We start from the raw sequence: 61,616 nt of genomic DNA on the forward strand, positions 1-61,616 counted from the left end.
CACCTGGGCTCTGGGCAGCAGCATTTTCCACGTGGCTCCTCCAATCCTCACGAGCGAGCAGCTCCCTGCATTGCTAGTCGTGAGCCCACCTGACTTCCTACTCTCAGCACTTCCTGATTGCAACGCCCGAGTCACCAATTTCCTCTATTAACCTCCCTGACAAGTCGGCGTGCTATTGAGAAACAAATGAGCGCACCAGGGGCAATCAGAGCTCTGAAAAATAAAGCGAGCAAGCGCAGAAAAGGTTACTTTTTTTTTTTTTCTTTTTGAGACGGGGTCTTGCTCTATCACCCAGGCTGGAGTGCAGAGGCACGATCTCGGCTCACTGCCCCTCTGCCTCCCGGGTTCAAGCAATTCTCGTGCCTTAGCCTCCCGAGTAGCTGGGATTACAGGTAAGCGCCACCACGCGTGGCTAATTTTAGTATTTTTATTAGAGATGAGGTTTCTCCATGTTGGCCAGGCTGGTGTCAAACTCCTGGCCTTAAGTGATCCACCCACCTCGGCCTCCCAAAGTGCTGGGATTACAAGCGTTAGCCACCGCGCCCGGCCCATGTTATTTTATTTTAACACAGATAACTGTCTTTGAGTTAGAGACAGGACTTTGGGGCCCAGAAGAGGTGGGAACTCCAAGGGGTTGAGAGAGGAGAGCCTGGGTCCACAGAGGAGGTCTGGAGGGGAGTGTCCACCACGTTGTTTAGGTTGTGAATAATAGATCCGGAGCACATGAAAAGTATGGCTTTAAAGAAGGCGTGAGTGCAGATGTGTAGGAATGCTAAATATAGTTGATTGATACCAATAGTGACTATTATTAGGCCTAGTTGGCTTGAGGTAGAGAAGGCTACAATTTTTTTTGATGTCGTTTTGTGTGAGGGCGCAGATGGCCATGAATATGGTGGTGATGGCTCCTAGGCATAGTGTAAAGCTTTGAATTAATGTGTTATTTTCTATTAGAGGGTGGAAGCGAATGAGTAAGTATACTCCGGCAACAACTATAGTACTAGAGTGGAGTAGGGCTGAGACTGGGGTTGGACCCTCTATGGCGGAGGGTAGTCAGGGGTGGAGGCCAAGTTGAGCTGATTTTCCTGTTGCTGCTAGGAGAAGGCCTATTAGTGGGAGGAGGTTTGAGTTGGAGTTTAGAGTTAGTATTTGTTGAATATCTCATGAGTTGTAGTGTAGAAGGAATCATGCCATGGCTAGGATGAGACCAATATCGCGGATGCGATTGTATAAGATTGCTTGGATGGCTGCTGTGTTGGCGTCTGTTCGAGAGTATCACCAGCTGATTAGCAAGAAGGATATGATTCCTACGCCTTCTCAGCCGATGAAGAGTTGAAAAAGGTTGTTAGCAGTAGTTAGGATTAGTATTGCAATGAGGAAAATAAGGTATTTGAAGAATTGGTTGATGTTTGGGTCCGAGCTTATATATCATAATGAGAACTCTATAATAGATCAGGTAATGAATAGTGCGATTGGGATAAATATTGTGGAAAAGTAGTCTAGTTTAAAGCTTAGTGTTAGGTCTAATGTTTGAGTCATTATTCAATGTCAGCTTCAAATGGTTGTTTCTTGGTTTAGGGAAATGTACAGGATGATTGGAAGAAGGCTGGTGATAAAGGCATATATCATAGTTGTTTTTACATAGTTTGGATATGACTGTTTTTCATTGGGATTAATAAGGGCAGCGACGATTGGGAGGGCTAAGGAGGCGAGGGTTGTTATCATAATGGAGGTATACATAGTTGTTACTTTTACTTGGAGTTGCACCAATGTTTTTGGTTCCTAAGACCAATGGATAGCTGTTATCCTTTAAAAGTTGAGAAAGCCATAGTTTTAAGTATGGGGGCATGGGTTAGCAGTCCTTGCGAGTTTTCTCGGTAAATAAGCAACGAGCTTCTATAGTTAGGTTCACAATCTAATGTTTTGGTTACACTATATCTACAGGAAGTAAATCCTAGGATGATGTTGGGGTTAAGGGATAGGAGAATGATTGGAGCAAGGTGTATAAATATTAGTGTGTTTTCTCGTGTGAAGGGAGGTTTTATGTTAATTATATGATGTGTGAGTTTTCCTCGTTGTACTGTGATGAATATGTGAAGGGAATAGAGAGCTGTAATTAGTATATTGAGCCCTGTTAGTACAATAGTAATATGAGATCAAGAAAATGAAGCTGTGATTACAAAGAGTTCTCCCATTAGGTTAATGGTAGGGGGTAGGGCAAGATTGGTAAGGTTTGCTGTGAATCATCAGAAGGCTATTAGTGGGAGTAAGGTTTGAAGTCCTCGGGAGAGCATTATGATACGGCTGCGAGTACGCTCATAGTTTGAGTTAGCTAGGCAGAACAGTATGGAGGAGGTGAGTCCGTGGGCAATTATGAGAGTAATTGCACCGGAGAAGCTTCAGGGGGTTTGAATGAGGGAGGCTATGATTACTAGGGATATATGACTTACGGAAGAATATGCGATGAGTGATTTTAGGTCTGTTTGTCGAAGACAGATTGAGCTTGTTATGATTATACCTCATAGAGATAATATGAGGAATGGGTAGGCTATATATTCTGTCAGAGGGTTGAGAATAGAGGTAAATCGTATTATGCCATAGCCGCCCAGTTTTAGGAGTACTGCGGCGAGAACCATTGATCCTGTGATAGGCGCTTCAACATGGGCTTTGGGAAGTCACAGGTGTAGGCCATATAAGGGTATTTTTGTTATGAAAGCCATTGTACATGCTCGTCAGACGAGGTTGTGGGATCAAGTGGTTGTTAGTTTTTGATCTGTAAGTGTTAGTAGTATGATGTTTAATGAGCCTACGTTATTGTAGGTATAGATTAGTATAATGAGCAGAGGTAGAGAGCCAGTTAGTGTGTAGAATAGAAAGTATGTGCTTGCATTGAGGCGTTCTGCCTGATTACCTCATTTCGTGATGATGATTAGAGTGGGGATAAGGGTAGTTTCAAATAAGATATAGAATAAGATTAGTTCTGTGGCCATGAATGTTAGAATTAAGGTAATTTGTAGGAAGATTATTATAGAAAGGTAGAGTTTTTTTTGTGAGGAGGGCTCGTTGCATAGGTGATATTGGCTTGCTATAGTTATAAGAGGTAGGAGCCAGGCGGTTAGCATTAGAAGAGGTGTTGTTAGTGGGTCGGAAGATAAGTGGGTTGAGTGGTTGAGAAGGTTGCTATTGATTTGATTAAAGAACAATAAAGGAATAAGACTGATGGTCAGGCTATGCATAGTTGAGTTGATTCAGACTGTATTATTTTTAGAGAGCCATGTTATTGGCAGTAGCGTAGTTGTTGGGATAACTATTTTTAACATTGAAGTAGGTTTAGGTTATGAATATAGTCTAGGCCGTATGTATTAGAGATTGAGATTAGTAAGGCAAGGCTTACTGCTGTCTCGCAAGCAGCAAATACCAGTAGGATGATGGGTATGATATTAGTTAAGGAGGAGTGTGTGTTTAAGGCTATAAGGGCAGCTATAATGAAGAGTGATATTATTATCCCTTCCAAGCAGAGAAGAGAGGCTATTAGGTGTGAGCGATAAACTAACATGCCTAGAAGTGAGATGGTGAATGCTAGTACGGTGTTTATGAAGATGGGTGACATTTGGTCAGTATGATTATCATAATTTCATGAGTCGAAATCATTTGTTTAAACTACTTACCAATTCGGCTCAATCCAGTCCTTTTTGAGTTCATTCATAGGCTAAGCTGAGGGTTAGGATAATGATAAGTGTAATGGATGATTTAATTATTATTGGAAGGTTTGTTGTTTGAAGGGCCCATGGTAGGGATAATAGTAGGGCGATTTCTAAGTCAAATAACAGGAAAGTAATGGCAACTAGGAAACATTTTATTGAGAATGGAATACGAGCGGGGTTTAGGGGGTCAAAGCCGCACTCATAAGGGTTTGTTTTTTCTGCATAGGAGTTAAGTTGGGGTAACCAGAATATGATGATTATTAGTAGTGAGGTCAGAAAGGTGTTAATTATTAGGGCTAGTACTAGGTTGATTACTCCTTTTTGAATACTATCAAAGCTGATTGATTGGAAGTCAATTGTACTAGTTATACTAAAAGAGTAGGATCCTCATCAATAAATAGAGATATAGAGGAGCAATCAGACAACATCTACGAAGTGTCAGTATCAAGCGGCAGCTTCAAAACCGAAGTGGTGGTTTGATGTGAAGTGATACAATAATTGGCGAATGAGGCAGATAAGAAGGAAGGTGGATCCAATAATAACGTGAAGTCTGTGGAAGCCTGTGGCGATGAAGAATGTTGAACCATAAATACTGTCGGAAATAGTGAAGGGTGCTTCAAAGTATTCTGAGATTTGTAGTAGGGTGAAATAGGTGCCTAGTAGAATCGTAATGAGTAGGGCTTGGATTGTTTGTTTTCGGTTGTTGTTTATGAGGCTATGGTGAGCTCAGGTAATCGTGACCCCTGATACTAGTAACACAGAGGTATTTAGGAGGGGCACTTCTAGGGGATTTAAGGGGGTAATACCCGTTGGTGGTCAGTGACCTCCTAAGTGAGGGGTTGGGGTGAGGCTTGAGTGGTAAAATGCCCAGAAGAAGCCGGTGAAGAAGAAGACTTCTGAGATAATGAATAACGCTATTCCATATCGAAGGTTTTTTTGGACGGAGACTGTGTGATGACCTTGATAGGTACTTTCTCGTACAATGTTGCGTCACCATTGGTATAGGGTTAGTGTGGTGGTTAGTAGGGCTAGTATTAATAGAGTGGTAGAGTAGAAGTGAAATCATATGGCTAAGCCAGATGTTATTAGGAGGGCTGATAGAGCTCCTGTTAGTGGTCAGGGGCTAGGTTTGACTATGTGATAGGCATGGAATTGGTGAGTCATCAGGTGTTGTTGTGTAGGTAGAGGCTAATCAGAAGTGTGAAAACGTAGGCTTGAATTAGAGCAACTGCAATTTCTAGAGTAGTAAGTAGTGTTAGGAGTATGGAAACTAATAGGGTAGCGGAGAAGCTAATAGTTAATAGTGCTAATATAGCACTTCCAATCAGGTATATTAGTAGATGACCAGCTGTAATGTTGGCAGTCAGGCATACAGCTAGGGCTATTGGTTGAATGAGTAGGCTAATGGTTTCGATCATTACTAGTATGGGAATAAGTAGTGTCGGTGTACCTTGTGGTAGAAGATGGGCTAGGGAATTTTTGGTTTTAAAGCGAAGGCCTGTGATTACTGCGCCTGCTCACAGGGGGACCGCTATGGCTAGGTTTATAGATAGTTGAGTGGTGGGTGTAAATGAGTGGGGTAGAAGTCCTAGAAGGTTGGTTATGGTGATAAAGATAATTAAAGATATTAGTATTAGAGATCAGGTTTGTCCTTTAGCGTTGTGAATTATTATTATTTGCTTTAGAGTGAGTTGGGTTAGGTTATGTTGAATGGTGATTAGTCAGTTGTTAATGAGATATTTGGAAGTTGGAATCAGTAGTATAGGAAACAGAATGATAGGGATTGTAGCAGGTTGGTTTAGAATTGTTGGGGTTGTGAATGAGGTAAATAGATTTTCGTTCATTTTAGTTGTCAGTGGTTGTTGGGGACTTGTTTATTAGAATTTTTTTGTAAGACAGGTTGGTAGTAATTTGTGTTTAGCAGTTTTAATTGTATAATAAGATATAGTGTGGGGAGCATCGTTATGATCATGGTAAATCACGTGGATGTGTCTAATTGGGGCATTCGCTGCAGAGGGTGTACCCCTCAATCTTTAACTTAAAAGGTTAATGCTAGGATAGCTATGCAGTGTATCTGTAAGGTATTTTGAGGAGTTGTGAAGTGGAATGGAGGAGGCGAGGTGTCTATAGGGTAAATACAGGTCCTATTTCGAAAATTTTTAGTGGAATTAGTTCTGCGACAATGGGTATGAAGCTGTGGTTGGTGCCACAAATTTCTGAGCACTGTCCATAATAGACGCCTGGTCGTATGGCGGTGAGTGTAGTTTGATTTAAGCGTCCAGGCACCGCGTCTGTTTTTAAGCCTAGTGTGGGGATAGTTCATGAGTGTAAGACATCTTGGGATGTAATTATTATACGGACGTGGGCTTCAATTGGGAGAACTACTCGGTTGTCAACTTCTAGAAGTCGAAGGTCTCCTGGGTTTAAGAATAGTGGGGGTAATATATAAGAGTTAAAGATAAGGCCTCCGTAATCTGTATATTCGTAGGTTCAGTATCATTGGTGTCCGATTGATTTAATAGTAAAGGAAGGGTTGTTAATTTCGTCTGTTAGATATAGGATGCATAGAGATGGAAGGGCAATCAGGACTAGGATGATTGTGGGTAAGATAGTTCAGATAGTTTCTATTTCCTGGGCATCTGTAATGTTGGTGTTGGTTAGTTTTGTTGTGAGTGTTGAGGACAGGGCATATAAGACCAGAAAGCTGATTAAAGCGATAGCTATAAAAGCATAGTCGTGGAAAGTGATTAATTCTTCTATAACAGGGGATGTGGCATCTTGTAGACCTAGTTGAACTGGGTGGGCCATATAAGATATATAGGGTTTGGCCTATAATTTGGCTTTGACAAAGCCATGAAATAGTTTTTCTAATACCTCATTGAAAAAGTTATAGGGGCTATAGGATTGGCTTGAAACCAGTTTTAGGGGGTTCGACTCTCTCCTTTTTCGTTCAGTTTAATATAGGCTGGTTCTTCAAATGTGTGATAAGGCGGGGGACAGCCATTTAATCATTCGAGGTTAGTGGAGGACTGTTCAATTATTGATACTTTGCGTTTTGAGGCGAAAGCTTCTCAGATCATGTAGATTATTAGGATTACTGCTACCAGTGAAATAAAGGAGCCCATAGACGATAGAATATTTCATGTGGTATAAGCATCGGGATAACCAGAATAGCGTCGGGGTATTCCGGATAGGCCAAGAAAGTGTTGTGGGAAAAAGGTTAAATTTACACCTACGAATATAATAATAAAGTGGGCTTTGGCATAAGTTTGGTCTAATGTATAGCCTGAAAGTAAAGGGAACCAATGGATAAAGCCTCCTATAATAGCGAAGACAGCTCCTATTGATAGAACATAGTGGAAATGGGCGACAACGTAGTATGTATCATGTAATACAATATCTAGAGATGAATTTGCTAAGATAATGCCAGTGAGGCCTCCTACGGTGAATAGAAAAATAAAGCCTAAGGCTCAAAGTATTGCAGGAGATCACTTGATATTACCCCCATGAAGTGTGGCAAGTCAGCTAAAAACTTTAACCCCAGTGGGAATTGCAATAATTATGGTGGCAGAGGTGAAATAGGCTCGCGTATCCACGTCTATACCAACTGTAAATATGTGATGGGCTCATACAATGAAACCTAAAAATCCAATTGATATTATGGCCCAGACTATACCTATATACCCAAATGGTTCTTTCTTTCCAGAGTAGAAAGTTACAATGTGGGAAATTATCCCGAATCCAGGGAGAATAAGAATATAGACTTCAGGGTGACCGAAGAATCAAAATAGGTGTTGGTATAGGATAGGGTCCCCTCCTCCAGTAGGATCAAAGAAAGTGGTGTTGAGGTTGCGATCTGTTAGTAGCATAGTAATGCTGGCGGCCAAGACTGGTAGGGAGAGGAGTAGGAGAATTGGTGTGATTAGGACTGATCAGACAAATAGGGGGGTTTGATATTGGGATATTGCGGGAGGTTTCATGTTAATAATGGTGGTAATGAAGTTGATGGCTCCTACAAGTTCAACAAGTGTAAGAAATGCTATGGCAATTAGTGTAGATATAATGAGAAGTAGAAAGTTTGTTGTGATCATGATGTTAAGAAGAGGAGTTGAACCTCTGGTTGTAAAGTTTTAAATTTTATGCAATTGCCGGGCTCTGCCATCTTAACAAACCCTGCTCTTGGGTGGGGTATGTAGTGAAGAGCAGGGTTTGTAGTGTTTTGCTAAATTGAGATTAAGTCATTCATGTAGTGAGGGCACTATTGTGAAGTGGGCCTTATTTCTCTTGTCCTTTCGTACAGGGAGAAATGTAGAATAGATAGAAACCGACCTGGATTGCTCCGGTCTGAACTCAGATCACGTAGAACTTTAATCGTTGAACAAACGAACCCTTGATAGCTGCTGCACCATTAGGATGTCCTGATCCAACATCGAGGTCGTAAACTTTATTGTCGATATGAACTCTAGAATAGAATTGCGCTGTTATCCCTGGGGTAACTTGTTCCGTTGATCAACTTATTGGGTCAATTGTAAGTGTTCGATTTGACTTGTGTGGTCTTAGCATAGATTATTCGGAGGTTTGGTTGTGCTCCGAGGTCACCCCAACCAAAATTTTTAGTGCAGGTATAGAGGTTTAAGGGCCTGTAGGTTTGTATAGTTTTTAGTTGCACTGATAAATTGAAGCTCCACAGGGTCTTCTCGTCTTATTGTTCTATGTCCGCCTCTTCACGGACAGGCCAATTTCACTGGTTAAAAGTAAGAGACAGTTAAACCTTCGTGATGCCATTCATGCAAGTCCCTATTTAAAGAACAAGCGATTATGCTACCTTTGCATGGTCAGGGTACCGCGGCCGTTAACCATGTGTCACTGGGCAGGCAGTGCCTCTAATACTAGTGATGCTAGAGGTGATGTTTTTGGTAAACAGGCGGGGGTTAAGTTTGCCGAATTCCTTTTACTTTTTTTAACCTTCCTTAGGGGCATGCCTGTGTTGGATTAACAGTGAAGGTAGTATGAGCTTGTTTATGTTTGTCAATACTAAGCTGTTAAGTATCGGTGAAGTTTTCGGTCTGATTTAGGCTTATGCAGTGGAGAAAATGTTCATGTTACTTATACTAACGTTATTGCTTCTATATAGTGATAGATTAATCCAATGTGATGTGAGGAGTTCAGTTATATGTTTGGGGTTTTTTAGGTGGTTGATGTTGAGCTTGAACGCTTTCTTAATTGATGGCTGCTTTTGGGCCAACTATGATAGTTGAGGTTTTTATTCTCTATATAAGGTTTTTTCCTAGTGTCTAAAGAGCTGTGCCTCTTTAGACTAACAATTGAGTTTACAAGGGGATTAAGTAGTTCTGTAGGTAAACTCAAGGTTGAACTAAGATTCTATCTTGGATAACCAGCTATCACCAGGCTCGGTAGGCTTGTCACCTCTACCCGCAAATCTTCCCACTATTTTGCCACATAGACGGGTGCGCTCTTTTAGCTGTTTTCGGGTAGCTCGTCTGGTTTCGGGGGATTTGGCTTTAGTTCTCTTTGCGAAATTGTTTCTAGTTGATCCATTATGCGAAAGGTACAGGGATTAATTCTTGCTGTTTTATGCTCAGACGATTTTTATTCTTTCCCTTACGGTACTGTGTCTATAGCGCCAGATTAAAATTTCTATCGCCTATACTTTATATAGGTAAATGATTTAGTATATGTTAGTTTGATATTAGTGTTAATTGTGTTTAGGGCTAGTATTAGCTCAAGACAATCGAGTGGTATTGAGATCTTCCGGGTGTAGGCCGGATGCTTTATGTTAAGCTATGCCTTGATTTATCCAAGTGCACCTTCCAGTATACTTACCGTGTTACGACTTATCCCCTCTATATAAGTATTAGGGTGTTTAGTTAAGATGATTCTTAAGTATATCTGAGGGGAGTGACGGGCAGTGTGTGCGTGCTTTATGGCCTGGTTCAATTAAGCACTCTATTCTTAATTTACTGCTAAATCCTCCTTGGACTCTTAGATTTCATAAGAGTTATCGTGGAATTTTCTGAGGTAGAAAATGTAGCCCATTTTTTACCATCTCATAGGCTACACCTTGACCTAACGTTTTTGCGAGAAAGGGCATTTGCGCTCACTTTGTAACCTTTATCAGGGTTCGCTGAAGATGGCGGTATATAGGCTGAGCAAGAGAAGGTGAGGTGGATCGGGGTTTATCGATTATGGAACAGGCTCCTCTAGGGGGATGTGAAGCATCGCCAAGTCCTTTGAGTTTCAAGCTGTTGCTTGTAGTATTCTGGCGAGTAGTTTTGTTGTTTAACTATTAAGGTTTAGGGCTAAGCATAGTGGGGTATCTAATCCCAGTTTGGGTCTTAGCTATTGTGTGTTCAGAAATTTTAAAGCCACTTTCGTAGTTTATTTTATGTTAGCTAGGATTTTACAGTTTACATAGAGTTTAGCTTTATTGGATTAGATCTAAAACACTCTCTACGCCGGTCTCTATTGGCTCGGGTTAATCGTATGGCCGCGGTGGCTGGCACGAAATTAACCAACCCTTGATATAGCATAGCTTAGTTAAACTTTCGTTTATTGCTAAAGGTTTGTCACTGCTGTTTCCAGTGGGGGCGTGGCTGAGCAAAGTGTCTTGAGCTGCATATGCGCGCTTGATACTCACTCCTCTTGGACATGGTGATTTGTAGGGTGTCTTCACTGGAGCGGAGATGCTTGCATGTGTAATCTTGCTAAGGGTCAATAGAAAGGCTAGGACCAAACCTATCTGTCCATGGGGCGTGTGAGTCCATCTAGGCATTTTCAGTGTCTTGCTTTAGGTAGGTTTAAGCTACATAGACGGGGAGGTAGGTATGATAGTAAATGGTGTCTTTGGGGTTGGGGGGGGTGGTTAGTGTGAAGAGTGGTTAGTGAAGTAAACAAATATTAGTTGAGGAGGTGGCAGTTGAGGCATGCATACCTAAAAGATGAAAATACAAGCTCTGGCCGGGCGGATTAGGACTTTTGTTTTTGGGGTTTGGCAAAGGTGGGTTTAGGTGGAGGTCAGAGATGGGGGTGGCGGGGTTTGACGGAATTTTCATTTTTTGCAATGTTGTGGGAATAATGTCGTGAGTTGATTATTGATATGTCTTACAAGCATGAATTAAATAACACCTTGCTAATGCTCATGTGGGGCTAGGATATTGAACGTAGGTGCGGTTAATAATGGTATGGACTAGGAATCAAAGACAGGCGCGACAGGACGGGATGTGGTGGGAGTCAGCATTCTGCGATGGGGCTGCGTGCGGACCAGAGATAAAAGATACCAAATGCATGGAGAGCTCCCGTGACTGGTTAATAGGGTGATAGACCCGTGATCCATCGAGATGTCTTATTTAAGGGGAACGTGTGGGCGATCTTGATTGCTATGGCCCTGAGGTAAGAACCAGATGCCGGATACGGTTCATTTATAGCTACCCCCACGAGTTATGGGCCCGGAGCGAGGAGAGTAGCACTCTTGTGTGGGATATTGATTTCACGGAGGATGGTGAACAAGGGATTCCTAAGTGAGGGGGGTCATCTGTGGTGAAGAGAATGGTTTTAATAGATATGTGCTATGTTCGATTAATGGTTTAATGTGCTATGTACGGTTAATAAGTGTTTGTTTTGGTTGGTATCCAAGGGGTGATGGATAGGCTTTGGGGGAGTGTTTTATGTACTACTGTTGGGTTGTTCATTAGAGTCCTTGTTTGTAAGCATGTGTTTCGAGAGATTTGGGTAAATATGTAAGGATATGTGTTATGTACAGTTAAGCATATATAGTACTATATATTAGACATGTTGGCTAGCAGTAATGCACAAATTACATAATGGTAACGAAGATGGGGTAGTACTTAGGTTGTACTGTAGAGCTTGTACACCATAAAATACAGAAAGTAGTTTAAGCTAGAATGCCAGTTTTGGGTGTTGGTGGTGAAGTTGATTACTTTCTTTCTGAGTTGTCCTAGGGGATATATCCCATTTCTAGTTTACAAGACTAGCGTATTAGTTTATACTACAAGGGCAGGTTCATTTGAGTAGGTTGTTTTCGATCAAGGAGGCTGGTGGTATTAGGATTAGAATTGTGATAAAATATACTGCGGATGCTGTTTGGCCGATAATAATGAAAGGTTGGCTTACCGGTTGGCTTCCGATTCAGGTAAGAGTTAGTAGAGTTGTAACTAGGAGTCAGAATAGGAACTGGCTAAGTGGGCGGAATATTATGCTTTGTTGTTTAGACTTGTGGAGTATGGGAATGATTGCTAGGATGAGAATGGATAGGAAGAGTGCTAGTACGCCCCCTAATTTATTAGGGACGGACCGTAGGATTGCGTATGCGAATAGGAAGTATCATTCCGGTTTAATATGTGGAGGGGTGACTAGTGGGTTGGCTGGAGTGTAGTTATCTGGGTCGTTTAGGAGATCAGGTGAGAATAGTATTAATGTTGTTAGGATGAGGAGGAGGAGGGCTAGGCCTAGGATATCTTTGATTGTGTAGTAAGGGTGAAAGGTGATTTTGTCTGAGTCGGAGGAGATTCCGCAGGGATTATTCGATCCTGTTTCGTGTAGGAATAGTAGATGGACAGTTGTGAGGGCAGTGATAATGAAAGGTAGAATAAAGTGAAGGGTGAAGAATCGTGTAAGAGTAGGACTATCAATGGAGTATCCGCCTCAGACTCATTGGACGAGATTGGTTGCAATGTATGGGATTGCTGATAGTAGATTTGTAATTACCGTTGCCCCTCAGAATGATATTTGGCCTCATGGGAGTACGTAGCCCATAAAAGCTGTTGCCATGGTTATGAGTAGAAGTATAATGCCAGTATTTCAAGTTTTTAGGAGAAGGAATGAGCCATAGTAGAGGCCTCGGCCTATGTGTAGGAAGAGGCAGATAAAGAACATGGAGGCACCGTTAGCGTGGAGATAGCGAATGATTCAGCCGTAGTTCACATCTCGAGGGATGTGTGCGATTGAGGAGAAGGCAGAAGAGGTGTCTGGTGAGTACTGTATTGCCAAAAATAATCCTGTAATGATTTGTAGGATTAGACAGAATGCGAGGAGTGAGCCGAAGTTTCATCATATAGAAATATTGGATGGGGTGGGTAGGTCAATGAGGGAGTGGTTGACTATTTTTATGATTGGGTTGGATTTATGTATTGGAATCATTAGTGTTTTTGTAGTTGAAGTACACCGGTGGTTTTTCGTATCACTGGTTATGGTTAAAGTCCATGCAGAAGCAATGACATATGTTTTATTTACATTAAGTGTATTGTTGGTTATGGGGTTTGTGGGGTTTTCTTTTAAGCCTTCTCCTATTTATGGGGGTCTAGCATTGGTTGTTAGTGGTGTGATTGGTTGTATGATTATTTTAAGTTATGGGGGGGCTTATATAGGTTTAATACTGTTTTTAATTTATTTGGGGGGTATAATAATTGTTTTTGGTTATACTACAGCGATGGCTATTGAGGAATATCCTGAAACATCGGGTTCGGGGTTTGAGGTTTTAGGGGGCCTTTTAGTGGGCTTAATAATAGAGGTAGGGTTAGTTTTATGGGTTTTGAGTGTTGATGAGGTGGTGGTAGTTAATTTTAATAATATAGGGAATTGGGTAATTTTTGAGGGAGAGGGATCAGGGTTGGTCTGAGGGGATTCTATTGGTGCAGGTGCTTTGTATGATTATGGGCGTTGGTTAGTGGTGGTTGCTGGTTGGACGTTGTTTGTAGGCGTGTATATTGTGATTGAGATTACTCGGGGCAATAGGTTATATTATTAAAAGTGGGGTTAAGATAAGGGGAATGAGGAAGGAAAGGAAGTAGAGTTTAATTATGCCTTTTTGAGTAGTCACAGCTATGGAGGCGGTAATGTGTGTGTATGTGATTATTTTGGGTATAGATTTTTCTAATCACATTGAGTCTAGTAGGAGGAGCGCCAAGTTTTGACTTGTAAGTAGGTTTTGATATGGGATTATGCGATGGATTGTGGTGGGAAAATATCCTAGTATGTTGGAGAATTTAAATATTTGTGATGGGTTATTTATTTTTAGTTTATTAGTTATGAGGGTGAGATCCAGGGCTATTAGGAAACCAAGGGCGGTCGCGTATAGGGCCGAGAGTTTTAGATAGTAGGGTCTTGTTGGTTGAGGGGGTGAGGTTGGGGGGATGTTGTTAGTAATAAGGAATCCAGTAATAATACTAGCCATTGTGAGGCGTTTGATTGGGTTTAGTAGGGTGGGATTATTTTCGTTAATGTTTACTAGGGTTGGGAAGCGAGGTGATCCTGTTAGGGTGAGGAGAATAGTTCGAGTACTGTAGGCGCTTGTTAGGGAGGTGGCGATGAGAGTAATAGATTACTCTCGTTATTTGAGGATCCAGCAGGCAGGGCCTTAAGAGCAGCTCCACGCCCCAACAAGAGAGAAACTGCCCCAAATGGGTCATCAGGACAGCTCTGGGAAACGGGCCCAAGAAAACTCCTTTAAACATCCCTGTTTCACTGACAGGAAGACTTCGGCCCAGAGTGGACGGGAAACAGAGGAGCGTAAGCCTCAAATAGTTAGAATGGTAGCTGAGACCAAATTTTGAGAATTGGAAATGTTTGCATACCATACAAATGAAAATCAGAAAAATATATGGGGATTGGCAAAAGGGCATCCTCTTTCCCCAACACTTTGCCGCCATCTGCTGGACGAGTGTTGTAATGACTATAAAACACCGTGGTGCTGCAGCGCCCCCTAGCGCCATGCAGTTGACAGGCACAGAACAGTTCCAAGAGAATTTTTTTTTTCCCACCGGGACGTTTCTGAGTTTATTTGGGGCACACCCGGGCGAAGGCCCTGCACCTCGAAGAAGGTGTTGGGCCTCTTGGTGGTGAAGCGTGGCTTGTGCTGAGGGCGCAGGACCCGGTGGGGCAGTGGGAACTTGATCTTGGAGTCGTGGAACTGCTTGACAGCTGGCCGACGGCACTTGCTGGCTGCAATCTCCTCCACCTTCATGATCTGAATGGAGTGGGCCCGGGCGCGGTGCCGAGCGCCCGTGTCTTGGTAGCACTGGGTGACAGCACCCGCAGTGGTCAGCTTCCGGTACTCCCGGTACGTGTTGTGGGTGCCGCTCCGGGAGTCACAGCGCAGCCAGATGCCGAAGTTCTTCACCCGCAGGGGGCGCGTCTCAAACACCTGCCCACAGTAGACAGTCTCCCCTGAAGACTTCTTCATCTTCTTTAACTGAGATACGAAGTACCAGAAGCGGGACTTGGCGACGATATGATTAGGCGCAAAGATTTGCATGCGGTAGAGGGGCGGTGTGTGGCATTTGGGGGTGCGCAGGCAGCGACCCACCACCTTGTACTCTCGTAGGGTGCCCGAAGCCTTCATGGCGTCCTCTCCGCGCTCGCCGCCACCCGCAAAAGCGAGAATTTTCTCTTTTTGAGACGAGTCTTGCTCTGTAGCCCAGGCTGGAATACAGTGGAGCGATCTCGGCTCACTGTAACCTCTGCCTCCTGGGTCCGGGTTCAAGCAATTCTGCCTCAGCCTCCTGAGTGGCTGGGATTACAGGCACCTGCCACCACGCCCAGCTAATGTTTTTGTATTTTTAGTAGAGACGGGGTTTCACCAGGTTGGCCAGGCTGGTGTTAAACTCCTGACCTCTGATCCGCCCGCCTTGGTCTCCCAAAGTGCTGGGATTACAGGCGTGATCCACCCCGCCCGGTGGAGAAATCTTAAAAGACCGCTAACAGAAATGATTTGAGGCCGGGCGTAGTGACTCACACCTGTAATCCCAGCACTTTGGGCAGTAGAGGCGGGCAGATCACGTGAGGTCCGGAGTTCGACACCAGCCTGACCAACATGGTGAAACCCCGTCTCTACTAAAAATACAAAAATTAGCTGGGCATGGTGGCACACGCCTGTAATCCCAGCTACTCAGGAGGCTTGAACCCGGGAGGCAGAGGCTTCAGTGAGCTGAAATCGCGCCACTGCACTCGTCTGGGCGACAGAGCGAGACTCCATCTCGGGGGGGGGGGGGGGGGAAGCTTTGAGAGCTGCACAGCTCTGGGGGAAGTCGTGAGTTTTCTATTCAGGGGTAAGGTTAGGGACATCCATGTACTAAAAAGGGAAAAATCAGATTAACCAGGCAGGATAAATTCTTGCCATCATAAAATTTTTGTTTGCTAAAAGGGGTCAAAAGCTTTTCCCCAGATATTATTTTAGCATTTGGCATCAAAGGGCTGTTGCGAAGACCCTAAGTGCCTGCAAACCGCCTGACACGTAAAGCGCTCAATGCTACTGCAAACTGGTTCAGGGCACAGACTGCAGCCAGTCAGCTGGTGCTCAAGTCCCGTTCTGCCACTTGCTGGTTGTGTGACTCTGAGTATGTAACTTAACCTCTCTGTACTTCAACTTGCTTATCTGCAAAATGGGCATCTGAAAAGTGTCTGACTGAGTTGGAATGCAATGTTAATGCGTGTCAACTCTTAGAACAGAGCCAAGGGGCCAGGCGTGGAAAATCACCCTGCTGCTCCTCGACTTATCCTGAGATGGGTGCCCACCCTGCCCCTCCTGATCCCTTCAGGTTTTAACTGCTTCCACACGTTTTCCAGGGTCCAAATTCCTCACCCTGGCTCCCCACATCTGCTGGACCACGGAGATGAGAGCCACAGGAGGGTGTGGGCAGAGGGAACCATGGGCCCAGTTTCTCCATCTGCCAGGTGTGGTGCTGGCAAGGAGGGGTGGGGTGGCTGCCAAGCAAATGACACCCCCCATAGGTGGGAGGCAGCCCCCACCCCCCTCCACTGGTGTTATGGAGGTTAGGTCATCTCTCTGCCTGCCCTGGTGGCCAGAGTTTGGGTCTGTGACCTAATCATGGCCATTGACAGATGGGGGCCGGGGAAGACAGCATGAAAGGGACCAAGAGAATGACAGGGAGACAGAACTCGGGTCATTCCTGCCTTGGAGTCTCTGCTCCATCTAGCTAGGTGGATGCCTGGGTCCATCCTGGTCGATAGGGTGGGGAGCATCTAAGACCTCCCCCTCCCCCAGGTTCTCTGGTCTTTACTTCATAGCTTCCTTAGTCGGTGGTGAGGCTTCTTAGGACCCCTAATTCATGTCCACGACTCCTGGGAGTTCACATCTGCTCCTGCCAGACCCTGAGACTCCCTAGCAGCCTCCGACACCATTGCTTAGTGTCCACACCTGCCCCCAGCATCTCCCCCACCTCCGTGTACCTGGCACGTCCCCAGCTTGATGACCCTGATCCAAACTGTAAGCTGTCCCCTACTTCAGCAGACTCCTGTGCTCCAGCGATCCACATGCCTCTGCCTTCCCAAGTGCTGAGATCACAGGCGTGAGCCCCCGTGCCCGGCCAGCCCTGGATGTTCATCACCTGCCTCTACGGGCGTCTCTCGGTCACACTCCCTTTTGGAAGCTACTGTTTCTTTTTTGTTAAATTCATTGCCTCTAACTTCAGAGCCCTACTCACGTGTATTTATCCCCCTTGATTCCCCAAAACTTATCGGCTTACCCAGACCTTCTCCCATTAAATGCTTTCGCTCCCTCCCATATCCCTTCCGTTTCCCTGAGCCCAGCTCTGTGGCACTGATCTGCTCAAAGTTCTGGTCCTTCTGGTGGGTGTGCCTGAGTCTCTTTGTTCTGACTTTACCGAGACATCGGTTGCCGTAAAGACCCCATCTCTTGCAGCATCTTCTGAATTTCTCTTCTCGTTTAAAAACTTCCTCCAATAGCCACTTGGAAAAAGATAAAATTAGACCCATTCCTCACATCACATACAAGAAGGAACTCCAAATAGACTAGAGATCTTGACATAAAGAAGAAACCCAAGGGAACTTCCCTGAAACCCGGGTGTAGGGAGAAGTACCGACTCCCACGCCAGCACAATTAAAGAAATACTGATACATTTGGCTTCATAAAAATAAACTTGTACCGTGGCAACAAACCACAAGTGAAGTCTAAAGATAAAAGACAGTCTGGGATATAGACTTTCAAATGGTTAAGGTGGTAGAGTTTATGTGATGTGCTTTTCACCACCATTTAACAAAAAAGGACAGAATGGGGGAAAATGATCCGCAACATACATCACAAGCACGGGGCCTCTGCTGTGTCCCTTCCGTGGTGCCCCCACTGGACAGCCCGGCCACACGCGACGCGGAGGAGACGGCGGCCAGACAGGGAGCACTCTTCAGTCTCTGGGAGGGGGAGGAGCGTGATCGTCACAAACGTCCATGTCAAAGACAAAGAGGGGCTGAGGAAACGTTGCAGATTGAAGGAAATGAAAGAGACAATTGAATGTGAGGCAGGACATTGCTGAGGCAAGTGCTACGGCTGGAATGCAGTTGGTTGATTTAAATATAAACATTGAATGCTCCCTTGAGGGACCCAGCTGCCACGGGGAGAGCAGCTCAGGCCACACGGAGGCCACACGCAGGCGCCCCAGTGCTGGCCCAGCTAACGGCCCACAGCAACTGCAGTCACGGGAGTCAGCCCTCATGGAGTCCAGCCAGGCGAGTCTTCAGATGCCTCCAGCCCCAAATGCCCCCTGACCACAAATGCCACAGCCCTCAGGTGCGCCCTGCACAGCCAAGCCCAGCCAATCACAGAACTGAGGAAGACAGCAAGGCGTTCGTTGTGTAAGCCGGTGAGGGTTAGGGTGTTTGCTGTGCAGCTGTGCAGCACGGGAGTAGCCTTGACTAAAGAAAAGGCTGGCTCCTGGAGGTCACCTGGGAGCCCGTGGCGTGTCCTCCCTGATAGGAACGTCTCTTTTCTCTGGGGCCCTGGGCCACAGTGGATAGTCTATGCTAAGGACGTGATTTAGGGTGGGGGCTGTGGGTCTCTCTGGAGGCTACGGTCAACCATGTGGGGTGAGCAGTCCCCATGACCAACCCCTGAAGAAAGCCCTGGATGCAGAGGCCCGGGTGAGCTTCCCTAGGTGACCACACTCCAGTACGCTGTTGCATCCACACGCGGAAAATGAGCGCCGTCCACACGACTCCACGGGAGAGGGCAGCAGGACACTCACACCCGCCTCTTCCCTCCGCTCATTCTCACCCCTGTCTTTTCACTGTAATGGACCCTAACTGTGAGGATAATGGCTGCTCTGGGTCCCGGGAGACCTCCTGAACTGCAGCGGCAGGGAACCCCGACACCCAGTGAGTCGAGAGCCTCACAGCTGCCCGCCTGGCTGACTCCCATCAGGTCTGAAGCGCCCTCCCGACAGCCATGGTGGCTGCTTTGGTCTTTCCCAGGGAAATGAACGGCACTGGCCACCTGGGCCTCGGGCCTGTTCTCCTGAAGCCATGTGTACTTGGCTTCCGGACCCCGGCGCACCTGCCCCCAGAGGGCGGTGCACTCACTGCCAGGCTGATGGGCCTTAGAGAACGCCTCCCCAGCACCTACGCGCAATCAGGACCGCAGATGCCTCATGTCTGCCTGGGAGGCCTCCAAAGGACCCAGCACTCCTGGACGCGGCCCTGCAGGAGTTATTTGCTCTAGACCATCCCCCAGTGCCACTTATCACCGGAGAAAGCTGAGTCCAGAGGAGCTCAAACTTAGAAACACAATCTCTCTGGAGGACCAAGGCCTAGTGGGGCAGCCTGAATGGGATCCAACGTTAACTGTGACTAAGAGCCACCTGGGAGTGAGACAAGGGTCCTCTTGGTCTCCCTTGATGACTGGAGCCGCCTGCCTCATCGTGTGACGTGAAGAACCACTGCTGGGCCTACCCTGAGCAGGGAGCAGGGAGCGGCACCGTCACGCTTGGTGCTGGAGCCGGCAAAGGGTGAGGAGCTTCCTCAGTTTCCGCTCTGCTCCACTCAGTGCTGGCCTCATCGGCCCCACCCAGGTGACAGAACTCTCCCCCGGAGCCCACGGTGCTGGGCAGAGGCAGCGGCCACTTGGGCTGTCAGCCCAGAGCTGGGTGAGCCTGGCCAGTGGGACTTCGTGGCCTCCCCACCCTCCGGATCTCCTCAGCAGGCAGGCAGTGACCCAACCTCGGCAGCTCCTGCGGCTCCACCATCCAGAGACAAGCTGACTTCCGATAATGACTTTATTTTAACATATTTAATTACAGACATAAAATAGCTGGGGAAGGGGGTGAGCCCCAGCCTAGCCCCACCATGGGGCTACAGGAGGGGAGGCGCAGGCGAGGCCCCCCTGCTGACCCTCTCTCTGGGGGTCTTCCTATGGCAGGGCCCTATTGCTTGAGTGGGGGAGGAGCCATGCAAACGAGGGGGGCAGGGCAGCCACTCAGCCCCACCCCACCCCAAGGACGGCCTCCCCACAGAATGCCCGGGCTGTGCCCCCAGCCCCAGCTGCTCCACCTCCTTCCTCTCTGTCCAGGGAGCAGACCCTCTGGCCAGCCCCTGACTCTGCCCCTACCCCCTCTGCAAACCTAAAGGGGAATAAATACAAACTTTACAAAGTAAAAGGGGGTCCAACGTTGCCCTGGGGCGGGGCCTGCTCTGCCCCTGGCCCAGGGCCGGGGTCCGGTGGGAGTGGAGGGGCCCTGGGGTGCAGGCCACCCCGCCCGTCGCCTCACATCATTCCTAGCTGCAGCAGCGTGTTGGCGTAGGCCATGGGCTTGACGTTGGGATGAGGCTGTGGGGCCGGGACAGGTGGGATGGACAGAAGTCACAACGGAGCCACTGAGCACCCAGAGTACCCACCGGCGGAACCTATCCCCGTCCCTTACCAAGGTCTCAGCCTCTTTGTCCCCAGGCCAGGATGGGAGGGGCGGGGGCCCTGAGGGGTGACTCACCACTGCTGTGAACTGGTGGAACTGAGGCCGTAGGTCGGAGCCCTGGAGGTGGATGTAGGAGGCTTTGTTCCCCATCTGGTCACTGCAGGGACAGGAGCAGAGTGCACAGGGTGGTCAGGGCTGGGCAGGGCTGGAGGGTTAAGAGAAGGAAGGGCTGGGCAAGAAGGGACAGAGAGAGGGAGTGGGAGGGACAGAGACACGACAGACACAGATGAACAGAGAGACAGGGACGGAAAAGACAGGAATCCAAGGGGAAAGAATGGGAAGGGCAGGAGGATGAGGATGGAGAAAAGAGGGTGGGAGTGAGGGAAGCAGGAGCAGGGAGGGGCAGGGCGTAGCTCACAGAGGTGGATGCTCGCCAGACCCCACTAGGAATCTGACCACGCCTCCAGCTTTGCCCACCCGGAGACGCAGGGAACAGAGGAACGTGTCACATGGCACCACAGGGATGCAGTCAGCCTAGTCCAGGACACAGGTGACTTTACAGCAGGCCTATTCTTGTTGAAGAAGAATTTGTTGAAGAAGCCTATTCTTCAACAAATAAATGATGGGGGTGGGGAGAGACAGGGAACTCATAGGCAAAAAGACAGAAAATGTGGGCCTTGTTTGGGTCCTGTCTGGAAGAAGTCAGCTGGAAAAGACACTTAGGAGAGACCAGCAGAAAGAGAACTTGGCAGGATTTGGGTGAGGGCAAGGGATCAGCACTCCTTTGTGGGTGTGTGTGTTATGTTTTGAGATGGAGTCTTACTCCTGCCCAGGCTGGAGTACAGTGGCGCGATCTCAGCTCACTGCAACCTCCACCTCCTGGGTTCAAGCAATTCTCCTGCCTCAGCCTCCTGAGTAGCTGGGATTACAGGTGTGCACCACCACGCCTGGCTACTTTTTGTATTTTTAGTAGAGACGGGGTTTCACCATGTTGGCCAGGCTGGTCTCAAACTCCTGACCTCAGGTGATCTGCCCGCTTCGGCCTTCCAAAGTGCTGGGATTATAGGCAGGAGCCACCGTGACCAGCCAGCACTCCTTTTGTGAACATGATATTGTGGTTAAGAAAAAGACCCCGGTCGGGCGCGGTGGCTCATACCTGTAATCCCAGCACTTTGGAAGGCCGAGACAGGCGGATCACGAGGTCAGGAGATGGAGACCATCCTGGCTAACATGGTGAAACCCCGTCTCTACTAAAAATACAAAAATTAGCCGGGCGTGGTGGTGGGCGCCTGTAGTCCCAGCTACGTGGGAGGCTGAGGCAGGAGAATGGCGTGAACCCGGGAGGCGGAGCTTGCAGTGAGTGGAGATTGAGCCACTGCACTCCAGCCTGGGCAACTAAGCGAGACTCCGTCTCAAAAAAAAAAAAAGAAAAAGAAAAAGACCCCTTTCCTTCTGAAACGTGCTGGGCAATCAATGGGAGGAAGGTAAAGTGCCCGGGGCTTGCTGTAACACGGGGCAGCTGGTCCCACTGGTGCTGCAGAGGTGGGTGATGCGCACGGGGGTGTTCGTCATGCTCTTTCATCTGCTCTTGCCTGTCTTTGACATGTTCCATCATAAAAAGGCAAAACAAAAACCAAGACAAAACCCATGGCTTGGCAGAGGCCCTGGGCAGGAAAGGCAAAGACATACCAGTAGTTGGGGGCAGAGAAGACGGTGACACAGCGGCCTCCGTGAGCCACCTCATAGCCCTCGGCCTTGACCTCGTGGCTGCGGATGATGTAGTCCAGGTTGTTCTCTTCCAAGAAGGCCTTGGTGACGTCAGGCCCAAACTGACAGCTCACGCCCCGCTTGCTGACCGAGCGCCCGTTCTGAGGGTGGGCAGATGGGAGAGACGGGGTTCAGGGTGACTGTCTGCCTCCACCTGCTGCCCACAGCCCACACCCACCGGCCCTGCACCCCACCCAGACTCACCTGCGGCTGTGGATCTGACCAGAGCAGGTCACACATGGGACCTGGTGGGGAGTGAGGGAAACATGAGGAACCCATCCACCTCCCCGGGGGTGGTCACTCATAGGCCACCTCCTGGCCCGGCCAGGTGCCCACCCCACAGCACAGCCTGGGTGGGGACGGGGCAGGGGACATCCAGCACGGACATGGACATTCAGGACAGGTGACTGATTCTGAGCCACCCCCACCTGCTCTGCTGATCTGCCCTCCACACCCCACTCAACCCCGATGGCCCCAAAGCCAGACAGAGCTTTCAACGCCACTATTCAGATCAGGCCCTCTCCCTGCTCAAAGCCTTTGGTGGCTCTGCACTGCCCTAGGAACAAAGTCCTCACTGAGGCCTGTAAGGCGCCACAGGATTTGGGCCCAGTGAATCCCATGTCCAACTTCAGCCCTCAAAGCACAGCCCTGCCTGCTCGCCAACTTCTCCCTGCCTTGGGACCCCTCCTTGAGCCTGGAATATGCTCGCCAGATGCCTCTGCTTCTTGCAGTGTCAGCTCAAACCTCGCCTCCCTGGAGAAGCCTTCCCGACCACATGGAACTGGCGCACCCAATCCATGTCCTCTGCAGCACTTGCAGTGTGCACGGGCGTGTGCACCGGTGCGTGAACTCTCTGAGGTGTGCCTGCCACCAAGACCTCCCCTCCCTCCAGGGGTCTGCAGCTGAACTCACAAATAAGGACAGGCGTGCTCAGGGGTCACCGTGCCCTCACCCCGAACCACGGTCATGACCGTGCTCGCCATCACAACCCCATGAAGGAGGTGCATTGGCCCAAGTCACAGGTGAGGAAACTGAGGCTCAGACCCGCTGTTCCTTGCCAAGGGCACAAAGCCCATCCTCTGAGGCAGGGCCGGGTTGCCAGAGAGATCTGAGCCCAGGCTGCCCCTTTCTGCTGGAGAGACCCAGCCCCACCCTGCTCACCTGAATCTGGGGGTTGTCGATTTCGCTCGATTTTCCGGATGTCATCCAGGGTGACGCCATCTTCACTGAACAGGCCTCCGTGCATGATCTGGGGAGTTGGAGGATGCCGCTGTGAGGGAAGGTGGCAGCCACCCACAGGCCCCGACTTCCTTCACCAGCACACATCTGCCCAGGTGTGGCTGGGCGGGGAACCCACACTCAGGGCTCACGCCATCCTCACCAGCACTTTGCCGTTGATGCACTGGGCCAACGGGAGCCACTCGAACACCTCGCTAAAGAGCTCGTACATCTGGGCTGTATACTTGGCCTTCACCTCACCCTCGAAACCGTAGATCTGGTTCATGTTGTCTGTCTCGTGGTTGCCTGGAAAACATGGGGACAGAAGAGAAAGCTCAGCCTCCAGGTACATCAGTGTCTTCCAGCCAGGAACCCTCAAGGCCCAGAACTGTGCGTGTGTCCCCTGCCCCCGTGGGCTTCACGCCTCCCATTGTGGTGCCTTCCAGATTGGAGGTACCAAGGGTGGAATCTTGACAAAAAGTAGGTCCATGGCTAGGCACCGTGGCTCATGCTTATAATTCCAGCACTTTGGGAGGCCAAGGCAGAAGAACTGCTTGAGCCCAGCAATTTGAGACCAGCCTGGGCGATATACTGAAACCTCTCTACAAAACAATTTTAAAAATTAGCTGGGCATGGTGGTGCGTGCCTGTAGTGCCAGCTACTTGGGAGGCTGAGGCCAGAGGATCACCTGAGTCCATGAAGCGGAGGCTGCAGTGAGCTATGCTCATGCTATGGCACTCCAGCCGGGGCAACAGAGCAAGACCCTGTCTCAAAAACAAAAAGTAGGCCCATCTGCAGAGCATGTGCCCCAGCCCAGCCCACGCTGAGCTCCACCCTTCCATCTCGGACAGAAGCACCTGGCCTCCTCCTTCCTTTCCAGAGCTTGGGGGCAAGGAGAAGGCTGCCCAGCCTCGCATCTGCTCAGACTCTCCTTGTCCAACTCCTTGGCCTGAGTGCTTGTTGCCTCCTGCAACGAGGCCCACAGTAGGGGCTTCCTGAGCTGCGGCCCTGTGCTGGGCACTGCTGCATGAACCCTGTGAGCCCAGGGACACAGGCATGCAGGCTTCCCCCCAGCCTATCACTCCCCTCCCAAACCACCCCGACCCTGCCATGGGCAGGGCCTCCCTGTGTGGCCCTCACATCCTGGTGAACTCCTCTTGTCTAATATCATCTGGACACCAAGAAACCTATATTTTCAACACCCCTCGGAACCTCACCCACACCCCATGTCTCCTGAGTCGCACAGCCACATCCAAAGGGGAGCTCCTCAGCTCCTGGCCACACCCTGCTCTACGTCTCCCCATCTTTGTCATTGGTAGCCACAGTCCTCCAGATGCTCTGGCCAAAACCCTAGAGGGCCCCTTTTGTTCCCTCTTTGTCTCACACCTGTGTCTGTTCCTCCAGCAAATACTCTGGGCTCTACTTCAAATTTCATTTTTTTTCCAAAGAGACAGGTTCTCGCTCTGTTCCCCACACTGGAGTGCAGTGGTGTGATCATGGCTCACTGCAGCCTCACACTCCTGGGCTCAAGCAATTCTCGCACTTTGGCCACCCAAGAAGCTGGGACTACAGGTGCACAGTGCCACCATACCTAGCTTTTTTTTTTTTTTTTTTTTTTTTAAGACTGAGTCTCACTCTATCGCCCAGGATGGAGTGCAGTGGCGCGATCTCAGCTCACTGCAACATGTGCCTCCTGGGTTCAAGCGATTCTCCTGCCTCAGCCTCCCCGGTAGCTGGGATTACAGGCGTGCACCACCATGCCCGGCTAATTTTGTATTTTTAGTAGAGACAGGGTTTCACCACATTGGACAGGCTGGTCTTGAATTCCTGACCTCAGGTGATCCACTGCCTTGGCCTCCCAAAATGCTGGGATTACAGGCATGAGTCACCACACCCAGCCTTTTAAAAAAATGTTTATTAGAGACAAGGTCTCACTGTGTTGCCCAGGCTGGTCTCAAACTCCTGGGCTGAAGTGATCCTCCTACCTCGACCTACCAAAGTGCTGGGATTACAGGTGTGAACCACCACACTCAGTTCCAGGCTCTACTTCAATCAGGAGAACCCAAATCTGACACGAAGCCTGAATCTGAGGGGGCACAGCTGCCTTGTCAACAGTCTCTTTACTCCCACCCTCGGGCCCTGGTCTGTTCACTCCGTCACTCAGCTTGACTTTAGTGCCAGATTTAGAGCAACCCGGAAGCCTGTTTCATGTCCTTGTGCAAATTAGAAAAAGGGGCCCATCCTCAGACCCCTGTTTGCCATCTGCTGAAAAATGGCCAGAGTAAACATCCATTTCTACACTATCTATGATATAAATGCGTCCTTTGGTGTGATGTTATTGTGCAGTGCACAACATACTCAACCTTAAAAGGCCGCCCTGTGAATGATCTCCGAGTCCACAAAATAAATACAGCTGCAACTATTATCCTTGCAGAGTAAGTGCCCCACCCAGGACCCCACAATGAACCCAAACCTTGTCGCTTCCCAGCTCACCTCGAAGTAGGTGAAAGTGATCTGGGTACAGGAGCTTGAAGCCGAAAAGGGTGAGGATCACTTCTACAGAGAAGGAGCCTCGGTCCACAAAGTCACCATTAAATATCTGTCCTGCTAAGGAAAACACGGCAAGCGTGGAGGGGAGGGGGTGGGGTGAGGGGTGGTGGCAGAAGATGGGCCAGATGGGTTGCTCCTGCCTGGTCTCAAGGCTCCTGTCAGCACCTCCCAATCAGTGAGGACTTGGCAGGGTGCAAGGGGTCTGGGTTTCTAACCCTTTCCTCACTGTGGCTCCAGCCAGAGCTTGGTCGCTGAGCCTCAGTAGTATGGCACTGAGGACCCTGCCTCCTGTCTCCCAGGAAAGCTAGTGGTGGGGAGGTGCGGGGACCAGTCAGTCCACCTGCTTCAGCTCTCCTCAGACAGGCCTGAGCCACAGGGGAGATGGGACACAGACCCTCCCACCATTCACCAAGCAAATACCATAATATGTGGAGATACTTACACAGCATTGAGTGTGGGCCAGGCCCTGTTCTTAGCCTGTCCTCTCAGGAACTGCTGAGTAACAGGGTTGCACATATTATTATCCCCCTTTGCGAGTGGGGATACTGTGACACCAAGCAGTGAAGTAACCTGCTTCGCTCACACAGCTGGGAAGTGGCAAAGCCAGGATGGAACCCAGGTGTGGCCAGTGCCAGGTGCCATTCAAATGCGATCCTGAGGCAGACGAAGACAAGCCAAGGCCCAGAGAGACTGAGCTACCAGCTCAGGTCCTACAGCCGCTAGGTGCTGGCCCAGGCCTGTCTGAGCCTGGAGCCTGGGGTGCGTGGCCAGCCTGCAGCTCCACCCACACCTTGGCGCCCCAGCATGGCCAGGCCTCTCCTTTCCAAGGTCACGTCTTTTCCCTGGCAGGGGCTCCTCCCGCTCTGCAGATCTGAGGCTGGGGCTGGGGGTGGAGGTGGGGAGAGGGTGGCTCTGCTGAGAAGGATACATAGGGGTTGGTCTCCGAGGGTAAACCGTTGAGCTCGAATATGTTAAGGAGGTCATAGAACTGGCCATGGGTGTCCCCGCATACTGTAATCTTCTCTGTCTGAAAGAAAAGAGGCCACCGGAGAGGGAGGGGCCCAGAGAGAGACGTGGGGAGGGGGCAGAGGTGAGGGGAAGGGTAAGAGTTCACAGTAGACCAAGAATCATGCAAGAGACACAAGCAGGGGACACAAACGAAGAGGGTGGGACAGAGACCAAGAGGCCAGCAGAGAAATGGGATATTCAGGAGGAAAGGCACAGGGGTGGGGGTGTGAGGGAGACAGGGAGGTGGCTCCGTGAGTTCCTGAGCTCTGTGGCCCCTCCCCAGCCAGAGAGCCCACCCTCGCTGGCCCTCCCCCACTGCCCCACAACGCGCACCTCTTTGAGTGTGGTTTCCACGAGCGTGCTCAGCTTGGAGAGGACCTCTTTGACCTGTACCAGAATCTGGAAGGCAGGGCAGACTCAGTGGGACCGGCTGCAGGGGCTGCTACCCAACCCAGCCCCGAGAGCCTGGACTGCCCAGGAGACGCTGCTGGGCTGAGGGCAAGGGAGAAGCAGGGAGAGAAGAAAAAGGGCAGGGGAGGCCTGGGGGAGCAGGGGCAGGTGGGGCCAGAGGCAGCCGCAGGCTTCTGTGGACTGTGCAGTGCTGAAGCATTGCGATTGTTTCATGTGAAAATCTGGTTCTTGAATTATCTGAAAACACTCAGCATCATGTGGAAATACATGCATGAATCCAGATCATAGAACATTTTATAAAAGAACTGGCCTGGACACAGCTCAATGTCACTGTCATAAAAGTCTCCCAAAAAAGAAGTGAGACTTTCCAGGTAAAAAGAGGTAAAAAGGTAGGTCATAGGCAACACTGGTGCTTTCAATGAACCCTGAATTTTTAAAAAGCAGCTACAAAGGATGTTTTAGGGAAAGCTGGGGAGAATTAAAATAGTAACAGATGTCTAGAAATGCAGATGATTTATTTTTCACAGACTGGAGATGACCTTGACAATGACATGCATATCTGTCAATGTTTCCAGATTTTCCAGATGCCCGTGGACTGTCTACCTTAGTATTATCGCATCAATGATGAATTTCTAAGGTAGGACAATTCAACTGTGGTCATACAAGAGGACGTCTTTGTTTATGGGAGATCCAGGTTATTATGACTGCAACTTACTCTCAAATCGGTTAGGGGAAAAAAAAAGTATACACATACAAATGCATATATAAGCAGACAGACACATTAAGTCAATGCATTAAAATGTTCACAAGTGGTGAATGTGGGTGAAGGGTGGATAGATGTTAACTGTACTGTTCTTTCAGCTCTCTGTAGGTTTGACAGTTTCCAAAATAAGCTGGGGAAAAGGTGTTAAGAAAATGCAGGAGGCACCCACTTCCAGTCAGAAGGCAGAAAAGCTACAAAAGACTGTCTCGCCCTAAAGATGAAAACAAGCCGAGCAAGCAACAAAATCAAATTTAAAGCCATCTGAGGGCTGGCAATGCAAAGGGACCTAAATTAATCAAAATGCAGACACGACGAGCCTTTCCTTGGGGAAGGAGCCCACAGCTTTTATCCTGGTGCTTGGCAGACGGGCGGGAAGCCCTGGGGCTGGGTGTGAGGGGAAACGAGTGGAAGTTCATGACCATGTGGGGGCTGGCGTGACAGATGAGGACTCCAGGGAGCCCCAGCACAGCCCGCCTCTGCCCCCACCAACTCCCTCACAGGGGCTTCAGGGAAGGCTGGGCGCGAGGAAGTGAGGTGGAGAGAAACCTCCTGAGGTACAGAGGAGGGTGAGACTGGAGAGCAGCGAACACCCCAGCGGCCCCACAGCCTGACGGCAGGGCTGAATACCAGAGGTCTCCCACAGTTCCAAAAGCTGGCGACTTTAAAACATAAAGACATCCCTGGAATTCTGCCAAGGCTAAGATCCCAAGGTCTGCTGAAGGGAAACTCCTAATTCTACTCTGAACACATTTAAAGCCAGTGGTAAAGAAATTCCAGCAAAAGTTGCCCCTAAACTACAGATGAGGTTCACACAGCCCCTCCCTCTTGTGGCTCAACAGAAGAAACGTGTGCCGTTTTCTTGTTTATTTGTTTTAAGACAGGGTCTCATTCTGTCACCCAGGCTGGAGTGCAATAGCTCGATCACAGTTCACTGCAGCCTCAACCTCCCAAGCTCAGATGATCCTCCCCCCTCAGCCTCCCAAGTAGCCAGGACTAGAGGTGCCAACCACCATGCCTGGCTAATTTTTGTATTTTTTTTTTTTTTTTTGTAGAGATGGGGTTTCTCCAAGTTGCCCAGGCTGGTCTTGAACTCCTGGGCTCAAGCGATCTGCACGCCTCGGCCTCCCAAAGTGCTAGGATTATAGGCCTGAGCCACGGTGCCCAGCCTAGGTGTGCCATTTTCTGAGGAAAATCTTTATTTACCTCAGTCTCTAATGTTCTTTTATACAAAATGCCTGGCATACAATAAAATTATAAGACACATGATGAACTGGTAACAGAGCAGACTCAGAGATGAACCAGATGATGAAACTACCAGAGACTTAATTAAGATAAGCATGGTAAATGTGTGAAAGGACTTAGTGGAAAAGGTAGACAATATGCATGAACACATGAGACACAGAGAAGAAAAGTCTATTAAAAAAAAACACAACTAAATGAAAATGCCACCAATACAAAATACAACATAAGAAATAATTCATTTGTTGGGCTTAACAGCAGTTACAAAGAATCAGTGAACATAAGGACAACTGAAATTACCCAAACTGAAATACACAGAGGAAAAATCGTGCAAAGAATTTAAAAATTCAACTCATTAAAATCTAAGGAATCGTATGGTCTAAAAAGCATGTTATTAGCTTTCCAGACGGAGGAGAGCAGAAATGGGAAGAAACAGAAGAAGAGATAATGGCTAAGAACTTTCCAAAACTAATGAAAGATATTAACCCACAGATCAAAAAGGCTCAGTGAATACAGGATAGATGCAAAAAAAAAAAAAAAAAAAAAAAAAAAAACCACATCAAAGCCAAACTACTAAATACCAAAGATAAAATCTTAAAACCAGTGAAGAAAAAAACAGACTATAAGGAACAAAGATATGAATGATTGTTGAGTTCTCACAGAAACAATGGAGGTCAAAAGACAATGGAAAAAAAACAAACACACATTTAAAGCACTGAAAGAAACAATGTCAACCTAGAATTCTACATCCAGCAAAGATACCCCTAAAAATGAAGACAAAATAAAAACATTTTCAGGAAGGCCAAAGCTGAGAGAATTAGTCTACAGCAGATGTACACTGTAAGAAATGCTAAAAGTACTCAGGCAGAAGGGGCATGATACCAGATAGAAACCCACATATGGAAGAAGCAGCAAGGAGTAAGAGAAAGGGTAAATATAAAATACATTTTCCGTGTATTCATACATATGTTTCTTTAGAAGACTAGTGTCTATTTAAGGAAATGACAACAATGTATTTATAGCAGATGCATAAGCATGACAAGAGCACAAAGGCTGGGAGAAAATAAAAGGAATCACAATATTTTAAGATTCTTTTTTTTCTCTTTTGAGATGGAGTCTTGCTCTGTTGCCCAGGCTGGAGTGCAGTGGCATGATCTTGGCTCACTGCAACCTCCGCTTCCTAGGTTCAAGTGATTCTCCTGCCTCAGCCTCCTGAGCAGCTGGGATTAAAAGTGCACGCCACCACGCCTGGCTAATTTTCGTATTTTTAGTGGAGACAGGGTTGTAGACATAGGGTTTTTGCCATGTTGGCCAGGCTGGTCTGGAACTCCTGACCCCAAGTGATTCACCTGCCTCGCCTCCAAAACTGCTGGGATTATAGGCATAAGCCACTGCCTCAGGCCGTAAGATTCTTATACTGTCCATTAAGTATCATATTGTTATTTGAAAGTAGAATAGGACAAGTTAAAGTTACACATTGTAATCTCTGGAGCAGCCTTTTTCATCCAGGGTTCCGGGAAACAATTACACCTCACAAAAAATATTTCCAGTGATACCTGCTCAGTTCTCCCAAGGAGAGCACACAGATTCACAGGAGAGAAGTTAATTTACTGCGGATACAACGGATGCCTAAGGGAGTTAGGGCTGAATTCTCTCAATAGAGCCTCAGGAGGGAAGGGCTGCTCTAGAGCAACCACTGAACACTCCACCCCTCGCCACACACGTTCAAAAGTATAACAAAAAATTCAATAAAACAGATAAAATGAAATGCTAAAAGATTCCTGATTCACACAAAAGAAAGTCAAAGAAGGAGAAACGGGAAAACAAAAACAAAAACAAATGGGACATATGGAAGAGAGATATCCAGACAGTAGATTGAAATGCAATCATATGATTGCTGATAGTTAAATATAAATGAACTAAACACTACAATTAAAAGGTAAAGATTGGCCAGGAATGGTGGCTCATACCTGTAATCCCAGCAATTTAGGAGGCCGAGGCAGGTGGATTATCTGAGGTCAGGAGTTTGAGACCAACCTGACCAACATGGTGAAAACCTGTCTCTATTAAAAATACAAAAATTAGGCCAGGCATGGTGGCTCACGCCTGTAATTCCAGCACTTTGGGAGGCTGAGGCGGGTGGATCATGAGGTCAAGAGATCGAGACCATCCTGGCCAACATGGTACAACCCCATCTCTACTAAAAATACAGAAGTTAGCTGGGCATGGTGGCACACATCTGTAGTCCCAGCTACTCGGGAGGCTGAGGCAGGAAAATCGCCTGGACCCGGGAGGCAGAGGCTGCAGTGAGCCAAGATCTTGCCATTGCACTGCAACCTGGGCAACAATAGCAAAATTCCATCTCAAAAAAAAAAAAAAGTAAGACTGTCCAACTGGATAAAAGGCAAGACCCAAGTATATGCTGTTATAAGAAAAACATTTTAAACATAAAGATACCAATGGGTTAAATACAAAAGGGTAGAAAAGTTATAGCATGCAAATATTAAGTGCAAAAATCTAGTTTAACTATATTAATAGAAAACATGGATTTCAAGCCAAAAAGTACCAAAGTCACTTCATTATAATGAGTCAATTCATCAAGAAAGCATAACAATCCCAACTGTGTACCTAATAAAAATTTCAAAATACAGGAAGCAAAAACCTGAGAATTATGGGGAGAAATAGGCAAATCCACAAGTGCAGTCAGAGCTTTTAACAGCCCCCTCCCAATAAATGATTGAGCAATTAGAAAAAAATAGGCTATAAAAGCTTTTTAACAGCAGTCTCAAACATCTTGAACTAATTGACATTTATAGAGCCCTATGACTAATGACTGCAAAATACACACTATTTTCCAGTACATACTGCAAGCGTGCCAAGACAGACCTAAAAATAGCCCCAATGGAATCATCCAGAGTGTGTTGTCTGACCAAATTAGAAATCAGTAACAGTAACATCTAAAAGTCCCCAAATATTTGGGAGTTAAACAATACCCTTCTCAATAACCTATGGATAAAATCAGAAACCATAAAGACAATTAGAAAAAAATTCTAACTCAATGATAACGAAAACATGATACATCAAAATTCATGGGATGTCGCTAACGCACTGCCTGGAAGGAAATTTAGTTTTAAGTGCTTTGCTTAGAAGAAAACAGGTAAAATTAACAGCATTAAAGTTCATCTTCAGAAGCCAGAAGAAAGCAAATTAAGCCTCAAGCATGCATAGAGAATAATGAATGAAAAAATCAATGAAACAAAAAAAAAAATCAATAGAGAAATTCAACATGAACAATGAAAACATGTTCACAAAAAGACTTGTCCAAGAAAGTCCATAGCGGCTTATACTTATAAAAGCTACAAAGTAGAAATAACCCAATTGTCTCTCAAAAGACTGCATAAACAAACCATGGACTATTCAGACAATGGAGGACTTGAGCTACTGATACACACAACATCCATATATGATTCCCACACACTGTGCCACATAAAAGAAGAGACACTAACTGTTCTAAGTCCATTTGACATTGACATGAAATTCAAAACCAGGCAGAATTAATTTACAGTGGTGAAAAATCAGATCAGTGGTTGTCCCTGGGACGGGAGTGAGGGCTGACTAGAAAGTGGTCAAAGGGAGTTTTCTGGTTGACAGAAATGTTCTGTAACTTGTTTGGGCAGTGGGCACATAAAACTATAAAAACTCATCTAACTGGACACTTAAGATTTGTGTATTTTATTGTGCATGAATTACACTTCAATTAAAAACAACCAGGAATGGGGACATTCTTCCTCCTCTCTTGCCTTTAACAACGCGATCATCAACAGCTAACCCATACAGAGCACTAACCACGTGCTAGGCACTATTTGAAGCAATGATGTGGATTACACACAGTAGTTACTCCTTACCACAGCCCTTGGTGGAGACGATATGATTATCTCTACTGTACGGGGGAGGAAATCAAAGTACAGAGAAGTGAAGCCATCTGCCTACAGGCACACAGCTAGTATGTGGGAAGGCAGAGATTTGAACCCAGGCTGCCTGGCTCTCTAGGACCTATCAAGTGGGAGCTTCCCACATGGCCTGCACACTCCTGTAAGAGTCACCTGCCTGTCAACCTGACTCACAAGAAGTCCCGCATCCTCACAACCAACCCAGGAGGTGGTGGATCTCGGCAGATCCCCAAAATTATGGTAAAGTCCCTGAGAGGTCAGGGCAGGGGGCCTTGTCCAGATAGGATACCAGAGCCCGAGTCTCACTCAACCAGTTAACACCCTGTGGCCAGCTGCCCTCCTGGTTCGGAGGAGGGGATGGTCTCAGGACTAGGAGCCACCATCAGGTCCCAAACAGCCTGCAACAACCAGCAGCCACAGCTGCCCAAGAGCCTGGGATGAGAACTCCAAGCAACAGACTCCGCTGCTTCTTCACCTTTCACCCTGACCTCTCTGGCCCTTTGTCCCTGCATCTGTCAAACGGCACTGCCCGCCACCGCCCCAAGCTGCTGTGGGATGGATGAGATGAGATTCTGTGGGAAGCCCTTGGCACGGTGTCTGGCACACGACTCCTGCTCAGTGTTGGCTGTCGTGGCCGCCCTCCTCCTGTCGTTGCCACCCTCCTCCTGTCGTTTTGCTCAGTGCCCATGGCTGGCAGCACTGTGATGCCATCCCAGGGTTCCCGGGTGCCCGGTACCTGACAGGTGCATTACCTGGTAGGCGCATTTCCGGTGCAGTTTTTTCTGGTCCTTGTACCACTGCATGAGCTCCTTCATGAAAGTGATTGTCACTTTGCCATCCTCAAGCTTGGGTCCGCTGTACTCATCCTCAATGGCTGGGGTGTGAACGAGGGGGGAAAAGGGGGGTCAGTGACCACAGCCACTGTGAGTGGGGAAGAGGTCTCGCTCCCAGGGATGGGGCAAACCTGGCTCTGGACACACAGGTCGAGAGAGGGACGGAGCAAGTGAAGAGTCCCCTCCTGGGTCGGGTCTGGCTCAGAGGCCTCTTCCTGACCTCTCTCTCTACCTTCACCCACCCCCTTTTACCCTATTCAGTTTTATGGCACTTAGCACTATTCATTTCGTGACTTGTTCATCATCTTATCTCCCTCCTAGAATATCAGCTCCATGAGGACAGGGAGGGCTTTGTTCATAGCTGTACCCCCAGTGCCTAGGACAGTGCCTGGCACATAGGAGATGCTCAATAATCATCTGTGGGATGATCCAGAATAATCACTTGGATCTTCTCAGCACCTAGAGGTGAATCAGACACAGCCTGTGGGGCCTGTGCTACTACCCGGAGGGAGGGCCCGTGAACTGGCAGTGGGTCCACGGCTCCCCAGTCTTGCTCACTGGGAAACGTGAGGCCCAGCTTTGGGCTGTGGATGGAGTGCCCTGGAACACAGGCAGAGGAGCGACAGACAGCAGGCTGGGGACAGAACAAGAGGCCACCCCTGAGCCCACCCCCACCCCTAGGGAATGAAGAGGGCCTGCGTGGAATGTTCTGGGCTGGAGCATGGCGTGCCCGGGCCCGACTCACTCATGCTCTCGATGTCCAGCGAGTCCACCACGGAGCGCTTGTGCTCGTCGCCTGCGATGGCCCGCTCAAAGGCCTTCTGCTTCACGATCTTGTTGCACTCCTGGTATTTCATTTTGGCGTCCTTGTCGTGGGGCTTCACCTTGACAACCTGGTGGGGAGGGAAGGAGTGTGCACGCTGAGGCTGAGGTGGGGGTACAGCGGCTGCCCCCAGGCTGCCCAGCCCTGGGCTCCATGAACACAGAAGTCAGACCGCCTGGGCGCCAGGTGCTGATGGTGCAACCCTGGACATGTTTAACCTCTGAGCCTTGGTTTCTGCACCCCAAAACTGGGCACAGCAAAGCTGCCCGCACGGGTGCACTTCATCAATCTTAGCCAAGAGTGCGCTAAAATCAAACAACTGCCTGTCTGAGGGTTATGGGCTCAGGGTGCCCTGTAAGAATCCCTGTGGGACGAGTGGCGTCCCAAGCACACGTCCTGATGCTACTATCGTGACTACCAAGGCGGCAGGAGGATGAGAGGAAGGGCCTGGCTGGGTCTACAGTCACAGGAACAGCCCAGACTCATGCAAAGGGCCAATGACTTGCTGGACGACATGGGCTCCCCAAGCCCAGGTTACCTCATCTCTAACAGGGAGGTGACACAGGGCTCCCCTGCCAGGGCTGTGGGAAGGAATAAGTAACACACAAGGCCTGGCACGCAGCAGGGGCAGGCGGGCAGCAACACTGAGTGCTGTCACTTCCCTCGCTCACCCTCTGGGGAGGCCCGGGACAAAGGATTTCCCTGTTTTGTCCACTGAAGAGAGGAACTGAGGGTCACAGATCCCGGACACTGGGTTCAAATCCCAGCTCTGTAGGTCATGAGTTGGGTGACCTCAGGCAGGTGAGTCTGCTTCTGTGGCTCAGTTTCCCTCTGAGGTGAGACTGAGAACCGATCTCTCTCAGAAGGCCACTGTGAGAGCTGCACGGGTGAATGCTTGTGAACCCTGCACAGTGGTGCCAGGTGAAAGGAAACTCCACGTGGGCGCCCACTGCTCTTCACGGTCCCCGCTCTGGGGCTGCTGCGCTGATGACCAGATCAGACGATAGGCGTGGGGCGCTCGGCTTTGGGACAGAGCAAGTTCCCAGTGAAGGGAGCCCTATCCCCTCCCCTCTCCCCATCTTATTTACTCCAATTCCTGCAAACTCGGATCTTTTAACCTGAAAAGCAGATTGGATTTGGGAGCTGGATTCGGATCCTGGCTCTGCTACTTACTTGCCGTGTGACTTTGGGCAAGTGACTTCACCTCTCTGAGTCTCAGTTTAGTCATGTAGACCCTGTCTGACCTGCCCACCAGCCTTAGCCTCCCCAGGAGCGGACCCCCACAGCTCCTGTGCCAGAGGACAGACTGGGAGGCCCCAGGGCCGGCCCTCAAGGAGCAGGGGTGGCCTCTGGTGGAAAGCCTGGCAGTGTGAGTCAGAAACCTCCACAGACACCCACTGACCCCTGCAGGTTGGTGTGACAGAGGTGAGGGGTGAGGTTCATCCACGCTGGGAACAGGTGTGTGTGTCAAGCGGGGTGAGAAGAGCCCATGCCTAGCAGGCCACGGCTTCCTCCCTGTCTGGGCAGGCCCAGGGCACCCTGCCAGGCAGCTCCACCTGGGCTGTGGGTGGGTGTAAGGCAGGGGAGGAAGACAGCACCAGGCAGCCCCTGGCATCCTTCCCAATGGGGAGCGGTTATGTGCGCACACCCGGCTGGTGTCCAAATCAGCATGTGTCCTGGCCCATGCGGCTCCTCCCACCCCTCTATACCTCCCAGCCAGACCACTCATGTCCCCGGCGTGCTGGCTCCGGGCCTTTGTGCAGGCTGCCCCTGCCCAGAGCACCTCATTCGCACCTCCACCTCCTCCTCCAGGTCTCAGCCCCACTGTCCCCGCCTCTAGGAAGCCCCAGAGGCTGGGTCAGGCAACCTCTCTGGGCTCCCAAAGGCCCCTGGGCTCCCTTGTTCCAGCCATGAGCCCTGCCATGAGCTCCCTTGTTCCAGCCATGAGCCCTGCTGGGAACCGGTCTGTCTACCGCACTGGAAGGGGGCCCTGTGAGGGCAGGGCTGAGGCTCAGCCATAGCTGTGCTTGCAGCAGTGAATGAATTTCCCTTCCCCCCTTTCTCCAAACAAATGAATGAGTGACTGAGCATTTCCTCCCCGCCAGTCTCCTATTCTCCTATTCTCCGGGGGCGGGCAGGCTGGGAAGGAAGATGAAGGCAAACAATGACAGTGCAGGCAGGAGAAAGGGAGTGGGAATAGCAACAAGGGCAGCGGAAGCAGTAATAATACACAGCTCACTTCTGGAGCACTGACTATGCGCCTAATACCATGTGAGCAATTCACTTGCTCATTTATCCTCCCCGCACCTCTACATGGCAGTGTTTTCACAATCCTCATCTGACAGACAGAAAACCAAGGCCCGGGGAGGTGAAGTTGCCCACCCAGAAGCCAGGATTCCCTTCTCTTCCAGGCTAACCTGCGCCAAAGTCCAGGCTCCTGATTTCCACCATGCACGCTGGGAGGGGCTCCCCTTCTGCCACCTCCCCTCCCTGCTTAGGCCTCAGGGTACACTGCACACCCTCCAGGGAGGCAGCGTGGGGCGGTGGTTATGACCATGGGGCTCTGGGACTATGCCTCCTGGGTCTGAATCCAGGCCTGCCAGGGCAGGCGGCCTCACGTCTCAAGCCTCCCTCAGTTTCTAGAAAGTAGGGGTGGTGCCAGCACCCCTTGGAGGGCTGTCGTGAGAACTTAATGCCAGGTGGCAGCAGGCAAGTGCTCATCCCAAGGCCCGCTGCTACTGCAGCTGCTGTGACGTGCGAGGTCTAGCTGGGACAGTGAAGATGCCCTGCTGGGCTCCTGCTCCTAGGGAAGGTCATTCACTCTGGACCAGAGGGGACTCAGCTCCTGAAGGCCCACTGAGTCAGAACTTCACACAGAACTTTTCTTTTTTAAAGAAGTGGCATTTGGATTGTATCAAGGTCAGTATTCTGACTGTGATATTTATGTAGTCATGCCAGATATACCTTTAGGGAAAACTGGGATTTCTGCATTACTTCTTACAACTGCATGTGAATTCACAGTGCTAAGTAAACAAGTTGTTTCTAAAAGCATTACCTTCAGTGGGGAGTACTCATGGGTAATGATGTCTGGAGCTGGTGAAATGGTAACACAGGTTCACAATCCCGGAAGAAGCCCTGGGGGCTGCATGTATTTGGGGATTGGGAATTTTTTTGGATTTTAGTAAAGTGATTTGGTGGATGGTTGGGTGCGGTGGCTCATGCCTATAATCCCAGCACTGTGGGAGGCTGAGATGGGAGGATCACTTGAGCTCAGGAGTTCAAGACCAGCCTGGACAACATAGTGAGTCCTGTCTCTAGAAAAAAATACAAAAAAAAAAAAAAAAAAAAAGTTAGCCAGGTGTGGTGGTGCATGCCTGTAGTCCCAGCTACTTTGCGGGGCGGAGGCGGAAAGACTGCTTGAGCCCAGGTAAGGCCGCAGTGAGTCATGGTGGTGCCATCACACTCCAGCCTGGGTAACACGGTGAGATTCTGTCTCAAAAAAACCCAAAACAAAACAAAACAAGAAAACCCCCACGATTTGGCATACATGCTCTATCACAGGACACCCCCAGCAGGTCCAGGGCAGTATCTAGCAATCACACGCACACACATGGCCATTTCTGCAGCAGAACCCCCAGACATGCCACTGGAGAGTAACTAAGACCACCAGCAGCTTCTTCGTAGTTCAGGTCAGGTTTGCCACTGAATGAGTTGCCCAAACTTAGCAGAACTGTTCTTCAGAACTGCTTGGGTTTTAAAACTGAGGGTGAGGGATGATAGAGCAGCATCAAGATCCCACGTGGAGCGGACCCACAGTACAAGGTGTAACAGGGCATTCTAAGTATCTCCAACATGCAGACAATGAGCTGCAGCCCAGATGGGAGCCGAGGCATGCAGGCAGCTGGGGGAAGTCAGGTTTCCAGGGCAGGAAATGCTGCTGCCCAGGGACAGCCTGAAGCCTGACATGATGGTTTTCACCCTAGGGGGTTAGTTTCTGGTGAATGAGTCTGGCAAGTTACACCCAGCATTCTCTGGATAGTACGTCAGAGGAGAGAGCACCAGGGTGCACTGCCTGAGCTAAGGGCGAGTGCTGTGCCGAGAAACTCGGACCCGCTGCGCATGCCCTGCTTACGGCCTGACTCTGGGACAGAGCTGCCAGCTCCTGGCTGTGCAACCTCAGTGGAGGGAACTACCCTCTGGGCCTTGGTTTCCTCACCTATAAACCAGGGATAAAGAAAGTCTCCATTGTGCAGGATAGCTGTGAAGATGAAATGAGTTATTACTGCATGAAGGTCACGACCTGGGCCATGGCGAGTGCTGGATTAAACAGCGGTTGTGATAATTCCTGTTACTTTCACAGATCCATGCTGCAGGTGTACAGGCACCAGTATCCACTTGCAAGGCACCACGCATCTCTAACTGACTGTGCTGGACTCTGCTGTAAGGAACCCAAAGCCACAGAACAAAAACCAGGAGATCCCAGGAAGGGTTAGGGAGCACAGAAGGAGTCCCCAGATCTGGCCTAGGTCTGCACCCAAGTTCCAAGCATAGACAGGAAAGAAGAACACAGGTGTGTCTTCTGGAAAAGGACCCAATGAGGGGCAGATCCATCATGCGAGTCAGGGTTCTTCAGAGAGACAGAACCAGTAAGAGAGAGACACACACACGGGCTGGGCGCGGTGACTCACGCCTGTAATCCCGGCACTTTGGGAGGCCGAGGCGGGTGGATCATGAGGTCAGGAGATCGAGACCATCCTGGTTAACTCGGTGAAACCCCATCTTTACTAAAAAAACACAAAAAAATTAGCCGGGTGTGGTGGCGGGCACCTGTAGTCCCCACTACTCGGGAGGCTCAGCAGGAGAATGGCGTGAACCCGGGAGGCGGAGCTTGCAGTGAGCTGAGACTGCGCCACTGCACTCCAGTCTGGGCGACAGAGCAAGAGACACATATACAGTCATGAGCCTTATAATGACGTTTCAGTCAACAGTGGCCCGCATATACGAGTGTGGTCCCAGAAGGTAAACATGCTGAAAGAGTCCTACTGCCTATTATAGTGACAGCGCAGCCACAGGAATGTCTTAGTGCAACGCCATGACTCACACAAATCCATGATGAAAACAGAAGCCAAGCAAACCACCATGGACATTTTTCTGAAAACACCACCACTTTCTCAAGGGCCTCACGCAGGTCCTTCAGGGCTATCCAGAAGGCACTGTCACCCTGGATGACAGCTCCATGCGTATGACAGCCCCAGAGGACCTTCCAGTGGGACGCGGTGTGGAGGCGGGAGACAGTGATATTGATCTCCTGACCCTGTGTAGGCTGTGTAGGCTAATGTCTATTCGTGTCTTCGTTTTTAACAAAAAAGTTTAAAAAGCAGAAGAAATTTTTTTTCAACAGAAAAAAGCTTACAGAATAAGAATATAAAGAAAGTATTTTTGTACAGCTGTACCTCTGTGTTTTAAGTGTTATTACAACAAAGTGAGAAAGTTTTAAAAAATTAAAAAGTTTATAAAGTAAGTTACAGTAAACTAGGTTAATTTATTATTGAAGAACCAAAACTTTTTAAAAATAAATTTTAGTAGAATCTAGTGTACAGTGTTTATGAAGCCTACAGACATATACAGTACTGTCCTAACCTTACATTCACTCACCACTCACGCACTGACTCACCCAGAGAAATTTCCAGTCCTAGAAGCTCTATTCATGGTAAGCGCCCTCAACAGGTATACTAGATTTTATCTTTTTCTTTCTTTTTATTCTTTTTTTTTTTTTTTGAGACGGAATCTTGCTCTGTTGCCAGGCTGGAGTGCAACAGCTTGATCTTGGCTCACTGCAACCTCCGCCTCTCAAGTTCAAGCAATTCTCCCGACTCAGCCTCCCAAGTAGCTGGGATTACAGGCGCCCGCCACCACGCCTGGTTAATTTTTGTATTTTTAGTAGAGATGGGATTTCACCATGTTGACCAGGCCGGTCCTGAACTCCTGAACTCCTGAACTTGTGATCTGCCTGCCTCAGACTCCCAAAGTGCTGGGATTATGGCACGAGCCACTGTGTCCGGCCTATTTTATCTTTTTTTTTTTTTTTTTTTGAGACAGAGTCTCGCTGTGTTGCCCAGGCTGGACTGCAGTGGTGTGATCTCAGCTCACTGCAAGCTCTTTGAATGGTTCATGCCATTCTCCTGCCTCAGCCTCCAGAGTAGCTGGGACTACACCACGACCGGCTAATTTTTTGTATTTTTAGTAGAGATGGGGTTTCACCGTGTTAGCCAGGATGGTCTCAATCTCCTGACCTTGTGATCCACCCACCTTGGCCTCCCAAAGTGCTGGGATTACAGGCATGAGCCACCGCGCCCGGCCCTATTTTATCCCCTTTCTACGTTCAGATGCACAAATACTTACCGTTGTGCTACAGCTGCTGCAGCACTCAGCACAATAACATGCTGTACAGGCGTGTAGCCTAGGAACACTCGGCCATGCCACCTAACCTAGGTGCGTACATAGTAAACTGTAACATCCAGGTTTGTGTAAGCACACTCTATGGTGCTCACACAATGAAATCACCTAACAACACATTTCTCAAAAAGTACCCGTTGTTAAGCAATGCATGACTGTACCTATGCATGTGGATATACACGAGAGGGTGTTTGTTACGAGAACTGCCTCACTCCACACTGTCTTACCAATAAGTACAGAGTAGCTGCTTCATGCTCACTAGGTCCAATTAGTAAAATGCCATCAGTGTCGTGGACCAGTGTGATAGCTTGCAGAACGGAAGGGTGATCAATGTCTCCATGAAGGAATACTACCCTACCAAAAACAAGAGCAAAATAATGTCTTTTGTAGACTTGAATGGAGTTGGAGGCCATTATTCTACGTGAAATAACTCACTAATGGAAAATCAAACACTGTATGTTCTCACTTGTAAGTGGGAGCTAAGCTATGGGTACGCAAGGCATACAGAGTGGTATAATGGAAACTGGAGACTTAGAAGGGGGAGGGTGGGAGGGGGTGAGGGGTAAAAATCTATGTTCTGGGTGCAGCATACGGTAGTTGGGTGATGGGTGCGCTAAAATCTCAGACTTTGCCACTACACAATTCATCCATGTCACTAAAACCACATGTACCCCAAAAGCTATTAAAACAAAAAGATAACAAATTAGTAACAATTTTCATTGACAATTTTTTAAAAAGCAAAGATCCCTGTGAGGGAAACTGTGACCCAGGGCTGAAGGACGGATACATCCCTGAGGCAGGCAGCGAGGGTGTGGCGCTGGCCTTGCCAACTGAAAGCAAACTGCTTCTGGTGGGTCTGACAGACAGGGATGGAGAAAGGACACCTGCCACATCAGAAGCTGCACGGCAGGTCCAGGAGATGCATTCGCCCGCTCGAGCAATGAAACCGCACGGTACGGCAGCTGCAACTGAGGTCACCACCTGGTGAGCTTACGATAATCCCCTGCCATTCTCCAGGATGCAGCCGTCTTCTGCACAGGGCCGAACAGGAGAGCGGAGTGGGGATGTGGTAAAGATCTCCACCCCTGCATCTTTCAAGTCTTTGATGGTGGCACTAATCTCTACAATCTCCAGGGATGTGCTGCTGTTTTTGATTTACAATTTTCCTAGGTAGAGGCAGCTCTATGGCTTCCATTTAGCCTTTCCCACCATAACGGCCCTTACTCCACAGCTTAGGGAACCCACGTGGGGATTTTCCGCCAGCTGCTGAGTACACTTATTCCAATTGTGCAGCTGGAACGGGGGAAATAACCACAGGAGGGGTCCAGGGACCCACTCAACCCACTCAGAGTCAGACCTGAGCTAAAACTCCATTCATCACCAGGCCCCCTATAGGCCCTTATTCCGACTGGGGCGCAACAGTCAGATTATTCTAATGGTGGATTTGCTTCTGTGTTCCTGACAGACATCTTGCCTTCAGCAGCTGAGTGCTGACACTTGGCCCCTGCCTCTCCCGGATCTAATTGTTCCCACTGCATGTAAGTTTTACAACTGAGTGACTGTGGTTCCCACCGTAAGGTCCAGCCTGCAGAGAGGAGCAACCAGGGATGCCGGGGCCCCCTCACAAATCTGCTTCTCAAAGTATTGGTAAAAGGTGTTTTCTCTGGACCCTCCAGTGTGGGTGAGTGGGTTTTAAGTGACAAATCCACTCAAGCATTCCAATTTCCCTAAGCCTTTGAATCCCATCCCAAGAGAGACCGGGCATCTCCAGCTCACTCCTGGTGGGCCGCCTTCTGATCCCTGTTTCAGTCAAACCGTCAGCATCCTCTCAAACTCCCCGAGCTGCACCGTTCCATGCAGAATCTGGGGAAGAGGGTTGGGGAAGATGTCGGTGTGACTCTGCAGTTCTAGCCAAGGCAGAAATACGCTGGTACAGTAATTACAAATTTTATTTCTCTTTCTTTCCCCTACCTGATGTAGCGGTCCTAGCACCAAGGGTATATACCTACAGTGCTGGAAGCAGGGGTAATTCCTAAGAAACTGTAACTATGTTTTTAAACCTTCTGTCAGAATTCCCAAGGGCCGGATGGGAGTGGGTTGTGCTTTCACACCATCTGGCGAAACTGGGGCTAACAGTGAATGCGGTTATATAGCCTGGTGGTAAAAATAGCCCACTAGTCCCGCACCTATGTAACTGCACCCTATCCGAATGGAAGTGATCTGAGGGGAGGCATGTGCTAGATGAGTGTGCTGCCTACGACCCACACCCAGCGCAGTGGCCAATTCCAATGTCCTTTCCAAAAGGGTGGGTATGAGAAAGAAAAATTATCTGGTGAGCCCCTTTAAATGATCAGACCCAGAGAGGCACTGGAATAAGACAGCAGTCTCATCCCACTCCTCACTTAAGAGAAGTACTCATCCCCTGAAGCCACGTGCTATGTGGACTCTAGACGGCCACGAACCACAGACACCGTAACTCACACCCTCTAGTTCCACAATGGATGGGCAATTATTCATCAATGTTATTTTTATAAACCAATGATATTTCCTGAAAAACATCTTTTATAATCATCCCTCTTCTCATTTGTCCTTTTTTTGCTTTAAAAGCTCAAGCAGGCCAGGCATGGTGCCTCACACCTGTAATCCTAGCACTTTGGGAGGCTGAGGCAGAAGTTCAGCAGTTCGAGACCAGCCTGCGGAACACAGCAAGACCCCATCTCTACAATAAAGAAAAAAATTAGCCAGGCATGGTGGCATGCACCTGCAGTCCCAGCTACTTGGGAGGCTGAGGTGGGAGGATCACTTGAGCCCAGGAATTTGAGGCTGCAGTGAGCAATGATGGTGCCACTGCACTCTAGCCTGGGTGACAGAGTGAGATTCTGTCTCTAAAAATAAACCAAAAACCCTCAAGCCTCTCCCTTGTTCTCCAGTGCTCTTCCCAAGGTAACCTGAAGTGTTTCCAGGGCTGCAATTCTCTCAACCTTGGCCCTAATAAACTCTATGTTAATTCTGCCTCAGTTTCCTCAGTTATGTCAATGTTTCCCGGCCCTGTGAGCAGGATTCAGAGGTACCCCCCTCAGACACTGGGTGCCCCTGGACTCGATGCTCAGTACCAGAACAAACCCACTGTGTTCCTCCAACTCCACAGGTCTCACTGGGGGCAAAAGGGTGAGTGCTCCTGAATCTGGACCCCCTCTCTTGTCAGGTGAGGTCTAGACTTTGAGTGTTTTTTTCTACCTCTCTTTTTCTAGAAGGAAGGTTTCCATCTTTGTCTACGAGCCAGGGACTGGGGTTTCAGGGGGAACAAAGGAAATTGCCTTTTCCACCGTTGCTTCACAGCAGGAGGCCCGGGTCATGGCACTGGCATTCTGGCACTGGTGGCTGCACTTCTGGGCTGAAATTACACAGCATGCTTTTTAAATTGCAGCTGCTCCCAACTAAGCTGCATGAGGGTAAGTCTTCTTGCCCCAAAGAGAAGAGAAAATAGACCCCTCTGACCCACTGGATTCTTTAGGCAACCAGAGACTTTGCAGGGGTATGGGGACGTTTTTCCATGCATGACGTGTTGGAGTCTTAAAGGGCCTCCCATTAGGAGAAGACCAGTAAGGACTCTAGCTCAGCCGGAAAGGTATGAATAAGGGACTGGTCACTCTGATACCTGAAGCACTCTGCTGTCACAAGGGGATAAGAGATTCCAAGACACATAAGAACACGATTCACAGGCCAGGCGCAGTGGCTCACGCCTATAATCCCAGCACTCTGGAAGGCCGAGGATGGGCAGATCACAAGGTCAGGAGATCGAGACCATCCTGGCCAACATGGTGAAACCCCATCTCTACTAAAAATATAAAAATTAGCCAGGCGTGGTAGCGTGCGCCTGTAGTCCCAGCTACTCGGGAGGCTGAGTCAGGAGAATTGCTTGAACCCGGGAGGCAGAGATTGCAGTGAGCTGAGATCGCGCCACTGTACTCCAGCCTGGGCGACAGAGCGAGACTCCGTCAAAAAAAAAAAAAAAAAAAAAAAAATTATTTTACAATCAGCTACTGTCAAAAATTTGCTGCTTCTTCAAGGAAATTCACAGAAAAGACCATGACAAGCATTCTTGAATACTGGTTTCTGATAACTTTGGGGATTATACCATTGAACTAGGTAAAAACTTTCAGAACTCTAACAAAAAAATGATGGTTCATGAATACAATATCAAGTAGAATAAGAATTAATTACTTGTTCACAGGCCTGAACTGATGGAGGACTGAAATGGTTTTTACGGCTTTTTGTTTGAAACAGTGCTGATTCCTCTTTTCAAAAAAAATTTTTTTTAATTTTTTGAGACAGGGTCTCACTGTTGCCCAGGCCGGAGTGCAGTGTCACAATCTTGGCTCACTGCAACCTCTGCCTCCCAGGTTCAAACAATTCTCCTCATGCCTCAGCCTCCTGAGTAGCTGAGATTACAGGCATGCACCACCAAGTCCAGTTATATTTCTTTTTTATTTTATTTTAAAACATAATAATAACTTTCTTTTAATAGAGGCAGGGTTTCACTGTGTTGCCCAGGCTGGTCTTTAATGCCTGGACTTGAGTGATTCTCCTGCCTTGGCTTTCCAAAGGGCTGGGATTACAGGCGTGAGCCACCACAACTGGTTGGGTAAAGTATATTTTGGTGAGCAAAATTGAAACATGTACCTTTCTCTCTACCTGATTTCTCTAGAATTCACAAACTATTCATGAATATATTTTATGGCAATATAATTATTTGCATAAGAAAACAATAAGAATCTGTTTCCTTTTGTAACAGGACACACTGAAAACACTGGTTATTTTACCAAGGCTTTTTGACTGGAATAGCATATTTTCAGATATTACCTGACTGCTTTCAAACATTGGGGTTGACTTTATAAACCCAACAACCTGGAAAAAGAGTGGCCTGGTTTGTTACCTACACAGTTCCCTTACAAGGTCCCTGACCTTTCAGTAAGTAAAGAATGTTATGGACCAGGCACGGTGGCTCACGCCTGTAATTCCAGCATTTTGGGAGGTCAAGGCAGGTGGATCACAAGGTCAGGAGTTCAAGACCAGCCTGGCCAATATGGTGAAACCCTATCTCTACTAAAAATACAAAAAAAAAATTAGCCAGGCATGTTGGTGCATAACTGTAATCCCAGCTGAGGGAGGCTGAGACAGGAGAACTGCTTGAACCTGGGAGTGGAGGCTGCAGTGAGCCAAGATTGCACCACCGCACTCCAGCCTGGATGATAGAGTGATAGAGACAGAGCGAGATTCCGAGACTCCATCTCAAAAAAAAAGAACGTTACTTTGTTATTTTGCTGGTGGCTCAAGCCTGTAATCCCAGCACTTTGGGAGGCTGAGGCAGGCAGACTGCTTGAGCCCAGGAGTTCGAGACCAGCCTGGGTAACATGGTGAAACCCTATTTCTACAAAAAAATAAAAAAATTAGCTGAGCTTCATGGCACATGACTGTAGTTCCAGCAACTAGGGAGGCTGAGGTGAGAGTATCGCTTGGGCCCGGAGAGTCGAGGCTGCAAGTGAGCCACGATTGTGCAACTGCACTCCAGCCTGGGTGACAGAGCAAGAACCTGTCTCAAAAAAAAAAAAAAAAAAAAAAGTCATTTTCTGACAGGCCTAGGAACCTCAAGATATTCTGGGATATCGGGAAGAAAGGAATTCACCTAATTTGTAAGGTATAGGCAGAGTCTGATGGTGAATATTTGGCTTGGCTTTACAGTTTCAAAAGGCTTTTAAAAGTCTAATCTAGGACAGAAGCGGTGGCTCATGCCTGTAATCCCAGCACTTTGGGAGGCCGAGGTGGGTGGATCATGTGAGGTCACGAGTTCAAGACCAGCCTGGCCAACATGGTGAAACCCTGTCTCTACTAAAAATACAAAAATTAGCTGGACGTGGTAGCACATGCCTGTAATTCCAGCTACTCAGGAGGTGAGGCAGGAAAACTGCTTGAACCCAGGAGGTGGAGGCTGCAGTAAGCCAAGATCGCACCACTGCACTCCAGCCTGGCGACAGAGCGAGACTGTTAAAAAACAAACAAAAAGGCCGGGCACGGTAGTTCATGCCTATAATCCCAGCACTCTGTGAGGCCAAGGCGGGTGGATCACCTGAGGTCAGGAGTTCAAGACCAGCCTGGCCAACGTGGTGAAACCCCGTCTCTAGGTGAAAACACAAAAATTAGCCAGGTGAGTGGCTGCACGTGGTGACTCACGCCTGTAATCCCAGCACTTTGGGAGGCCGAGGCGGGTGGATCACGAGATCAGGAGATCGAGACCATCCTGGCTATCATGGTGAAACCCCGTCTCTACTAAAAATACAAAAAATTAGCCGGGTGTGGTGGCGGGCGTCAGTAGTCCCAGCTACTCAGGAGGCTGAGGCAGGAGAATAGCATGAACCCGGGAGGCGGAGCTTGCAGTAAGCCGAGATCGCGCTACTGCACTCTAGTCTGGGCGACAGAGTGAGACTCCGTCTGAAAAAAAAAAAAATTAGCCGGGTGTGTGGCAGGTGCCTGTAATCCCAGCTACTCAGGAGGCTGAAGCAGGAGAATCGCTTGAACCCGGGAGGCGGAAGTTGCAGTGAGCCGAGATTGCACCATTGCACTCCTGCCTGGGCGACAAGAGGAAAACTACATCTCGGGGGGTGGGGGGGAATAGTCTAATCTGAAATTCCTCATTTTCCAGAAAAGCCAACTTAAGAGGAGTCTATATGGTCAGTCACTAATCCTGCTGTACTTTATGCAAATAAAGTATAACACTTATTTTGAGAATAAATTGGTCCTGCTATTATTAGTGTCTTTGGTAAAACTGGGGGACTGGAGAGAGAAAAACGATGCTTCAGTAGCACATCTGTGTTGAGATTCTAGCCCTGACCATTGTTTTTGGGTTATTATTATTTGCCTGCAGTTTGTACTGAATCTTGAATTCTATCTTGGCTACAGTAAGTCCCCAAAGCAGAAGCTGGGTTTCATTTTCCCCATGATGGTTTCAGTTGGCTCCCTAACTGGAAAAGGCTCTTTTTTTCATTCTGGCGTATATATTCTTGTTTTCATTATAAACCTTATGTGCATTATATTTCTACTATTTAAATTACTAATCTTGTTGTTTTACTTCCAAGAAAATGAAAATCCTGGTATCCTAAAGACTAGAGATGATTCAACACACAAGACGCAGCTGTATAAATCAGTGACTTGATTCAGGTCTTCTTTTTGCCACTCTGTGAGGCCATCCTACTTCAGTTTCTGGACACTCTGAAAATTCCTCACTGAGCCATCTCCTTCCCCCTCCCCCACATGGAACAGGCCTGCCCTAAAGTGAGCCTTCTTAGTGACGAGGGACACTCTGACACTCAGACTTTGATCAATGCTTTCGAGAAGAAAGATTTTGACTAAAAGGGAAAAATGAGAAAGAAAATAAACTCTTCCTTGAGTAATGCAAACCCCCTTTAAATGATCGAGCCTAGAGAGGAACTGGAATGAGGGAGCAGTCATGTCCCACTCCCCACCTTGAGAAAAACTCATCCCCCGAAGCCACTGACTCTGTGGACTCGAGAATAAGACTCCATAAACAGCTACACATCAACCTCACAATGCCATACACGGACACCATCACTTACACCCTGTAATTTAACAAGGTAGAGCCAATTACTCATCAATGTTATTTTTTAAACTAATGAGAGTTCCTGAAAAACACCCTTTGTAATCACTCCTCTCCTGATGTATTCTTTTGTCTTTAAAAGCTTGAACTTCTCTGTTCTCTAGAGCACTTCCCAAGATAACCTGAGGCTCCCAGGCTGGTCCTCAACCTTGGTCCAAATAAAATCTCTACTTATATTAATTTTGCCTCAGTTTCTTCCTTCAGGACAACAGGTATAAATGAAGAGATGGAGGAACATTTATGAGGGTAAAGGAATGAATAAATGAGTTATGAATTAAGAAAACTCCAGTATTACATCAACACTTTGAAAGAGGCTCAGAGTCAGAGGTGACATTGTCTCTAATCTCAATTATACCTAATGCCTGAAAGGGGGAAGCTATATATTTGCTGAGATCACACCTGCTTTTGGAAACTGACAAGACTGAATAGAAACCTGCAAACCTGACTGGTCTCAGCCTGGGAGACATAATCATATAATGTGATGGACTAATTATTAATGACCTAATGGAGTTCTAGTAACAAACCGGCCAGTAGTACCTTTTGAGTTGTTTATTCTTTGGATATAAGGGAACTGTGTTTGAAGACCACAGGTGGCCAGTGGTACTGGGAAATACAGGTTTGATATTCATCATGTCCTGTTTCCTGGCACACAACTCCTAAAATCTTTGGAATCTCCAAAGTGATGTGCCTTTTTGCAAGCTCATGTGTTGACTAATGGCTAGCCACCCCTACGTAGCTTCAGGATGGGGGCTGGTCACTGGAATAATCAAAGTGGGACTGTGAGGTTGGAATGTTTCAGCCCCGCCTCCAACCTCTGGGAGGGGAGAAGGGCTGCAGGTGAAGTTGATCACCAATGGCCAATGGTATAATTAATCATGCCTACATAATGAAACTTCCATAAAAACCCAAAAGGACTGGGTCCAGGGAGCTTCCGAATAGCTGAATACAAGGAGGTTCCTGAAGGGTGGTGCTCCAGGAGAGGGCGTGGAAGCTCTGCGCTCCATTTCACACGCCGCTCTGTGCATCTCCTCATCTGTATCCTTTGTAGCAGCCTTTATAATAAGCTGGTAAACGTGTTTCCCTGAATTCTATGAGGGAGTTCTCCTAGCAAATTAACTGAACCCAAGGAGTGGGTCACAGGAACGTTAATTAATACCCAGTCAGTCAGAATCACCGGCAGAATAACCTAGGTCTTGTGATCAGCATCAGAACTGGGGGACAAGTGGGGACTAAGTCCTCAACCTGTGGAATCTAATGCAATCTCTAGACAGATCGTGTCAGAATTGACTCAATTAGAGAACACCCAGCTGGTGTCCACTGCAGAATCGACTGCCTGGTTGCCGGTAGGAGAAACCCCCACTCCCTTTCGTGACCAGTGGTCACAGAAACTTTCTGTGTTAATTGTTGACTGAGAGAAAAGAAAAAACACTTTGGGGCCGGGTACCGTGGCCCATGCTTGTAATCCCCTCCCTTTGGGAGGCTAAGGAGGGCAAATTACTTAAGCCTACGAGTTTGAGACCAGCCTAGACGACACAGTAAAACCCCATCTCCACAAAAATTACAAAAATTACCTGGGCATGATGGCGCACACCTGTAGCCCCAGCTACTTGGGAGGCTGAACTGGGAGGATCACTTGAACCCAAGAGGCAGAGGTTGCAGTGAGCCAAGATTTGTGCCACTGCACTCCAGCCTGGGTGACAGAGCAAGACTGCCTCAAACAAAAAACAAAGAAAGAAAAAACTCTTTGGTTGTTATTTCTATATTCTCACCTCCTTTAACAGATGAGGACACTGAGGCTGGGAAGAAAGGCACTGGGAGCCATGCAGCTGCTACCCAATCTGAGCTGGCTGTGAACCTAGGCATCCTGAGCCCAGAGCCTGCCCCTCCAGCCCCTGCACTGGTGACCTCAGACCCTCTGCCTACAGCCCACATGTAAAACAGGGATTTTTGTATCACACGCAACACTCATCTGTACTTGTGTAAATGAAAAGTAATTTCCATAAAACAATATTTATACACACTTCCTCCAAACAATGACCCGTTTTCTTTTCTCTATTTGATGAGGACAAAAGTGCTGAAGCTATTCAACTGACTGTGGCCCAGAAACAGTTACAAGCATGGATTGGAGGTTCAAGTCTCAGCTCTGCCACTTCCCTGCTGGGTGACCCTGGAGGAGGGACATCCCCTCTCTAGGCTTCAGGCTGAATTCAGGTGCACAAAGGGCTCCCAGCAGTGCTGGGCCCAGAGTGAGCAGACAGCTGAGGAAACTCAGGCTAAGGGGAGCTTCCTTGCCCAAGGTCAAGGTCACGTGTTTGCTCTGCTTCCCTGGCGAGCTCCTGGTCCAGCAGGAAACTCTAGCATCTGGCAAGCAGGAGGTCTAGTCTTGGGAAGATGAACTGCCCCAGGGCACACGGAGCCTGAAGAATTGTGCAGAAGGGAGCAGGGCTGGAGGCCTGCAGGCATGTGGATGGCCTGATGACAGGTAAGCCCTCAGGCTCATGTGGGGGTCCCCAATGCTGCTGGGAGAGCCCCCATGGGGAAATGGGCCATGACAATTTAGGTGCTGGGTGTTCTGTAAAAGGCTCTGAATTCCCCACCCCCTCAACCCTCCCTGCCATCTGCCAGGCCTGGGACATAGCCCAGACGTGGCATACCCACAAGATGGCTGAAGCCAACCAGTCCAGCCTCAGGGAGTATGCGGGCTTGGGCCCTAGACTGGGCCAGAGCCTTAAAAAGAGCTCCTGCTCCTTACCCTGGGGAAAGATGCTCCTGCAGCCCCACATGTGACGAAGACCCTGCCCTAAACCTGTACTTGGGGCTCCTCTCTTCTGCCCCACTGTCTCCCCAGTCCCCCTTCTCACCTGGAGCCCTGCCCCAACCCAACACCGACTGTCCTTCTTGGTTACTCATTACTGAGCCCTGCAGTTCGTGACCTTTACTCAACCACGTCATCACAGCCACTGCCACCCAGAGGTGGCCACTCCTCCCGTCACCATTTTCTAGATTAGGACACCAAGAGACAATGAGGGAGCGGCTTGGTCAAGAATGGCCTGAGAGCCCAAGTTGGGAAGGCCTCTGCTCTGCTGTCCCTGCTCCAACCCTTCTAGGTGTCACCCTAACCCCCCGCCACATCTCTGCCCCCATCCTAACACGTGTCCCCTGGCCCCGTGTTTGGCTCAAGCCTTCACCTGGCTTGAAGTCCACCCTCCACCCCAGCGGCCAATAGCCGGTCCAGTCATCTGAGCTGGCTCCACCGACTGCAGACTCATGATTCTCAGCCCCACACCAACTGCAGACTCGTGGCTCCCAGCTCCCTGGTTGCCCCTCCCTGCACGACAGAAGCAGCTCCGAGTGTGATGGCTGCAACCGAAGGAGGGAGTGAAGTGTCTGTGTGTGGCGGCAGGATAACAATCCTCTCGACACACAAGACACACAGCCCCTGCTGCACCGTCCCCACGCGCAGGACAAGCACACGTCCCCATCTCAGGGAGCGAACTCTGAGGTAGGAGAGACAAGGCCCTGAGGGCCAGACCTCCTGGGTTCAAATCCCAGCTCTGCCACTAACCAGGTGGGGGTCACTGGGCAGGTGACTTCACCCCTTAGGGACTCAGTTTCCTCATCCGTGCAAGGGGAGTAATCCCAGTTCCCACGTCCCAGGGTGCTGCGATGATTCAGCCAGCCTCCCTGAAGGAAGGTGCAGAGCATACCTGGTGTGAAGGTGTGCGCTCACTCTGCAGGGCCTCACGCATCAGGATTTTCATCAGGTGGCTGAGGGCACTAGAGAATTCTCACTGTGCCCTAGGTCCCCTCCCTCATCAGCATATCACGCATATCCCGCCTGCTGTCCCTGGCAGCGTTATCACCCTTCCTGTTTCCTTTTTCTTTTTTTTTTTTTTTTGAGACAGGGTCTCACTGTGTCCCCCAGGCTAGAGTGCAGTGGTGACAGCACAGCTCACTGCAGCCTTGAGCTCCTGGGCTCAAGTGATCCTCTTGCCTCAGCCTCCTGAGTAGCTGGGACTAAAGGTGTGTGCCACCACGTTTGGTTTATTTTTGTATTTTTTGTAGAGATGAAGTCTCCTCCCCATGTGGCCCAGGCTTGTCTTAAACTCCTGGGCTCAAGCAATCCTCCCACTCTGGCCTCCCAAAGTGCTGGGATTACTGTCGTGAGCCACCGTGCCCGACTTCCCTTCCTCTTTCCTTCAAAGTGCAGATCCTCACCTGCAATTATTTGGCTAACCTATTCAGTGGTGGGTTTTCTGCCTGCCCCTGAAAGACAAGCTCTACCAGAAGAAGGGAGGCTGTGTGGCTCCCGTCCAGCACCGGCACTAACAATGACAGTAACCATCAGGTGAACCATCACAGGACGAGACCCTGGGTCGGTTACTGGTCTACTCATGTGAAAAGCAGAAGCTCACTTTTCCTCACAGCTGCCCTTCAGGCTGATCCTCTTGTTCTCCTCATTTCACAGATGCGGAAAGGAAGGTGCAGAGAGGCAGGGTAACTGGCCCAGGGTGACAAAGTGTGAGATGACTGAGCAGAGCTGTGGCCTGGGCCCAAGGCCCCACAGGCACTTGCTGGCTGGCTAAGTGGTGACTAGAGGCGTGAATGGCTCCTCACACCCATCCCCGCCAGCCTGGCCCTCGGTATCTGCCTGGCTCAGGTGCCAGGCCTGGCCCGCTCCCCAGCTCACCGTCTCGTAGTCTCGCAGCGCGGCCCGGAACTTGCCCAGTGCCATGTTGCTGGCAGCCCGGCGGTAATAACCCTTGATGTATTTCTTGTCCAGCTCGATGGCCCGCGTGGCATCTCCCAGTGCGTAGCCATAGCACTCGGTGCGCAGGTAGGCCAGGCTGCGGTTGCCATAGTAGATGGCATTGCTGGGGTTCAGCTCGATGGCCTGGCTGTAGAACTTGATGGCATTCTCATAGTCCTTGGCTGCGGAGATGGAGGAAGAGGCATGAGGCAGTGCTCCAACCCCGCGAGGACAGGCCCTGGGCTGGGTGACGCCCAGTCTCCCTGTTCACAGACGGGGAAGCTGAGGGCCACTCTGAGCCCAGAGGCATCTCTTCAGCCTGCCCCTCCTGCCTGTCCCAACCACCCTAGCTCAGGGCTTGTCCTCTCGGCCACAATCTCCAGGACTGAAGAGATTCCACACACCCGCCCGCTCAACCCTCCAGCCCCAAGCTGGGCACTAGCAGCAGACCGAGGGAAGAGCACTCCAAGAGCAAGAAGAGCAGGTGCAGAGGCCCAGAGGCAGCTGAGCCTTGTCTGAGCGCCAGTGAGAGCTGGGGCAGCTGGGCACAGTGGGCAGGGGGAGGACAGATGAGACAGGGACAGATCCCTGGGCCCCGAGCAGCCACAGAGAGGTCTGGACATTGATGTTCTAAGTGTGGAGTGACAGGATGTGACATCTGGCCAAGGAGAGGTCGGATTTTTATTTGAGATGAACTACAGCTGTGCCCTGCATTTACATCATGACCTGTGGAATCCTCATGTCTCCACGGGAGTAAGGACCATCTGGTGCTCACTTCACAGACAAGCCATGGAGGTCTTGCTCAAGGTCAAATGCCCTGTCTGCACCTGCAGAGCCAGGCTTGATCCCTCCCTCGTGCCCATTTGACAGGCAGGAGAGCCAAGGCTTGCACAGCCTTAGAGGCTTGTCCCCACTGGGGGCCGTGATGTACCAGGGCCATGCAGGGCTTTAGTACATAGGTCCCTTCACTGAACTCTCACAAGCCCGGGGATATGGCATTACCCTGTCTCCAAATCTGGGGACTGAAGCCCAGGGAGGAAAGGCCTGTGCTCAAGGTCACACAGCGGGTGACAAGCGGGCCTTCTGAGCCAGGCCAAGACCAAAAGGTTCCCACTCTCACGCCCCATGCCATGGTGACCTCTGGGCAGCAGCGTGGCACAGGGGCAGGCACAGAGGCAGGAGCAGGTGGCCTGGGCCCAGTCCCTAGCTCTGCCTTTTACTACCTGGGTATCCCTGGGCTACTGAGGAACCGCCTGTGGACTGAGGTTTCCTAGAGTCCTTCTACCAGCAGCCCTGAACAGAGTCCCCAGCCTCACTCCCATTTTAATGTTCTCAAGAGCACTCCGACAGTCCTTCGACCCACAGCCCTGCCCTCCCCAGACAGTGGTGCCCAGTGTTTAGGGTTGGGGCAGCTCAGAGGGGACACCAGGGCTGAGACCTGGAGGATGGGAGTCAGCTGGGTGAAGAGATGGAAGAAGAGAGTCCCAGGCTCCATGAGTGGCTCCAGAGGAAAAGGAAGGAGGGAGGCAGAGAGAGATGGGGACTGACATTACAGAAGGGAGAAGTAACAATCTAACAACAATCCTCTTTGCCAGGCTAACTCCTGGCAATCTTTCAAATGGCTCACATGTCCCCTCCTCTGGGAAGCCCTCCTTTACCCCCAGGCTGAGTCAGGCCCCCGACTGGGCTGCCCCAGTCCCTGGGCTCTCCTGTGCCTACCCTGTCCACTCTCATTGTCACTGTTAAGTAATGAGTGTGTCCCTCCATAGCTGTGAGCCCCAGGAGGGCAGGGCCCGGGACTTCCCAGAAACAAGCAAGGGCAGAACCAGGCAGCCCAGATCTGACCGACCCTCCCTGGAATGCCAGAGCCTTCGAGGACTCCTTCAGGTCTCCTGGCTGTGGTCCAGAGGCCGCCTGGCCAGCACTCCTGATGGGGCAGCTGTTACTCCAGTGGCACAGGGAGGGGAGCCTGGAGTCTCAGGGCCTGCCACCCGGCTCTGCAGATTTTTAACTCGAGGCCGCAGGCAAGCAGCCTCCTCTTTCTGAGCTCTGCCTCACTGGGTGGCTGTGAGGGTTTTATGAACTTGTGTAAGAAAACTGGCTGCGGCTGGGCGCGGTGGCTCAAGCCTGTAATCCCAGCACTTTGGGAGGCTGAGACGGGAGGATCATGAGGTCAGGAGATCGAGACCATCCTGGCTAACATGGTGAAACCCCGTCTCTACTAAAAAATACAAAAAACTAGCTGGGCGAGGTGGCGGGAGCCTGTAGTCCCAGCTACTCGGGAGGCTGAGGCAGGAGAATGGCGTAAACCCGGGAGGCGGAGCTTGCAGTGAGCTGAGATCCGGCCACTGTACTCCAGCCTGGGCGACAGAGCGAGACTCCGTCTCAAAAAAAAAAAAAAAAGAAAAAGAAAAAAGAAAACTGGCTGCAGCAAAAGAAGCGGGCAAAAGAAGTTAATGCATGAGTGACTAAATGAAGGGAAGAAGTGAAGGGAAGAAGAGGAAATGGGAGGAGCCAGTACTCCACGGGTCAACCCACATGCCATATCCTGGCCCTGTTCTATGTGCTTTACAAACAGGATCATATTTAAGCCTCAAGACATTCCCCATTTTAGATGCAAGGAAACAGAGGCCCAGAGAGGTTAAATCATTTGTCCAAGTGTCATCAAGCATGTAGAGAAAGACACAGGGTATGAACCCAGGCAGCCTGAGCTCTCAACTGTGGCCTGCTCCCTCCCCACAAGCTCTTAGACCTGGAGCCTCTTTAGGGGTTAAGCATAAGCCCCCACCCCCGATTTTACAGAAGCAGGGCACGGAGGCCCAGAGAGAGGGGAAGACAGTTGAGACACTTCCCTTTGACTCAGACCTGAGACGGGGACCCGGCTCTGCCCCCAGGATTTCTGGAATAGGCCTGAACTTACAGAGCAATCAGCCACAGTTGAGGGGACAGTCCTCTGAGCCCCGGGACCTCTCTTCTCCCTGCTGGGGCCCCTATTCTCCTCAACAGGGCCAGTATGGCTCTGGGAGGAAGATGAACATAGGAGCCAAGCACGTGGCGAGGAAGGGGATATCCGGGCCCTGCTGCTCACACACTCTGACCTTGGGCAAGTGGTTTCACTTCTCTGAGCCTTGCTTCCTTTATAAAATAAACAGGGCCACTCCTAGCCATCTCCCAGCCTCCGGGCAGGATTAAACCCCATGGTGTAGTACCTGGCCACCACAAGGCTCAATTAAGGTGAACTGTAATTATTCTTTTTATTGCTATTCCCACAGCCCTGGAGCCTGGGGCGCTGTGCCTGCTACTGCCTGCCAGACAGCGAGGGGCCTGGGCCAGCAGGGCCGTTCTCCTCTGTACCAGCTCAGTGCCAGGCCCCTCTGGCTGCCTGCCCAGCCCCAGGACTCCTGAGAGCCTGGATCCCAGGTCCTGGGGGACAACGGGCTCCTCCCAATGGCAGCTGTGGCCCAGAATTCTGACGCGGCCTGAGCAGCAACCCTCATGCAGGCTGCTCCCATCACAGGGAAGTCCAGCTTCCACCTCATCACCCAGCTGAGACTGAGCCTCATCCTGGACTCCTCCCGATCCCTCAGCTCCCAAAGCCTGGCAGTCACTTCGCTTCTTTTGCCAAGTCAGCCTCCTGAACATCTCTCAGATCCAGCCACTCCCTTCTCACCCTCCAGCCCCACCCAGCCCTGGCCTGGCCTCTCCTACCCAGGTTCCTGGCTCAGCCTCTACCTGGCCTCACAGTCTCTTCTCCTGCCCCACCAGAGGGGTGTTCCTAAAGCACAAACCTGACCCTGTCCTTTCCCTACTCAGAACCTCCCAGGGCTCCCCAGAGCCCCATCCCCCCACCACCCCACCCCAGAAAGCCCTGCCTCCTTCCCACAGCCCTGCGCAATCTGCTCCCCGCAGCTTCATCGTAACCTCCTCCAGCCTCCTACTCACGGCCTCCATGCCAGGTTCCGCTCACCTTTGGGCCTTTGCCACCTGTTTTTTTTTTTTTCTGCCTGGAGTACCGTCTACCCTCTCTCCAGGCAGCCACTCTCACTTCCTCTCTGAAACACTTCTTGAATCTATTTCTGTCCCTCCAGCCTGGTTGGCGATCACCACCCCTCACCTGTCCACTAATCTAGCCTCCTTCCTGTCTTACCCTGGAGTCCAGTCTCTGCATGGCAGCCAGGGATCTTTTCTGAATGATAACTGAACCACGGCACCCCACTCTTGAAACATCCCATGGCATCGACCACCCTCAGGATGACACCCACATTCCCCAATCTGACTTCCAAGGTTCTACCTCTGGCCTCATCTCTCACTGGTCCTACCTCCCTCTCATGGCTCCCACCAGATCAAACTTCTCCATACTTTGCTTCTGCTCCTGCTGGAGGTCAACTCTTTTCCAGGGGTCCAGATCCTTTCCACCTCCACCTTCTCCAGGGTTTTGCTGCTGCAAGTCTCCCCTCTCACATGCAGAATCAATTCTCCATCTCTACTGGACTCTACTCTCTTCCATCCTTACAAAAAATCCATCTTCCCCTGACACTGCATGTTCTTTTTTTTTTTTTTTTTTTTTTCTGTCTGTTGCCCAGTCTAGAATGCAGTGACGTGATCTTGGCTCACTGCAGCCTCTGCCTCCCAGATTCAAGCGATTCTCCTGCCTCAGCCTCCCCAGTAACTGGGACTACAGGTGTGTGCCACCACACCCGACTAATTTTTTAGTAGAGACGATGTTTCACCATGTTGGCCAGGCTGCTCTCGAACTCCTGCGCACGTTCACTTCTTACCACCCTCCCCCATTTCTCCACTCTTCTTCAGAACCAATACTCCTAACACTTAACATTTGCTCTCTCCACTCCCTCCCTTCCCATTCACTCTTCAGCGCCCTCTTGGCTGCACCAGCCCTGTCATTCCCCAACAACTGCTCCTGTCAACATCACCATCAGCGTCCACGGAGCCAAAGCCAATGGCCAGTGCTCACCTTGGCAGCATCGGACTCAGGGCACCAGCTCCTTGTTCTATAAGCGCTCTCTTCTCTCCGCCTTCCCGACACCTTTCCTGGCTTCCTTTCCACCTCACTAAGCGGTCCTCCTTAGCCTCCCCCTCTTCCACTCGGGATCAGTCCTAAGTCCCCTCTCTAGACCCTCTTACTAGATTATCTCATCCATTCCCAACCATAGTTTGATCACACCCAAATTCTTCTCCAGTCCAGACTGGCCCATTTACTTACTCAGTGTGTCCTCCTGTAGGGCCAGGAGTGGTGGCTCACGCCTGTAATCCCACCACTTTGAGAGGCTGAGGTGGGCGGATCACCTGTGGTCAGGGGTTCGAGACCAGCCTGGCCAACAGAGCGAAACCCCGTCTCCACTAAAAATACAAAAATTAGCTGGGCATGGTGGTGTGCATGCGCATCTATAATCCCAGCCACTCGGGAGGCTGACGCAGGAGAATCACTTGAACCAGGGAGGCGGACGTTGCAGTGAGCTGAGATTGCGCCATTGCACTCTGGCCTGGGCAACAAGAGTGAAACTCCGTCTCAAAAAAAAAAAAAAAAATTCCAAACTGCTCTTTGCAATGACTTGGGGAGACCCTGCATGATCTGCCCTCTGTCCTAATCTCATCTTGCTATTGGTCTCCCGCTAACTAGCAAAAGCCCCAGTCATGCCAGTGTCCTTTCATTCCCCACCCCAGGGCCTTTGCACAGGCTGCCTTAACTCCCTGGAACACTCCTCTCCAGTTCTTCCTCTGTGAGTTTCAGCTTAAATGCTTCCTGCTCAGTAAGGCCTTCCCCCACTACCCTATCTAAAGTAGCCTCCAACCCTTATTCTCTACTTCATCACGCTGTTGGTTTGCTTTCAAAGCACTCATCACAATTTAAGTATCTTACTTATTTACATGTTTTTTTTTTTTTTTCACGTCTGGTTCACCTGCAAAATTACAAGCTAAGGACAGGACCACATCTCTCTCCTTCACTGCTATATCCCTAGAGTCAAGCACAGTCCTTGGCACATAACAGGTACTCAGTAAATATTTGTTGAATTAATGAGTGAATGGGTGCCCCACACTTGACTCTTTCTCAATATTCTAAGTGATACTATTCTTGGGGATCCCCACCCCTACTCCCAAGGCCCCCACCATCACATTCCTTTTCCTCGGGTCAGCCCAAATCTCCTACTTCCTTGTTCCCCCCGTCTAATGATCCATTCCCCACCCCCACGATTGCCGCCTCTATTGGGACTGTCCCTCCTCTACTCCCCACTTGGCGGCACCCACCCCAGGACTCCCCATTTGGTAGCGCCAACACTCACTCCCCCACCACATGTCACTGCCTGGTAGCGCCCTCTACAGGCCTCACGTTTGGTAGCGCCCTCATTCCAGTCCCCCTCTCGCCTCACAATTGGTGGCGCCCTCCTCAGTCTCTCCACTGAGTAGCACCCGCTCCGCACGCCACTCCTAGGTATCACTCTCCGAAGCCCCCTATGTCGCCCCTTGGTAGCGCCATCCTGGGCCTCCCCACGCCCAGTCACTTGGTAGTGCCTGCCCCGCGCCCAGGCTGCAGCTCCGCGTTGCCATGGTTCCGCGCGGGCCCGGCACCCCGCGGCCTGGGCCGCTGTCCACCCTCCCTGCTAGGCGGGCGCACCTTTGAAGTAGTCATTGGCCTGAGTCTTGAGCTCCTCTGCCCGCTTCAGAGCGCCATCAGCCGGGTGTTCGTCCCGGGGGGGCTCAGCACACTCAGTCCGCTCGCCCTCCGCCATCGCCATGCCGCAAAGCGACCCCTACCCTGGCAACGGCCGCCAGCGGCACCCGGCCGAACCGTCGCGAAGGAGCGCCGGGTGGCCGCCGCCGCTGCCGCACAAGTGTCGTAAAGCGCGGGCCTTGAGGGGCCCTTCACGCGCCTGCGCAGGTCCCTCTCGCCATAGAGCGCGCGGAGGACAAGGTGACCAGAGGGTACCCGGACGGTACCCCTGGTAGAGAGAGCCAATAGGGAATGAGAGAAGGGGCGCGCGGGGAAACAGAGCTGGTGTGGCCTCTGCTCCCAAAGTTATCGTGTTCCAAGGCTGTAAAAAGTTTCTCGGTTCTTAAAGTGGGATTTCCCCGCTGTCCTCTAGGGTTGGGGGGGTGGGTTGTGAATGTCGCTGGCGGGTGTGGCTGCTTTGCAAGGCAGCGCCATGCCCTACGCGGAGCCGGACCCGGGCGTCGAGCCCTATTGTCAGCTACCTGTGTGACCTTGAACAAATCTTCCCTTCCTCTCTAGGGCCTGAGTTACCCATCTCTGAAAAATGGGTGGCTTCTCAAGCCAAAAAAGGTCCAACCCTGAGGGTATTTCTGAGTTTTTAAATGAAGGCACTCTGGATTTCAAGTCCTGAGCAAGGCTCAGAAGTGTGTTGCACCATCCCCTTTCTTCCTGTGTTCAGCTTCCCAAATCCTGAATCTTCAAATAAACTCTCCTGTTTGCCTTTTTACAGATTCTCTTGTCTGAGATCACAGCGTTGATTGCATGCACTCTGCCTCCCTCATTTACCCTTCACATGGCAGCTAGAGGTTTTGTTTTGTTTTATTTTGTTTTGTTTTGAGAGGGAGTCTCCCTCTGTCGACCAGGCTGGAGTGCAGTGGCGCAATCTAGGCGCACTGCAACCTCTGCCTCCCGGGGTTCAAGCGATTCTCCTGCCTCAGCCTCCCAAGTAGCTGGGATTACAGGTGCCTGCCACCACGCCCGGTTAATTTTTGTATTTTAGTAGAAACGGGGTTTCACCACGTTGGCCAGGCTGGCCTCGAACTGCCGCCTTCAA

The 61,616-nt window shown here is 49.7% G+C and overlaps 1 protein-coding gene and 1 pseudogene across 1 annotated transcript; both read right to left on the reverse strand.

Moving 5' to 3' along the window:
• Positions 1-14,356: 14,356 nt before the first annotated feature.
• LOC103234905 (large ribosomal subunit protein eL20 pseudogene) lies at positions 14,357-15,191 on the reverse strand (annotated as a pseudogene).
• A 4,550-nt stretch (positions 15,192-19,741) lies between these two features.
• Positions 19,742-60,655, reverse strand: PPP5C (protein phosphatase 5 catalytic subunit). Its single transcript, XM_007997293.2, has 13 exons — positions 60,467-60,655; positions 53,776-54,017; positions 34,880-35,027; positions 34,054-34,175; positions 27,272-27,337; positions 26,859-26,957; positions 25,874-25,979; positions 23,544-23,686; positions 23,324-23,411; positions 22,367-22,407; positions 22,085-22,263; positions 20,471-20,552; positions 19,742-20,310 (listed from the first exon to the last, which is right to left on the reverse strand). Exons 1-13 carry the CDS (start codon positions 60,585-60,587, stop codon positions 20,248-20,250), a joined length of 1,500 nt encoding a protein of 499 aa, XP_007995484.1. The 5' UTR covers positions 60,588-60,655; the 3' UTR covers positions 19,742-20,247.
• Between the last annotated feature and the right edge of the window lie 961 nt (positions 60,656-61,616).

The sequence above is a fragment of the Chlorocebus sabaeus genome, chromosome 6 (genome assembly GCF_047675955.1).
Source record: "Chlorocebus sabaeus isolate Y175 chromosome 6, mChlSab1.0.hap1, whole genome shotgun sequence".
Classification (NCBI taxonomy): Eukaryota; Metazoa; Chordata; class Mammalia; order Primates; family Cercopithecidae; genus Chlorocebus; species Chlorocebus sabaeus.

Excerpts from the sequence above, each read along its gene's own strand:
- PPP5C (XM_007997293.2), bottom strand. The coding sequence starts at position 60,587 with ATGGCGATGGCGGAGGGCGAGCGGACTGAGTGTGCTGAGCCCCCCCGG. Across the intron at positions 23,687-25,873 it reads TCACTTTCACCTACTTCGAG|GCAACCACGAGACAGACAAC; the intron begins GTGAGCTGGGAA and ends CATGTTTTCCAG. Across the intron at positions 20,311-20,470 it reads TCCACCAGTTCACAGCAGTG|CCTCATCCCAACGTCAAGCC; the intron begins GTGAGTCACCCC and ends CCGGCCCCACAG.